This window comes from Anomaloglossus baeobatrachus, chromosome 4, assembly GCF_048569485.1.
Source record: "Anomaloglossus baeobatrachus isolate aAnoBae1 chromosome 4, aAnoBae1.hap1, whole genome shotgun sequence".
NCBI classification, from domain to species: Eukaryota; Metazoa; Chordata; class Amphibia; order Anura; family Aromobatidae; genus Anomaloglossus; species Anomaloglossus baeobatrachus.
In genome coordinates this window covers 400,632,889-400,704,977 of record NC_134356.1, presented here as the reverse complement: position 1 = coordinate 400,704,977, position 72,089 = coordinate 400,632,889, and positions in this window count along the sequence as shown.

Sequence of the window (72,089 nt, the reverse complement as noted above, 5' to 3'; positions counted from 1 at the left end):
CAATGCCACACAGAGTTATAGCAGCAGACACATCTCTAGAACAACTGTTAAGAGGAGACTTTATGTAGCAGCCCTTCATGGTAAAATAGCTGCTAGGAAACCACTGCTAGGGACAGGCAACAAGCAGAAGAGACTTGTTTGGGCTAAAGAACAAAAGGAGTGGACATTAGACCAGTGGAAATCTGTGCTTTGGTCTGATGAGTCCAAATTTGAGATATTTGGATCCAACCATTGTGTCTTTGTGCGACGCAGAAAAGGTGAACGGATGGACTCAACATGCCTGGTTCCCACCGTGAAGCATGGAGGAGGAGGTGTGATTGTGTGGGGGTACATTGCTGGTGACACTGTTGGGGATTTATTCAAAATTGAAGGCATACTTAACCAGCATGGCTTCCACAGCATCTTGCAGCGGCATGCTATTCCATCCGGTTTACGTTTAGTTGGACCATCATTTATTTTTCAACAGGACAATGACCACAAACACACCTCCAGGCTGTGTAAGGGCTATTTGACTAAGAAGGAGAGTGATGGGGTGCTACACCAGATGACCTGGCCTCCACAGTCACCAGACCTAAACCCAATCGAGATAGTTTGACATGAGCTGGACCGCAGAGTGAAAGCAAAAGGGCCAGCAAGTGCTAAGCATCTCTGGGAACTCCTTCAAGACTGTTGGAAGACTATTTCCGGTGACTACCTCTTGAAGCTCATCAAGAGAGTGCCAAGAGAGTGCAAAGCAGTAATCAAAGCAAAAGGTGGCTACTTTGAAGAACCTAGAATATAAGACAAACTTTCAGTTGTTTCACTTTGTTTTGTTAAGTATTTAATTCCTCATGTATTAATTTATAGTTTTTATGCCTTCAATGGAAACCTACAGTTTTCAGAGTCATGAAAATAAAGAAAACTCTTTGAATGAGAAGGTGTGTCCAAACGTTTGGTCTGTACTGTATGTTCTGTCACTTAGGTCTCTCAAAGTCACTTCAAATGTGATCTGGTCGATAAAAAAATTGTAAATTGTAAATTTTGTTGAAAAAATGAGAAGTTGCTGATGAATTTGGACCTCTTCTAACTTCCTAACAAAAAATAATCTTTCAAATATTTTGTGATGCAAAGTAGACATGTGGGAAGTCTTATTTATTAACTGTTTTGTGACATAACTAGGCATAAAAATGAAGTTTGAAAATTATTAAATTTTCAACAGTTCCACTAAATTTCTCATATTTCACAAATAAATGCAAAGAATATCCTAAATTTACCACTAGCATACAGTACAATATGTCATGAAAAAACAAGCATTCTCAGAATCCCAGTGATCCATTGAAGTGTTCCAGAGTTTTCAGGCAGCGCAACCACATGGATCGCATCTTGCCGCGATTCCATTTGAAATGAATAGAACTGAAACACATTTATAATGGATCCGGTTTTGCGGCAAAATACCGCTGATGTGAGCAGTTAGCACTGCCTAACATGTCGAAGTGACACTCCTCAGAATTGAAAAAATAAGTCAGATCATGAAAGTGAAAACAGGCTGGGTGGTAAAAGGGTTAAGAGTTAGTGCTTATAATCACATGACTATATTATTGTACTTTAAGGCTATGTGCCCACGCTGCGGATTTTGCGCGGATTTTGCCGCAGATTTGCCGCGTATTTACCGCGGATTTTCCGAAAATCTGCAGCAGCGGCACTTCCAAGCCATTTCAATGGCATTTTGGAAATGCTGTGTCCATGCTGCGGATTTTTCCGCGGCGGATTTGCCGCGGATTTTGATCCGGAAAAATCTGCAGCATGTCAATTATTGTTGCGGATTTTGGTGCAGATTTTGGGTATAGAATGGGGAAAAAAAAACGCATCAAAATCCGCGGCAAATTCGCGGTAAATCCGCGGCAAAAATAAGGTGCGGATTTGCCGCGAAAGTCGCGGATTTTCATGCAGAAAAATCCGCAGGTACATTCTACCGTGGACACATAGCCTTAAAGGGAACATGGCATTAAAGTCCTGTTGCCCTTGAGAAAAGGCAGTATGAATCAAATCCTGGTTAAACAATTGCAGCCAGGTATGTCTTATTCTTAAATGCTGTGTGAACATACTTTGTAATGTTAGTCTGGTGCTACAGGGAGAAAAGCAGCCTACTCTGTCCAGCTTCTCCCCTCTTCACTCTAGTTGATTGACAAGTCTCCCATATTAATACATAGGAAGGTACATATTAGTCAGCTGGAGCATGAGAGGCAGAATCTGGCCTGGAACGTAACTAGAATAGTCAAGTTTCTTTTTGAAATACAGTCAAGGAAATAATTATTTGATCCCTTGCTGATTTTGTAAGTTTGCCCACTGACAAAGACATGAAGAGTCTATAATTTTAATGGTAGGTTAATTTTAACAGTGAAAGATAGAATATTCAAAATAAAATCCAGAAAATCCCATTGTATAAATTATATAAATGAATCTGAATATTGCAGAGAGAAATAAGTATTTGATCCCTCTGGCAGACAAGACATTACTTGGTGGCAAAACCCTTGTTGGCAAGCACAGCAGTCGTATGTTTTTTGAAGTTCATGATGAGGTTTGCGCACATATCAGGAGGAATTTTGATCCACTACTCTTTGCAAATCATGTCTAAATCATTAAGATTTTGAGGATGTCTCTTGGCAACCAGGAGCTAAAGCTCCCTCCATAAGTTTTCTATGGGATTAAGGTCTGGAAGATAGCTAGGCCACTCCATGACCTTAATGTGCTTCATTTTCAGCCACTTCTTTGTTGCCTTGGCTGTATGTTTTGGGTCATTGTCGCGCTGGAAGACACAGCCATGAACCATTTTTAATGTCCTGGAGGAGAGAACAAGGTTTTCACTCAGGATTTTACGGGTAGATGACTCCATCTATTGTCCCATTGATGCAGTGAAGTAGTCCTGTGCCCTTAGCACAGAAACACCACAAAAACATAATGTTTCCACCTCGATACTTGACAGTGGGAATGGTGTTCTTTGGGACATAGGCAGCATTTCTCTTCCTCCAAACATGACGAGTTGAGATAAGGCCAAAGAGCTCAATTTTTTCTCATCTGACTACAGCATCTTCTCGCAATTATTCTTAGATGCTCATTGGTAAAGCCTGCACATGTGCCTCCTTGAACTGTGGGACTTTGCAGGCACTGCAGGATTTTAAGCTATTACAGTGTAACATGTTACCAATGGTTTTCTTGGTGACAATGGTCCCAGCGGACTTGAGATCATTAACAAGTTTCCCCTGTATAGTTTTAGGCTTATCTCTCACTTTCCTCATGATCCTGGATACCCCACGAGGGGAAATTTTGCATAGTACCCCTGATCGATGTTGATTGACACACATTTTGTATTTCTTCCATTTTCTTACTATTGCACCAACAGTTGTCTCCTTCTCACCCAGCGTCTTACTTATGGTTTTGTAACCCATTCCAGCCTTGTGCAAGTTTATGAGCTTGTCCCTGACATCCTTAGAAAGCTCTTTGGTCTTGCCCATGTTGTAGACATTAGAGTCTGCTGATTAATTGAGTTTGTGGACAGGAGTCATTTATACAGCTGATATTTTGGTTAGAAAATGCTGTGGAAGAGAGAGCGCAATAGGGTCTTACCCGGTAGGGATATAAGACAGAAGGGATCATGGTACACTCACCTTTTCAGGTTGTGAAAGTCACAACCCCTATGTAACATATTCAGTAGTGGTATCAGCTTCAGCCCCGAAATGTAGAGTTTGTAGTAGGACGTAGGTGAAAATCGGGTATATACCGCACTGATACTCATTGGTATACTAATATAATTCCTTTATTGTTCGTACAGGACTACGCATTTCAGAGACATCAGTCTCCTTTCTCAGATTATCAAAGGAACAATAGAAGGAGCCTCTATATATGCATATGTGATGCCACGTCAGTAGATCCGCCCGCCACAATTCAAATCATGGTGGGACGTTCGACTGTTACAATACCAGTCATACAAACACTCACATTATACATAAAAGTAAATGCAAAAATTCGCATAGTTATATTAATTTAAAAATGTGCATAAATTGTTTACAAGCATAAAAAAAATGAAAAAAACATGGAGATTAGGCAAGAAAAAAACTTCATTATTTGAAAGTATCAGTGGGAACTGGGTCCAGAACTCTAACAATTCCAGTGGAATACATTGCCAAAGTATTGTGAAATTACCCACAACCCTATTGGTGCGGGTTGGGGAGCAAGGTGAGTGATATAACATTCAAGTGGGCTTTGAATGGTTAAAAATATGTGTATTTAAACCAATAAAAATATAATTATATTTATAAAACATTTGGTGTCTTTTTATGTGTCCAGGTATGGGACTCTTGTATTACTTAATAGGATATAGATATTACTTTATATATATATATTTTATTATAGAGAAAGAGGACACAGAGAAGAGGAGAGGAATAGGAACTCAGAAAAGGAAGCGAGTGCCAGAGTATTGTGCAACTGCACCTGCGTGGAAGGGTCAAAAGAGTTCAATACCGTGGGAAAAAAGGCTGGTGCGCCTGCGCAGGGATAATCCAGGTCAATACCAGCAGTGGTTGTGTGAGACTCTGGTTTATGGTATTAACCTGGATTACCTCTGCGCAGGCGCAAAAGCCTTTTTTCCCACAGTATTGAGCTCTTTTTTTCCTTCCACGCAGGCGCAGTTGCACAATACTCTGGCACTCGCTTTCCTATTCCCCTCCTGTTTTCTGTGTCCGCTTTCTCTTGCAACAGTCCTATGACCCTTTTACACGTCTCTCCTTGAGAATAATGCCCCACACTTTTCCACACACTGTCAATAGCTCTATAATAAATTATATATGAAGTAATTTCTTTGGGGTAGTAGTAGTGTACCGGAGTTTCTTCTTTTTATCATTGTTATTTTTTTTTTCCTGAGCACCTTAATCGGTGATGCAGGGTCTTATCTCTTTTTATGATTTGAATTGTGTCGGGCAGTTCTTCTGATGTGGCATCATATATGCATATACATATCTTGCCTAATCTCTTCATTTTTTTTCATTTTTTTTATGTTTTGTAAATAATTCATGCACATTTTTAAATTAATATAACTCTGTGAATTTTTGCATTTATTTTGATGTATAATGTGAGTGTTTGTATGACCGGTTTTGTAACAGTCGAACGTCCCGCCATGATTTGAATTGTGGCTGGCGGATCCACTAACGTGGCATCATATATGCATATATAGAAGCTCCTTCTGAGTTGTTGATGCATTGTTCCTTTGATGTCCTGAGGAAGGAGACGGATGTCTCTGAAACACGTAGACCTGTATGAACAATAAAGGAATTATATTAATATACCATTGAATATCAGCGCGGTATATACCTGATTTCCACCTATGTCCTACTACATACAGCTGACATTTTATGACAGGTGTCTTTAATGTAGATAACAAATTGATTAGGAGCATCTAAGTGGTCTGTAGGAGCCAGAACTCTTAATGGTTGGTAGGGGATCAAATACTTACTTCTCTCTGCAAAATGCAAATAATTTATATAATTCATACAATGTGATTTTTCTGGATTTTATTTTGGATATTCTATCTCTCACTGTTAAAATTAACCTACCCTTAAAATTATAGACTGTTCATGTCTTTGACAGTGGGCAAACTTAAGAAATCAGCAAGAGATTAAATACTTATTTTCTCCACTAGGATAAACAAAAAAACAAAGATCCAGCACGACATCCAATAGATAAAAATCTTCTTTTTGCTTTATTAAGCCATAATAAAAATTGGGTTTAAAATAGAGACAAGGGACGCGTTTCAGAATATTCTTCCTTATTCACAATCCTATACAGACTAACATAAAACAGTTCCTTATAAAGGCAAGGGTGAAAGCGACGGATCAGAAAATGGCATCATATGTTAATGAACCACAGGAAAAAAAAATATATATATATTCATTGTGGAAATTGTAACAGAAACAGCTGAAAATTCAAAACAAATATAATAAATCATTTTTGAAATTCATACCCATTTGATATCTTGTGTGCATATAATAAATCCATTTAGCCTCTCAATAATGTAATTATTTCTTTATATCCCCACCCCTTTTGGGAAGATTAACCCTTTTGATCGCATTAACTTTCAAACTACTACAACTCACATGATGTTCCTTCAAAAAATGCTGAGAGGCCCCTGACAAACTTCTAGTTGTAGTATTTGTGGCATCATATATATGTTCTGATACACGACGTCTCATAGTTCTTAAAGTGCTTCCAATATATCGTTTTTTACATATATCACATGATAAAAGATATATGACATTAGTCGTCCTGCAATTTATTAATGAATTTATGTTGTAATTTTTTACTGTTGTAAAAGATACAAAACTTTTTGTGTTTTGCATATATTTGCACAGACCACAATTTTTTTTACTACATTTGACTGATCCAGTGGTAGGTAAGCACATGGATTTGTCTGAAGTTTTGACACTGTAAAATCTGGAGTTGTGATCATTAGGGGCCAAAACATTTCCTAGAGACGTGTTATTTCTAGAAACAAACTTGACTCCTTGTTCCAAAAATTTATTCAAAGTGGGATCGACTGACAATATCGGGAGGAACCTTTTTATGATGTGAACTACATCATAAAAATCTTTGCTGAACCTGTGAACTACATCATAAAAATCTTTGCTAAACCTGGTAGAAAATACTACCTGTGAGTCAATAAGATCACTATTTTTAGCAGTTTGTTTTTTATCCTCCAAATATTGACTTCTCGATTTTAATCAGTTTTATTTTTTGCTTTATCAATAATTTGTTTGGAGTAACCTCTATTATGTAGTCTCCTGCTAATAGTCTCATATTCATTTTGGTACATCTCAGAGTTTGTACAGCAATTTTTGCACATATAAATTCCCCAACTGGTTAATGAGTGGTAATATGCTTGGGGTGGCAACTCCTAGCGTGTAATAGGGAGTTTCCTGCTGATTTCTTCCGATATGAGCTACACTCCACCTTTTTGTTAATAGACTTACCTTCCAAAAAAATATCTAAAAATGCAATGCAGTTTTTGTGTTGTTCAAAAGTAAAGAAGATGTTACACGGGATAATATTGATATAATTAATGAAGTAAAAAATATGTTTTTCAGACCCATGCCAGATGATAAGTACATCGTCTATAAATCTTGAAAAAATACCGATGTTTTTACTGAATGGATTACAAATGTCAAAAATATATTGCTCCTCCAACCAACTCATGTAAATGTTCGCCAGAGACGGGGAAAATTTCACCCCCATAGAACAGCCTCTGTTCTGGATGTAAAAATCATTAGAAAACATAACAAATTGTTTTTAATAAAAAATGTGTAGCAGTCAAAATAAATTCTTGTATATCTGGCGAATAGTTACTCTATTTGTTCAGTTAGTGTTTGAGGGCAATTAAAGCAAGATTATGAGGAATGGATGAATACAATGATTGTACTTCGCAGGTTATCCATCTAAAATAATCCTGCCAGTGGATATTATTTATTACATTTAGTACATGTTTTGAATCCTGTAAGAAATTAGGAGAATTTTGTGACAAAGTTTGCAATCTTGTATCCACCCATTCTGAGAGATGTTCCAGGAGAGAGTCGATGCCTGAAACTATAGGGAGAAAAATCGGAGGAAAAATTTCTTTATGTAATTTCAGTAGTGCATGGAATAAGGGGATTTGTGAGTCTGAAGAAAACAAATAATCAACTTGTTTTTGATTTAAAATTTCAAAATGTAATCCCTCCTTCAGTAAACTCGGTAATGTTTCCTTAATTTTGTTAGAGGGATCATTGGGAATTTTTTTATATGTGTTTTCATCATTCAACATATGATTTAGTTCTCGTGTATATAAGGATTTGTCCATAATAGCAATGGAACCTCCTTTATCTGAGTTTCTGACAATGATGTATGGATTTGCATTTAATGATTTTAGGGCTGTTTTTTGTCTGTTAAATATATAGGGGCAGAACTTTTTTTCTTTGCCATGTAACCTTGTAAGTTCAGATTCTACCATGTGTTGGAAATCTTCCATCGACTGTGTCTGTGTTTGGACAGGGTAGAAGGAGGGATTGGGAACCCGAGTAGAAAAACTAGAATCATGCAGAGACATTAATTTTCCACCATTGTCAGAAAAATCTCGCAAAATCTGAATAGACACTTGCTCATTGAAAGAAGAAAAAGTTAGTTTATCAACATTATTTTCACAGGTAAGTGACTCTTCTGCTTGTTTATCATAGAGTGTCCGATCTAGAACAGGTGTTGTGATATCCAAAGATCCACTCGGTTGAGCCCGTTCACACTAACAGAATTAATCGCTGGGTCTCCACATTGTTCAGGATAAGATGTCAAATTTTTAATAATCTTTTGTCTCAAGTCCAGATAAGCCCTTTAATGTGTCTAAGGATCCCGTCACACGTAGCGACGCACCAAGGATCCCACCAGCGATCTGACCTGGCAGGGATCGTTGATGCGTCGCTACATGGTCGCTGGTGAGCTGTCAATCAGGCAGATCTCACCAGCGACCAGCCACCAGTCACCATCGACTTGTGTAACAATGCTGCGCTTGGTAACCAGGGTAAATATCGGGTAACTAAGCAAAGTGCTTTGCTTGGTTACTTGATATTTACCCTGATTACTAGCGTACACCGTTTACAGGCTGCCAGCGCTGGCTCCCTGTATACGTAAGCTAGGGTACACATCAGGTTACTAAGCAAAGTGCTTTGCTTAGTTACTCGATATTTACCCTGGCTACATGTGCAGGGAGCCAGCGCTGGCAGCCTGTAAGCGGCGTACGCTGGTAACCAGGGTAAATATCGGGTAACCAAGCAAAGCGCTTTGCTTAGTTACCCGATATTTACCCTGGTTACCAGCGTGCGCTGCTTACACAGAGTCAGTGCTCGTTGGTCTCCCGCAGTCAAACACGCCGATGCTTGCTGCACAGCGGGACACCAACGAGCAAAAAAAGTCCTGATCATTTTGTAATGATCAGCGACCTCGCAGCAGGGGCCCACTCGCTGCTGCAACGTGTCACACACAGAGACTTCGCTGGCGAGGTTGCTGATATGTCACAAAACCTGTGACGTTTCAGCGATCTCGCTAGCGATATCGCTATGTGTGACGGGGCTTAGGGTTTAACTATTTATTTGTTGATATTTAAAGGGGGGGAGGGGAGGCAGACCTCCACTTCCTCTGGGAATATTGGGGAATCATGTGCTCACTTCAAGCTGCCATGATCTGCAGTCATATAGAGTGGAACTTTTGTCTCAAATCCAGATAAGCCCTTTAATGTGTCTGAGGCTTAACCATTTATTTGTTGATGTTTAAAGGGGAGGAGGGGAGGTGGGATTTACTTTGTTAAGATAAATAGAAAAGCAGTGGGTTTGAAATGGTAAAAGTCTTCTCATGGACACAGCATATTGCAAAATCCTTGAAAGTGCAACCTTTAAGCATACATTAAAAATATTACGGTTCTTTAAAATACCGTCTCTCAGTTCATTACAATGATTTTCTAAGAATTCCAACTTAAAGTGCATTAATGACAAGCATAATTAGAGATGTCTGTCTAAAGTCTTCACAGGAATAAAGAAAAATTTGTTGTTCACCTGAGATTCTTTACTTTTCTATGTTCCAGCAAAGTAATTTAAGCCCTTACTGAATTAGACAGGGACAGGTGTAATTGGCCTAGTCTCTGCTGTATTCAGTCATGCAATTACCATAATAAGGCTAACTATAGAGAGGTCAGTAGGTACTGCTAGCGGTCGGTTTGGCTGGAGCCTTATGAAATTTTCAGCAGAATGAGAACAAGGGATGCATTGGGTCACCAGAAAAGGTTCAATGGACACTTGTAATTGATATATTGACAGCAATGTCTGCAAGCAAACAACAGAAGTGGTCAAGAGGAATGAAAGATGTGGTGCCAAACATGCGCCTGAAAATGCAATTCTAATAAGGCAAAGTAACAAGTAGAATAATGTGAAGCATTGTTCATAAAGTTATTAAAAGAGGAATGTACCTTGGAGTAGGTTTTAGAAGCTAGATTTAATTCTAATTTTCATTTTTAAAACTTTTTTTAGTGTAATAGTCTATATTAAAGTCTACAGATTTTCCATTACTAATGCAGAGTGATCATATATAATAGGTGTGTGTCTCTTAATGAATATACGATATTCTAAAGACGTGCAATAAGCTGACGCAGATTTGTGCTGCCCTTTTTGTAGCAATTAAAAAAATTTGTTGATGCAATATTGTCTCTCACCTTCCTCTGAAAAGTGATGAGAGGTGAGAAAAGTTGAACATTTTAGAAGAAATATTGTGTGCCGCAAAAATGGTAAAGTTTATAGGTACTATTTCTGTATACATACAATCATTTTTTGTTTCTATTTTTATGAGGCAGGACTAATAAAAACAGCACTTAAAGTAGGCTTGTTTAAAAAGCAACGCCATAACACCTCACTATCCAAAAATCCTAAACGACTGTCTCTCCTGATTCCTAAAGTGCCGGCTGTTACATGTCGTGGCTCTCTTGTTGCAAGGAATGAGGTGGTCCCCCATTCCTTGTCTGCCACGAGCCCTACTGCTCAGCAGCGCCAAAGGTCTGGGAGACTGCGCAGTCTGCTGGAGTTGCCTCCTCAGAGACACAGCAGAAGGGTGACACCTAGTGGTTCTACCCTTGCAGGGAATGGAGCGGTCTCCCATCCCTTGCCTACCACAAGCTCTCCTGCTCAGCATCACAGAGACTCTGGGAGGTTGCACAGTGTGCAAGGAATAGATGCTCAGGGAAGCAGCAAGACTTCCCATGTCTCTGCACATTGTGAAACCGAGGATCCCGCCTTTATGACCCAGAGGCAGGAAGATGAGCATGTGCTCCACGTGACGTCTTCTGATTCGCTCACTGATATCACACGGCCCCATGACGAGGCTGGTGATGTGCTGAATCCTGACTGGCTGGGCCAGGACGTCACGAACCCTGATTGGGTCACGCCCGTCTCGCGCCCGCCCTTGGGTGGAGCTACACCTCCTTAAAAGCTCCCCCTGCCATCATGGCGGCGCGCGACCGTCCTTTTATGTTTGGATGTCTGGCAGCGTGCTGCCACGCCACTGCTCAGGCATTACTGTCTTCTGTGGGCTTGGCCCTTGCTGCTTAGGCAGTACCTCGTTTGCAGGCCGTGTTCCTGCCTTGCTGCTCCGGCAGTATCCCCTTCAACAGGCCGTGTTCCTGTCCCAGGTGAGCTCCTCAAGCCTCCACCGGACTCACCTGGTTATTGAGAGCACACGTGCGTGGGCACCTCTGTGCTACCCTCGTGCCATATTCTCGTGACTTCCACTGGCACACGTGCGTGGGCACCTCTGTGCTTCCCCGTGCAACAGGTACACCGAGCCGTGTGATCCCTGCCATACAACCCTCACGGGTTAGGGCAGATCGGTGTACATAGATCGTCTGTGACATTCCAGACGATCGCTAGCAGCAACCCGCTCACTCTTCACCCACCATAGCGGCGGTCCCTTACACCGCACAGTGGACCTTGACCGGCGGAAGCTGTCCATTTCCCATCTTGGCACGCTTCCCCGGGTCCCCCTCGTAACATTACAGTCGCGCCAAAGGTCTGGCTATGGCAGAAGAGCAGCAGCAGTTGCTGCGTTATGTGCAGCAGTTGGAGTCACGATTGGCAGCTGTGGAGCGGTCTTCCCCCGATAAGGCTGCTCTAGCGACAATTGCCACCCAAGCGGCTACTCAGGCTGTGGAATTGAGCGGAAAGTCGCCTCGCCTTGCGCTCCCAGAGCGCTTCAACGGGGACAGCTCCGAGTGCCGTGGTTTCATAAACCAGGTTACCACCTACTTGGAGATGTCCGCCACTCTTTATGCTACTGAGAAGGCGAAAGTAGCATTCGTCCAGTCCCTGCTCACAGGGAGAGCGCTAAAATGGTCCACGCCGTTGTGGGAGCGCGGAGATCGGGTGGTGAATCACCTTCCAGTTTATCTTGAGGCCATGAGAAAGGTGTTCCTCGGGCCTCAAGTCACCCACGACTCCGCGCTGCGACTCCTACGCCTTCGGCAAAAGTCCACTTCAGTCGGGGACTTTGCGGTGCAGTTCAGGACACTCGCCGCAGAGCTGGACTGGCCAGATAAAGTCCTTGTCCCTGTGTTCTGGGAGGGTCTGGCAGGGTTCGTCAAAGACGCGCTGGCCACGCGTGATGTGCCGACCACCTTAGAGGCCTTGATACGGCTTGCTTCTCGCATAGACATCCGCCACGCGGAGCGGAGGCTCGAGGTCTCTTCAGCACCCACGTCTACCTGGCCTACAGAGCCTCTGACTCTCCTTCCCCACCAGACCAGTCTCCCAGCCAGTTCTGTTGATGATTCTGTGGAGCCCATGGAAGTCTCCAAGGTGGTCTCCTCTACCACAGGCTCTCGGCCGCCGGTCGTTTGCTTTGCCTGTGGGCAGAGGGGACATGTAGCTACCCGATGTTCAAAACCATCGGAAAAGAGACAGTGTCTGGTTTCCATCAGAGGAGGAACCCTAGACGCTGCCTCTCCTTCTAAATTAACCCTCAGCGCCCAGTTGCAGTTCGGCACCACTGTCTTCCCTGCCCTGGCTTGCTTAGACACTGGCGCTGACGGCAATTTCATTTCAGCCTCCCTGGCAACTAGGTACTCTGTTCCCCTGGTCCTGTTGCCTAAGCCAATCAGTGTCCAGGTAGTCAACGGGTCCCTACTTGTCTAACCCATTACCCAGATCACCGTCCCTCTCAGGATGGATGTACCACCAGGCAACCATGAGCAGGTGTCCTTTCTGGTGCTTCCAGAAGGGACGGATGAGATCCTACTAGGACTCCCCTGGTTGAAACGGCATGCTCCGATACTCAACTGGACAACAGGGGAGATCTCGTCCTGGGCAGGGTCATGTAAAGAACACCTCGGGACCACCGGGTCACCCACTCCCCTAGACCTGGTGCCACCTGGCCAGACCCTCGTTCCCCCTAGGTTATGGAACGATGTACTTTCCTGGGACCATACCTCCAAGGTCGTGGGCCTCTTCAGATCAAAAAAGGACCAGAGTTCTAGAGGCCAGGCATGATTGGTGGCCGACGGCCGACTCCTCGTCCGACAACCCTGAAGTAGCGAGGTTGGTTAAAACAAAAATCGTTCAGGGCAAGAGGTACTTCCTCGTGGAGTGGGTCGGTCGTGGACCGAAGCATAGGACCTGGGAATTGGAGGATCATGTCCACGCTCCGGGTTTGGTAGCAGCCTTTGAGCACAGGCGGCGGGGGGGCCCTAGACGGGGGGGTAATGTTACATGTCGTGGCTCTCTTGTTGCAAGGAATGAGGTGGTCCCCCATTCCTTGTCTGCCACGAGCCCTACTGCTCAGCAGTGCCAAAGGTCTGGGAGATTGCGCAGTCTGCTGGAGTTGCCTCCTCAGAGACACAGCAGAAGGGTGACACCTAGTGGTTCTCCCCTTGCAGGGAATGGAGCAGTCTCCCATCCCTTGCCTGCCACGAGCTCTCCTGCTCAGCATCACAGAGGCTCTGGGAGGTTGCGCAGTGTGCAAGGAATAGATGCTCAGGGAAGCAGCAAGACTTCCCATGTCTCTGCACATTGTGAAACCGAGGATCCCGCCTTTATGACCCAGAGGCAGGAAGATGAGCATGTGCTCCACGTGACGTCTTCTGATTCGCTCACTGATATCACACGGCCCCATGACGAGGCTGGTGATGTGCTGAATCCTGACTGGCTGGACCAGGACGTCACGAACCCTGATTGGGTCACGCCCGTCTCGCGCCCGCCCTTGGGTGGAGCTACACCTCCTTAAAAGCTCCCCCTGCCATCATGGCGGCGCGCGACCGTCCTTCTATGTTTGGATGTCTGGCAGTGTGCTGCCACGCCACTGCTCAGGCATTACTGTCTTCTGTGGGCTTGGCCCTTGCTGCTTAGGCAGTACCTCGTTTGCAGGCCGTGTTCCTGCCTTGCTGCTCCGGCAGTATCCCCTTCAACAGGCCGTGTTCCTGTCCCAGGTGAGCTCCTCAAGCCTCCACCGGACTCACCTGGTTATTGAAAGCACACGTGCGTGGGCACCTCTGTGCTACCCTCGTGCCATATTCTCGTGACTTCCACTGGCACACGTGCGTGGGCACCTCTGTGCTTCCCCGTGCAACAGGTACACCGAGCCGTGTGATCCCTGCCATACAACCCTCACGGGTTAGGGCAGATCGGTGTACATAGATCGTCTGTGACATTCCAGACGATCGCTAGCAGCAACCCGCTCACTCTTCACCCACCATAGCGGCGGTCCCTTACACCGCACAGTGGACCTTGACCGGCGGAAGCTGTCCATTTCCCATCTTGGCACGCTTCCCCGGGTCCCCCTCGTAACAGCCGGCCCCTATCACCAATTTCAATGCTCATGATCTGGCCATCTTTTTCAAAACAAACATTGTCTCCCATACCCTAGGTATCATGGATCATCTTCCCTCCCGCACTTAACCACGTTCATTAGCCATCTTTGAACCAGACACAGAGGAAGAGGTTACCTAGCTGCTTGCTTCTTTTTGCCTACTATCTGCAACATATACTAATAAAACAGAAGTACTGCAAATGACATACATCAAATCATTGGTACTAAATCAGTATTGAAATATACTGTAGCAAAAAGGAAGAAAAATACAAGTAACAATGTGCACATCTGAAGATATAAATGAAAATGTATTCAAAAAGCAGCAGATTACATGATTAAAAACATTTAGAACCAAATATATTTTCTCTATTGCTGATATCTTGCATATAGACAAGGAAATTCTCCCAAATTACAGCATAAATTAAGGTGTATCAATTACTAATAAATAAGAGCAAAATAAACTATATTTACCATAATTGGCAAGAAAGTCTATCAGAGCAATCTAAGGCCCTGTGCGCACACTGCATTTTTACCTGCGTTTTGTTTTGCGTTTTTGCTGCAGAAATTTCTTTAGAAAATGGTTGTAACCTTTCTGCAGACATTTCCCAGCAAAACCTATAGAAAAAAAACGCAGGGACCAACCTGCGGAAAAACACACCAAAAACGCATCAAAAATGCAGTAAAAATATATGCGTTTTTCAGTGCGTTATTGGTGCGTTTTGAACACAAGTGCGCTAATATTTCATACTCAAGAAATTTCTTGAGAAAAATCCTTTTTCTAGTGCACACAGGGCCTTAGGGTACATATATCTATAGATATGCCAACCCATGCGTGTTCAGGTTTACTGGGACTGAAGTTAAATGTTTGGTTTAGGACCAAAACTTGACCCAAGAACCCAAATTGCATATAATTCAATGGAGACTCAAATTTCTGTGGTGTAAAAGGGCTGCAAAATGGTCTTATGGGCTAGGGGTTGCAGAAGGAAATAAAATGTGGACAATGGCCTGCAAACAAATGTGGATAGGGAGAAAAATAATTTAAAATTACATTGGGTCCTGCCTATTTTTGATAACCAACGCAGGTAATGCAGACAACTGAGAGCTGAAAGACTCAGCTGCCTGCTTTCCCTTGGCGGGTTATAAAAAATAGAGACGATCTCAAGCCGCTTATTTTCATGATATAAATAAATAATAAAAAAAATGACATGGGCTGTGCCCTATTTTTGATAACCAGCCAAAGTAGAGCAGACAACTGAAGTCTGATATTATCAGGCTGGGGTGGTCCCATTGTTAGCACCTCCAAGCCTAAAAAATAAAAAATAAAGGTCTCAGAATGAAGCCCCAGAGGTATCAATGGGCGCCGTGGGACATTACTCTTTGGATTATGTCGGAATTCCCAGGATTTATTTTGAAGTAATATATTGATGAACAAGAGAATCTTTATGCAAATGAACTTTTTTTTACGTGTTTGCGTTTTTTTTAACTCTATACTTGCCAAGTAAGTAATGGGAATGTTTCATAGATGCCTCCCCATTACTAACCTTTTGATTTAAAGTCAGCTGTCATTTCACAGCTGGCATCAACCCCAAAAGTATTAACCCGATTACCACTGCATGACAGCAATCAGGAAGTGCCGGGTAAAGCACCAGAATTGGCATATCTGATGGATGTGCGACTTCTGAGGCATTTTTAGGCTCGGAAGGGTCAACTAACCCTGTGCCCTTTCCACCCTGATAATACCAACCCTCAGCTATTTGCTTTACCTTGTATGGTTATCAAAAATAAGGAGTGCTCTTTTTTTGTAATAATTAAAAAAATGGTGTGGGATCCCATCTATTTTTGATAATGAGCCAAGGTAAAGCAGATTGCTGAGGGCTGCAGCCTGTAGCTGTCTGTTTTATCTGTGTTGGTTATCAAAAATGGGTGTAAGCCCTTTTCATTTTATTTTTTTAATCTTTATTGCTCACAGAAATGTACAGGCAACTTCTGCTTTCAATAAAGCTTGTTCTTTGGTAGCGCTGCATCCTTTCCACAACTTTTATTGACAGCCGAACATTACTCGAACTCTGAAAGTGTAAGGTATACTGAACCCATGATATGAAATAAAAGTGGCTGGAGAATAAACCAGGTGTGTAGATTTTTTTAATTCTAGCATGTGACATCTGTCATGTACTGCACAACATATTGCTAATAACTGATATAAATGCAAAATATTGCAATATTTTATTGAAGATATGTGATTGTTGGGCTATTTTTCTGTTAGAGACATATTATAGTAAGCAAGGTTGGCAAGGAAAATTCAACACTTAGCCATACCTGCAATGGGATCCAGAATAGGGAATGCTTTCTCGTTAGAGTGAGTCAGCAGTTAGTAGTAGGTACTAGTTGTGGAGGAGATAAGGAACTGAGTCGTTTACAGGGGTGGGTAGGTGTGTGTGTGTGTGTGTGTAGTAGGAATATTACAGAGGTAACACGCTAAAAGTACCTAGAGATCCAGAATATTCTTGACATTGAGAAATGAGCCTGACAAAAGCGAGTATACCTGTAATGATTACAGCCTAGAGCCACAAGTAGAGCTTTGGGTGGTGGACCCTAGTAAGTTAGAGGAAGATGGGTTGACTGAGTCAATATTAAAGCAGATACAGGAATCATAGCAACAAAGACTAAGCTGACCACATCCGTGGGAACTCGGATGTGTCCTCCGGTGAACTGAGTGACATCACCTGCTCACAGCCGGGTCCCCCTTGGCTGTCAGTGATACCCAAAACCTACAGACTGCAAACATGTTTTCACTCTCTGCAGCCTCTGGATGGGGATTTTCATGGGACTTTGTATAAATACATCAGATCTGTAAGGGTGTTTTGGGGGTTAATAAAGGGGGGAAAGAGGATGTGTGTATTTTATTTCAAATAAAGGATTTTTTCCTTGTTTCCGTTTTATTTCTTTTACTTACAGGATTAGTAATGTGGGTTTCTCATAGATGCCTCCCATTACTAATCCAGGGCTTGATGGCAGCTGTCATTTTTTGACAAATCACAGCTATCATTTACCACTTATATTACCCCAATTGCCACCACACCTGGGCAATCAGGATGAGCTAGGTGAAGCACGAGGATTGGCACATCTAGTGAGATGTGCCATCTCTGGGCACCTTTGGGCTGGTATTTTAAGGCTGAGGGAACAATATCAATGGTTCCTCCCTTCCTAAAAATACGTCCCTACTTGTCTGCTTTACCATGGCTGGTTATCAAAATTGGGGGGACCCTACACCTTTTTTTTCCCCTATATTTTGATATCCATCCACAGTAAGGCTCACAGGTGAGGGTTGCAGTCTTTTGCAGTGCTTAAGATATGAGTCGGCATAATTTCTTTTTACACTACCATACAGCAAACTGACTGCAATCAATCACAGTTGTAGACACAGGGTGGGGATGTGTATAGCAATCTACAAGCAATCACAGGCACAGGTAAAGAGGGGGGGCAGGGGAAGTAGTGAATATTGATGAAATTTAATTAGCGGACCGGGAAAAGAGTCTGACTGCAGTGTGATGCTCTGGTAAACACAGTATGTATAATTATCCTGATCTTAATACTATTTATCTTCCATTTGTAACCCCCTAGCACTTACTACAGCCATTTTACAGCCCAGAAATTCTCGTCCCTGTTAACTTGTAAGGAGTTCGATGTCCGGGGTTAACTTAGGGGTCAAGTTCAGCTACCGAACTTGATTTTATTTAGTCCCATCTGGTTTGGCATACCCAAATAACCATGTATTCGCTCATCACTAATCATAACATCTCCTCTAACACCAGCGCATTCCACAGGATGAATTCAATAGTGCCTGGTAACTGAAGCAGAAGTTGCAAGAGCAGATTTATTACAGAATTCTCCAAATTAGCAATGTATAATGATAAAACTCATAAATCTCAGTGACACCAGTAGTTAGATGTGCAGCCAGTCTGCATTTGTATTTGATTCTTATTTTCATACGCATGAGTGAATGTGCCCTAGTATAATTCGAGATTATTCCAAAACAGAATTATGAGTCTTAGGCAGGTCAAAAAGTTTACAAATATAAAAGGCGGGAAACCTTCCAAATCCAATTTTACCGTTTTTACTATTTTTTTGCAGGTTTCAAAAGAGCAAGTGGATATTTAATGAAATCATTATAAAAAATGAAAGGTACATTTTTAATTTATTTATATTTACTGAAAGGTCACACATTTTAATATATTACTGAGGAATTTTACATTAGGTAAAGTAACTGAGGCTATAATCTGTTTACAAACTAAACCATTTTCAGAAATAGTCCTCACTCTTGGCAGACTCAGGTATACTTAAGTAAGAGGAGGAAATATGGCATTTGATAGAACAGTTTATTTTAAGTATTTTGTGAACACAAACATTTCTTTAACTGTGCCTTCCAGTTAATAAACTGCAGAAAGCATGTATCCATGAAAAAACAGCCATTGACTGTAGTTTGAAGTGCTCCAGTCTATAATTTATTATTATGGTCATTTATTAGGAGAACAGTTGTTCTTACTAAAATAATGTTCTGGCATTTTCCGTACAATACACTATTTCAATTTCAAAATTGCATACACACTGTATATTTACTACATGATTGATTCCCCATATTGTTCTGTCAAAGAAGAGCAGCCTGTAACTTATGCTTTATAATGGTATTATAGTTTGATTAAATAAAGATTAGTCACTATATGCAGTTTTACAGTGTGCTTTCTATATTAGTTCAATACAATTCTAATATTTCTCCATAAAATCTATATGCTGTTGTTTAGCACAACTTTGAAAGGTGTTTTGAGTGCTGTCTGTGTTTAAAACAACCAAATATCCTCTTCAGAGAGGAAGAGGACTTGAACGCTATTGCCACCTATTGGAAGTAGAAATCCTAAAATCCAATATTGACCCTTTACAGGGCCTTGACACATGACTTAGGATAAGAAGCCAAACTGGAAATTCTATTTGTAGACACTTGTTTTGGCATGTTTAGCTATCATCTGTACAAAGCAGGAGAACTGCTTTGGAGGGTTTGGCTGGGTGAGACCTCTGGTACAGGTTCTAAATGGTACAGTTTTTTCTTGGGGAGCAGTAGCACTACATTTGCAGTCCTTTTCCTTTGTGAAAAAGGTATTTTCATATTTAAATTCCCAAAGGAACATTGCATGGCCTATATGCTGACTTAAAGCAATAGAAAATTAAACAAGTGCAGCACATAGAGTGATACTGTATGGAATATGGAGTCTAGGTGAAAGGTCTTAATTAGGACTCATCTTTAGACCGGGGTGACAAGAGCATATATTCTGACTGAGGGTTAGCTTAGTGTGGCCTGATTATTTTGCATGAGAGATTCGTAGCACAGGTGGGAAAGGGATGGAGAACAAAATTTCTCCATCTGCATTCTGATGACATCCCAGTGCAGTCCAATGATTTCCAAGCACCCATAGATGTGAATGGTAGTACGTCGTCCATTTTACAATGCTCTTTTTCTCTCATTCTGAATCGGCATGAGAAAATAGCACTGATTGGCACTGCTACACAGTATAATATTGGTGCAAGTGCTATCCAATAAACCATCAGATAGCACACGTCCGTGTTATACAGTGGTGCAAGTGAACCCTTACTTGCACTAAATAATCACCACAACTGTAGTAGCATGCTAATTCAAGAAAAAAAATTGTGTGCAGCTGACCAACCAGTCTGGCTGCCAGTGAGGGGTCTTATAACTGCAATGCCCCTCTGGGAAATATTCAAATTGTTTCTCCAGGGAGGAAAGAGACGAACTCTAGCTCCACCTATTGGAAGTAGCAATCCTAAAGGTCAAAAGTGGCCCTTTAATGACCCTTTTCATACGACTAAGGATTTATATCAGATAAGGGGGTCAGATCAGGAGACCTTATTGGCCATTCAACTGGCCCACGATGACCAATCCACTTTCCAGGACACTGTTTCTGTAGGAATGCTCGGACCTGATGTGTCACCCCAGGGACATCGATCCAGCTTCAGGGACGCCACCGGGTCTTCTTTAGTATGGCAAACAGGTATGTCAGATTTTGTATGTGTCGTGACGCCACTCACGGCTTGCGGTCAGGGATATGGATGACCGCCACTGCAGGTTTTATGAGCGTCTGGGGCTGATGGGGTCTGCAGTCAGATGGTGTGGCCTCCTGTGAGTGAGGCAGGTTCCAGGGGCTCAGGTGTGTGGAATAACGGGTCAGGAATAACTCAGGCTTAGTCCAAAAGTCTTTTAACTGCTTTTTACTCACTACAGTTGTTGTTGTGGTGAGCTGACCCGGGCAATGCTGAGATAAACCAGGTTGAACCAGGGCTCCTTCAGACCAGTCTGTGGGCAACTAGTTAGCTTGCCTTCCTAGCACTTCTGTGTTCAGATAACCCCTGATTTGAAGTATCGTGGGGTCTATCCAGGGAGTCTCAACTGCCTTTTCTCCCCTTTTTGGACCGTTTGCTTGCAGCGTGGACCAGGTGAGATGGCTTCAAGCTCTGTCTCCTTATGGGTCCCTGCATTGCTGCTGAGGCTCGGACCCTGTATGGTTGGTGAGGTACCTGTAGTTCCCCTCACTGGCAGGTTTAGCAGGTAGTTAAAACTGAAGTCTGCTATGGGGACCTGTTCCCCTGTACGTGCCTAGCCACCGGCAGCCCTCATCCTCTCTGACTGGCTGACTGACTTGGTGACCATGCTCCTCCGCCAACTGTCACTACACCGCGCAGGGTCTGACTAGTGGCCGCGCGTGTATCCCCTAGCCACTGCCATGCTCCACTCCTTTCCTGACAGCCTCTGCACTTTAACTCCCATCCCCTCCGCTACACCCATTGATAAGAATTGAAGGCTAGCCCTCTCCGGAGACTACCCAAGGGTCCCATCTAATGGTGTGGGTGAACTGGTTGCTATTTGTCTGTGCGTATACACCTCTTTCTGGCCTCTAGGATTACCTGGAAGTACTGTCCCAGCATGGGTGCAGTACTCAGTGGTGCCTGATCGGGTCAGGGGCGCCACACTGTCACCCATAATGTGACGGTACATATCATAAAGGAGACCTGAATAAAATTCTCCATTTACAAAAAATATGGCTTATTGTGACTTAAGAGGAAGCAAAAGGAAGAGGAATAGGAGGAAAATTAGGTGCCTCATACATACAAAAAAAGCCAAGGTGTAAAATTAACAGTGGTGGACACATCTTTTGATTGTTGCGCCACCAAGACCCTTGTTAGTAACATCAGCAGCAGTAGCAACAGAAGACACAGAAGCCACAAAAAAAGGTGTCACAGACTTCAATAATGCAAGATCAATACAGCACACTGAAAACAATACCATTGCCTAGTCTGTACATTCTGCGACTGGGATGAAAAAGTCATTGGACACCCATGACTTGTTCATCTTAATAAAAGTTAGGCGGTCTACACTTTCAGAGAACTTTCAGATGCGCTTATCCATCATGACACCACCAACAGTGCTGAAGACACGTTCTGAGAGAATGCTGGCTACTGGGCATAAATAAATGTCTAAAGCGTGACTGGCGAGCTCAGACCACTCTTCCATTTTTTAAGACCAAAAGGCAAATGGGTTTGACCCACTTCTGATGGCATCTATATTAAGCTCTAGATACTTTGCACCATCCTCTACAGTCATTAACTATGTGACAGACTTGTACTCTGTTCAGGCGGTGCATGGGATGGTCGAAAAAATGTGTGCCACAACTTACAGAAATTATTTCTGCATTTAAACTGCTGCTGCTAATGTTTCTGCAATGAGGACTCAGCGTTACCAGTGTTGGAAGTCTAGAACTGAAATGCAAGCTGTGTGCCTCACTGCTGTCTTGCGGAAAACCACTCTTAAGATTGTGTCCAAGCTTGTTTCGATACTCCAGCATGCGTGCTTCCCTTTACATGTGGGGAAGCATCTGGCAACATTTACTCTTGTATTGTGGATCCAACAGATTGGCAAACCCAGTAGTCAACACTATTTCTAAGCACAATAATGCCTAATCACAGGCATGATGTAGCAGATAGTGCAACAAAAAGGCACGCATTTGTCGGACACTTCCATGAGGTCCAAATCTAAGGCGAAAATGAGCACACAGTGACTGTGCCTTCTGTAGCAGCACATCCAGGCCAGGATAGTCGCCTATAAATTGTTGTACAACCAGGTTGAGGACGTGAGCCTTGCAAGGCATGTTTGTAAGGTTGCCCTGGCATAGGCCTGCCACATAGGAGTCCCCTGGGCCTAACTATCCCCTGTGCCTCACATTGGGATAATGAGACTACAAAACTGATTAACTCGACATAGAATATAGAAAATATAAAAAGATATTAACCCTTCTTTATCAAATATGATGAATACATTTTTTATTTATTAAATCTACATGTACAAATTACATTAAAAGAGTCTGCAAAGTCCTTCAATTATACTTTTTTTGCACAGTGAAATCTAGTTGTACGATGTACAGCTTCCACTCCTATTGTGCAAGGTGACACAAGTATTTTAGAATTTGTTTTACTTGCGGGATTAACTTTTTTCCAAAGTCAAAATATTTTTTCATTGTTATTGCCTTTAAGGAAAATAAACTCATGTGAAGTCATTCATTAATCATACTTTGTCATTAGTATTAGGGAAATACACACAGTAAATCCTAGAAAGGGGATAGATATCCCAGAGCTTGAAAAGTGAATGTTTATTGTGAAGTCATTGCAAAATTTTCCTAACATGATTAATAGGTACAGCTTGTCATTACGAGTCAAGAAGGAAATGCAGCAAAAAGCGGAATGAATTATTGCAGAGTATATGACTATGGTCATACCTTCACCAAAACCAAGAATGGTAACTACAAATGAAACAAAAATTATTTTATGATTTAAATAATGAATATCTTTATGATTGTACTGCATCAGCCAAAGATTAAGCACCACTGATCCCGGGGACCCCACTCAGACCACATTTTCATATATAGTAGATGTGAACACTGTGCAGTACAAAGCAGGCTCAAGAGCTGGCTTTCACAAAAGATAGAACATTTTACAATATTACATATTGAAGTGTATTGTGCATGCGAATAAGCAATAACATGTGTTAAAAACAATGAAAAGCATTCTCCCCGATTCTCCAAAAACATAAATTATATAAAAAAATAAAAATATATATTTGGCATTGCCGAGTGTACAACTGTAAAAATTAATAAAATATCATAACTTTATCCTATATTGCGATTGCTGTAGAAAGTAAAGGATATTGAAATGGCAGATATTTTTGCTATTCAAGGAATAAAAAGAGATAATAAATATGTATAGAGCCCAAAATTGTAATAATTAGAGTTGAGCGCGGTTCGTGGTTCGTGGTTCTCCAGTTCTAGGCTCGAGTGATTTTGGGGCATGTTCTAGATCGAACTAGAACTCGAGCTTTTTGCAAAAGCTCGATAGTTCTAGAAACGTTCGAGAACGGTTCTAGCAGCCAAAAAACAGCTAAATCCTAGCTTGGTTTCTGCTGTAATAGTGTAAGTCACTCTGTGAATCAAACTATTATCACATTTCAGTGTATAGTGTGCGTGAACAGCGCCTTCAGATCACTGCTGTTTCTATAATGGCGATCGCCATTTTTTTTTTTTTTTTTCTTGTCTTCCTTCCCTAAGCGCGCGCGTCTTGTGGGGCTGGCCAGCATGTCAGCCAATCACAGACACACACACACCTAAGTGGACTTTGAGGCAGAGAAGCAACGGCATGTGTGATAGGATCTGCATGTCACATGTCCCTGCATTATAAAACCGGACATTTTCTTCACGATCGCCATTATCTGCCTTCTGCGTCTTTGGTGTCAGACATCACTGTCGCAGTTCCGTCCTTTGTCCTATCGCCGATACAGCTGTATGCGCTGCATACACAGCGTTAGACAGCTTAGGGAGAGCACATTCTAGCAGTCCTTTTAAGGGCTCGTACCGGCAGGGTCAGAGAGCCATAGGTGACAGGTCCTGCAAACAGCAACAGCGTCTGTGTAGCCCAGGTCAGGGATTTCCTCCCTGCATTTCACCATTAGGAGGGAATAGAAAGGCAGGCTTCCATTCCTCTACCCAGAGCACCACAATCCTGCCACTGTACCCTCTTGTCCTCTGCACACTCCAACTCATTCTAAGTAAGCCATTATACTAGCAAACACTCAGTGTACCTAGTGGCATCCTATCTGTGGCTATTGGACTTTGCTATAGTCCCACTAGTGCAAAGACATTTGCAGAGCACATCTGCCTGCATTGCACACTCCAAGTTTTTTAAACTAAGCAATTTTACTAGCAAACACTCAGTGTACCTAGTGGCATCCTATACGTGGCTATTGGACTTTGCTATAGTCCCACTAGTGCAAAGACATTAGCAGAGCACATCTGCCTGCATTGCACACTCCAAGTTTTTTAAACTCAGCCATTATACTAGCAAACACTCAGTGTACCTAGTGGCATCCTATACGTGGCTATTGGACTTTGCTATAGTCCCACTAGGGCCAAGACATTTGCAGAGCGCATCTGCCTGCGTTGCACACTCCAACAAATTATAACGAAGCCATTATACTAGCAAACACTCAGTGTACCTAGTGGCATCCTATACGTGGCTATTGGACTTTGCTATAGTCCCACTAGTGCCAAGACATTTGCAGCACGTCTGCCTGCGTTGCACACTCCAACGAATTATAACTAAGCCATTATACTAGCACACACTCAGTGTACCTAGTGGCATCCTATACGTGGCTATTGGACTTTGCTATAGTCCCACTAGTGCAAAGACATTAGCAGAGCACATCTGCCTGCATTGCACACTCCAAGTTTTTTAAACTCAGCCATTATACTAGCAAACACACAGTGTACCTAGTGGCATCCTATACGTGGCTATTGGACTTTGCTATAGTCCCACTAGGGCCAAGACATTTGCAGAGCGCATCTGCCTGCGTTGCACACTCCAACAAATTATAACGAAGCCATTATACTAGCAAACACTCAGTGTACCTAGTGGCATCCTATACGTGGCTATTGGACTTTGCTATAGTCCCACTAGTGCCAAGACATTTGCAGAGCGCATCTGCCTGCGTTGCACACTCCAACAAATTATAACGAAGCCATTATACTAGCAAACACTCAGTGTACCTAGTGGCATCCTATACGTGGCTATTGGACTTTGCTATAGTCCCACTAGTGCCAAGACATTTGCAGAGCGCATCTGCCTGCGTTGCACACTCCAACTAATTATAACGAAGCCATTATACTAGCAAACACTCAGTGTACCTAGTGGCATCCTATACGTGGCTATTGGACTTTGCTATAGTCCCACTAGTGCCAAGACATTTGCAGAGCGCATCTGCCTGCGTTGCACACTCCAACAAATTATAACGAAGCCATTATACTAGCAAACACTCAGTGTACCTAGTGGCATCCTATACGTGGCTATTGGACTTTGCTATAGTCCCACTAGTGCCAAGACATTTGCAGAGCGCATCTGCCTGCGTTGCACACTCCAACTCATTATAACGAAGCCATTATACTAGCAAACACTCAGTGTACCTAGTGGCATCCTATACGTGGCTATTGGACTTTGCTATAGTCCCACTAGTGCCAAGACATTTGCAGAGCGCATCTGCCTGCGTTGCACACTCCAACTCATTATAATTAAGCCATTATACTAGCAAACACTCAGTGTACCTAGTGGCATCCTATACGTGGCTATTGGACTTTGCTATAGTCCCACTAGGGCCAAGACATTTGCAGAGCGCATCTGCCTGCGTTGCACACTCCAACAAATTATAACGAAGCCATTATACTAGCAAACACTCAGTGTACCTAGTGGCATCCTATACGTGGCTATTGGACTTTGCTATAGTCCCACTAGTGCCAAGACATTTGCAGCACGTCTGCCTGCGTTGCACACTCCAACGAATTATAACTAAGCCATTATACTAGCACACACTCAGTGTACCTAGTGGCATCCTATACGTGGCTATTGGACTTTGCTATAGTCCCACTAGTGCAAAGACATTAGCAGAGCACATCTGCCTGCATTGCACACTCCAAGTTTTTTAAACTCAGCCATTATACTAGCAAACACACAGTGTACCTAGTGGCATCCTATACGTGGCTATTGGACTTTGCTATAGTCCCACTAGGGCCAAGACATTTGCAGAGCGCATCTGCCTGCGTTGCACACTCCAACAAATTATAACGAAGCCATTATACTAGCAAACACTCAGTGTACCTAGTGGCATCCTATACGTGGCTATTGGACTTTGCTATAGTCCCACTAGTGCCAAGACATTTGCAGAGCGCATCTGCCTGCGTTGCACACTCCAACAAATTATAACGAAGCCATTATACTAGCAAACACTCAGTGTACCTAGTGGCATCCTATACGTGGCTATTGGACTTTGCTATAGTCCCACTAGTGCCAAGACATTTGCAGAGCGCATCTGCCTGCGTTGCACACTCCAACTAATTATAACGAAGCCATTATACTAGCAAACACTCAGTGTACCTAGTGGCATCCTATACGTGGCTATTGGACTTTGCTATAGTCCCACTAGTGCCAAGACATTTGCAGAGCGCATCTGCCTGCGTTGCACACTCCAACAAATTATAACGAAGCCATTATACTAGCAAACACTCAGTGTACCTAGTGGCATCCTATACGTGGCTATTGGACTTTGCTATAGTCCCACTAGTGCCAAGACATTTGCAGAGCGCATCTGCCTGCGTTGCACACTCCAACTCATTATAACTAAGCCATTATACTAGCAAACACTCAGTGTACCTAGTGGCATCCTATACGTGGCTATTGGACTTTGCTATAGTCCCACTAGTGCCAAGACATTTGCAGAGCGCATCTGCCTGCGTTGCACACTCCAACTCATTATAACTAAGCCATTATACTAGCAAACACTCAGTGTACCTAGTGGCATCCTATACGTGGCTATTGGACTTTGCTATAGTCCCACTAGGGCCAAGACATTTGCAGAGCGCATCTGCCTGCGTTGCACACTCCAACTAATTATAACGAAGCCATTATACTAGCAAACACTCAGTGTACCTAGTGGCATCCTATACGTGGCTATTGGACTTTGCTATAGTCCCACTAGTGCCAAGACATTTGCAGAGCGCATCTGCCTGCGTTGCACACTCCAACTAATTATAACGAAGCCATTATACTAGCACACACTCAGTGTACCTAGTGGCATCCTATACGTGGCTATTGGACTTTGCTATAGTCCCACTAGTGCCAAGACATTTGCAGAGCACATCTGCCTGCATTGCACACTCCAAGTTTTTTAAACTCAGCCATTATACTAGCAAACAGTCAGTGTACCTAGTGGCATCCTAAACGTGGCTATTGTACTTTTGTCAATTCACAGTATTGGAACGTTATTTGCAGCACGTCTGCCTGCATTGCACACTCTAACTTTTTTAAACTCAGCCATTATACTAGCAAACAGTCAGTGTACCTAGTGGCATCCTAAACATGGCTATTGTACTTTTGTCAATTCACAGTATTGGAACGTTATTTGCAGCACGTCTGCCTGCATTGCACACTCTAACTTTTTTAAACTCAGCCATTATACTAGCAAACACTCACTGTACCTAGTGGCATCCTAAACGTGGCTATTGTACTTTTGTCAATTCACAGTATTGGAACGTTATTTGCAGCACGTCTGCCTGCATTGCACACTCTAACTTTTTTAAACTCAGCCATTATACTAGCAAACACTCACTGTACCTAGTTGTATCCTAAACGTGGCTATTGTACTTTTGTCAATTCACAGTATTGGAACGTTATTTGCAGCACGTCTGCCTGCATTGCACACTCTAACTTTTTTAAACTCAGCCATTATACTACCAAACAGTCAGTGTACCTAGTGGCATCCTATACGTGGCTATTGGACTTTGCTATAGTCCCACTAGTGCCAAGACATTTGCAGAGCGCATCTGCCTGCGTTGCACACTCCAACTAATTATAACGAAGCCATTATACTAGCAAACACTCACTGTACCTAGTTGTATCCTAAACGTGGCTATTGTACTTTTGTCAATTCACAGTATTGGAACGTTATTTGCAGCACGTCTGCCTGCATTGCACACTCTATCTTTTTTAAACTCATCCATTATACTAGCAAACACACAGTGTACCTAGTGGCATCCTATACGTGGCTATTGGACTTTGCTATAGTCCCACTAGTGCCAAGACATTTGCAGAGCGCATCTGCCTGCGTTGCACACTCCAACTAATTATAACGAAGCCATTATACTAGCACACACTCAGTGTACCTAGTGGCATCCTATACGTGGCTATTGGACTTTGCTATAGTCCCACTAGTGCAAAGACATTTGCATAGCACGTCTGCCTGCATTGCACACTACAACTTTTTTAAACTAAGCAATTTTACTAGCAAACACTCACTGTACCTAGTTGTATCCTAAACGTGGCTATTGTACTTTTGTCAATTCACACTACTGCAAATCTATGTGCAGCACCTCTGCATGACAACCTCGTGCTCTGTTTTTAATAAGCTATAATGATAGCACAAAATACTGCCATTTTGTGGCATCATAGAACTGGCTGTTGTATTCCATTAGTGCCCCACTGGTGACAAGCTATTTCTAGCACCTCTACATCACACCCTCATGCACATTTTGCTACGCTAATGTTATAGCAAACTCATGGAATTCATTGCTGCATTTCATAATTCGGAGGGATAGAAAGTCAGGCTTCCTTTAGCTTTTCCTTCTGTTCATAGACAGCATCTCCAAGACAAATTTCCCCTCCACGTCTAAGTGTGGAGAGGCAGCTAGTGCGCATGCGTGTGCAGATGTACCCCAGCTGCAGCATAATTACAGTGTTTCGCCTAGTGAGTATGCTCAGCCTGACTGTGCCATTCCTGACGCTAAGTTTTCATTTCGGGATACAGCAAATGCTCCCACACTAAGTGTGAAAAGCCTCTTTGCACAGGTGCTTGCATTCCGTGCCGGGTCTAAGTCCTGTTTTGGGCATAGACACCATGCTAAAGCTGATAGTCTTTTTTCAGAGACTGTATTTCATGCTACTGAGCATGCTCAGGCACTTCCTGCATCAGAGACTAGGTCCGGTAATGAACTCTTTGGCCCTGGCCCTGATGTGGGGGTCCCATATAGACCACAGGGCATCAGGTGTCCTCCCAAATGGCTTGCAGAGGCCCACACCTATGACTTGTCACCGCATTATTGATGCTCAGACAATGACTGGTGAGGTGTTTGGGTCATGGCAGCCATGAGGTCATCATTGAAGTTGCGTTTCCAAATAGGACGCTAGTTATGCCACTCATGACGTGTCACTCTACTTTTGTCTCCAGGAGGTGCATTGTGGTTCACCCTGGTTTGGGGCGGACCCAGGTTATAAAAGGGGCTGGAGCCAACAAGGAGGTGCGCAGTCTTCTATTATGCTCCGAAAGAGCACACCTCCATGTGTTGAACCCATTGCGGCTTTAGGCCAGAGGTAGGCAGGGATCGGGTGGTGGATGCAGGCCACCACCACAGTTGGTAACGCAGAACGGTTAAGACCAGCTCCTGTCCTAACAGTCCTGCTTGTGCAGCCCAGTGGCATTAACAGGCCTGCTGCTGCTGATGCGCCTGCTGTCCACAGGTGTGGCCCCTACGCACACGGTCAGCGTACTCAATGGCCCCTGTGTTGTTAACAGGGAGTTCCTGGGCTGGGTGGGCATGTGGACCCTGTGACGCTAACAGGGCTCACAGTCTCCAGATCCGAATGGCGTCTAACTCGGTTCAGGCTACTATTAGTTTCATAGCCACACAGCTCTGTATCCTCCACCAAACCTTCAAGTTGCCAACCTCTCCTTTTCCAACTGGGAGCACGGTGGACACTGACTGCTGATGGGGATATATACCTTTCTCTTTCTTTTCTTATTAATTTTCGTTATATAGCGGTCACAGATTATATACCACTTTATCCAAATCTGCCAGTCCCACTGTAACAGATGTTGTTTCTTCAGCAAATGTTACAGTTGCTTAACCACCAAATCCACGGACCAAAACTTTTTTCCCCTTTCCAACACACCTGTTCCCCTTTCCAACAGCATCTGTCCTTTTTCAACTCATTTTGGGATATGACCAAAAGTGCAACTGTGCAGGGACACCGTACTCAACGCCATCTCAGCACAGCAGCCATCCCTCGGTCCCTCCGATGTGGACAAGTAAAAGACCATTTCCTCCTATCCATGACAAAGCGTTGAGATTCACTCTGTGCAGCACTGGTTTTTAGTGGACAAGTAGATCTAAGATTGCGTACCACATTCTGCAGATACTCCTGTATACGTGCGTCTATTTCTATGGCAGGAATTAGTTCGCCAAATTTTGTCTTGTACCGGGGATCTAACAGTGTGGCAACCCAGTATTCAGGATTAGTTCAAATTCATACAATCCGAGGGTCATGTAGGTAGTGCAGCAAGAAGGCGCTCATGTGTCTTGTGCATCCAGGAGGACCAAGTCCTTGGTGTGTTGGTGGCAGAGAGGTGAGAATCGTGCATCCTTCCTCTGCCCTCTACCCACAACCTCGCACAACCGAAATGTGAGCAAGCTCTCACTCATCTGCTGAGTCTTCCATGCCCATCGCCAGTTCGTCCTCCATTTCTTCATGGGCTCCTGCACTTTCATCAACACTTTTTGCTGATACTATGCGCCCTTGTTAATCCCTCTCCCTCACCATGAATGCCGCATAGGTGCCGCTGACCATCTGGACCTCGTAGATCTTGTTATCCCTTCCGCATATGACTCCTCCTGTACTTCCTCCCCTTCCTCTTGTCCCAACACCTGACTCAGAATAATAATTACAGTGTGCTCCATCATGTAGATGACCAGAATTGTCACGCTGAGAATGACATTGCCAGTGCTAAACATCTTCGTCGACATTTCAAAACTGTGTAGCAGGGTGCATAGGTCCTTGATCTGACACCACTCCAGCAGCGTGATCTGCACCACCTCTGGATCAAGTTATCCCAGGCTATATGTCTTACCGTATTTCAGCAGGGCTCTGCGGTGCTGCCACACACGCTGCAACATGTGCAGATTCCAATTCCTGCGTGTCGAAACATCGCATTTACGGCGTTTAACTGCCAGACCCTAAGACTTCCGGAGTGATGAAAGTTGTTGAGCTGCTGTGTGCGCACGATGGAAGTGAGCACATAGCGAGCGTGCCCACTGCACAAGGCCATGTAGGCCGTGATGGTGTTTTAAAAATTGCTGGCGAATTCGGTTCAACACGTGAGCCCTAAAAGGCACGTGTGTCACATTGCCCTGAGGATGGCCCGCAGCCAGGTTTGCATCATTGCCGCACACGGCTGTTAAGTCACCAACGTAGTCCGCTCCGTCAATTTGTGCTCCGGTTGCCAGGTGACAACGTGTTCCTTTCATGAATAGTGCTGATGATGTGAGAGTAGTCGATGCCAGCGGCGCAGGTGGACGCAGGTTATGCTCACCCACTGGGCTGCATTACCTTGACAGATGCAGAATCTCTGGCTGAATGTAGCTGGTGGGTATCTCACAGATGAAATACCATCATTCAGCTACAACCAATGGGAAGACACCACACCCTTTTTTATGCCCATCCTGTCTGCAGACCACTGCCAGACATAGCTATGAACCTCTGGTTAATTTTACCCCCAGTTCAGTTTTATGATTTTGTGTGCTTGTTACCTGACTACTTTTCCTGCTTGCTGTTTATGTACCTTGTTGGCCGATACGCATTTCAACTCTGCTTGTTTTCTGATTCTTTCCTGGCCGTCCCATTCTGTTCCTGTTCCTCAATTAATGTTTTGACCCTGCCTGACTACTATTCTCTGTAATAGCGGTGTGACTCACATTTCCCATACATTTCAAAGTAAAGCTTTGACCGCCTGATGGCATTGAGCTCTGCTGCCAGCATAGTAAGGAGGTGTGTGGTAGTCCTTGTGCGCAGTTGCAAGGAAGGGTGGCCTGACCACACAGGGTTTGCGCCAAGGTAGAGGACCCACACGAGGTTGAAGAGGCAGAAGCAGTGTATTAACTTCTACATACAGAACAAGGATTGAAACAACTCGTGGGGACGGCAAGACTTGTACAGCAGACCCTTCTCCATCTCTCACCATAGTTTGCCAGTGCCCAGTCAGTGACATGTAATGACCCTGTCTATGCTTACTGGTCCAAGTATCTGTGTTGAAATGCACCCTGTCGCACACAGATTTTCTCAAGGAAGTGGTGATGTTGTGTGCGACATGCTGGTGTAGCGCGGGCATGCTTTTCTTGGAGAAGCAGTGGTGATTGGGCATGTGGTACTGGGGCACAGCGACAGACATAAGGTCTGTAAAATCCTGTGTGTCCACTACGCGTAAAGGCAGCATTTCGGTAGCCAACAGCTTACAGAGGGATAGAGTCAACCACTTAGCTTTGTCATGGGTCGCAGTAAGTGGCCTTTTATTTGACCACATCTGAGGGAAAGAGATCTGGCTGCTGTCTGTAGACGGTGTTGAGTAGGGTGTCCCTGGAAAAATGCAGGTTTGTGAGAAAAGTGCAGGCGGAGACATGATGTTGCCTTCATCTTGCCTTCAGATCTGTTCATCTTGTATCATTTTTAAAAAACACATCAAGCAAGGGTTACTCCAAGCGGAGTCTACCTTTTTTCCCAACATTGGGCACACAGACACCCCATCAGTGGCAGCACTTGTGCCCTAGTTGCAAACAGGATGTTTTGATTTGCATCAAGCACATTCCAAATCCACAAGCATTTACTCTCCCCAGGATGACACAGGGGTAGTAAATTCCTTCTGGATCCATGACTTGTTCATTTTGATGAACGTCAGTGTGTCCACATTGTCACTGGACAGACGCGTGCGCTTATCTGTCAGCACACACCCAGCAGCACTGAAGAAGACACGTTCAGAGACAACGCTGGCAGCTGCACACGACAAAATCTCCAAGGCGTAACTGGAGAGCTCTGTCAATTTTTCTAGATTTGAAGCCCAAAAGGAGCAAGGCTCCATTTGCAAAGTCATTGCATCGATGTTCATTTGGAGATACTCCTGTATCATCCTCTCCATCCGTTGACTATGTGTCAGACTTGTTGTCTCTGGTGGCCTTGCAAAGGAGGGTCTAAAAAAATTATGAAAATATTCCATAAAATTGCTGTTACCAGCACCAGATACGGTCCTACTGGTACGGGTAGACTGTTGAAGATGACGATGCCGTCCCATGTTTGTCAAGTTACAACTGGGAGAATCACTCCCTTCACCTGCACGGTTGTTTGGTGTAAAAGCCGAGCTAAGATCGAGTAACAGCTTATGCTGATACTCCAGCATACGTGCGTCCCTTTCTATGGGTGGAATTATGTCACAAAATTTGGACTTGTCCCGGGGATCTAATAGTGTGGCAAGCCAGTAGTCATCATCACTTCTAATTTTGACAATCCGAGGGTCATGTTGGAGGTAGTGCAACAAGAAGGCACTCATGTGTCTTGCGCAGCCATGCGGACCAAGTCCACGCTGTGTTTGTGGCATAGAGGTGCTAACCGTTCTTTCTTCCTCTGACATCTCCCCCCAACCTCTTTCAACTGAATTTTGACCAAGGTCTCCCTCATCCGCTGAGTCTTCCATGTCCATGGACAGTTCGTCCTCCATATCTTCATGTCCTCCTGCACCTTCCTCAACATCTCGCCTGCTACCATGCGCCCTTGTTGATCCCTGTCCCCCATGGTCCCATGCCTGCCGCGTTGGTGATGATGAACGTCTGGACCTTGGTGATGTTGTTGTGTCTTGCGCATATGAATCCTCCTGTAGTTCCTCCCCTTCCTGTTGTCCCACCCCCTGACTCCGAATAGTGTTTAGCGTGTGCTCCAGCATGTAAATGACTGTAATCGTCATGCTGATAATGGCATTGTCAGCGCTAAACATATTCGTCGCCATGTCGAAACTGTGCAGAACGGTGCATAGGTCCTTGATCTGAGATCACTCCATCAGGGTGATCTGCCCCACTTCTGCATCTCGTTGGCCCAGGCTATACATCATGACGTATTGCACCAGGGCTCGCCGGTGCTGCCACAATCGCTGTAACATGTGGAGAGTTGAATTCCAGCGTGTCGCCACATCGCATTTCAGGCGATGAACCGGCAGGCCGAAAGACTTCTGGAGCGATGCAAGTCGCTCAGCTGCGGCGGTTGAACGGCGGAAGTGAGCACTGCAGACAGTTTACGTGCCCTGGTCAGAAGGCCATCTAGGCCGGGATAGTGTGTTAAAAATTGCTGGACAACAAGGTTCAACACGTGAGCCATACAAGGCACGTGTGTCACCTTGCCCAGGCGAAGGGCCGCACCCAGGTTTGCAGCATTGTCGCACACGGCCTTACCAGGCTGCAGGTTGAGTGGAGACAACCATTTATTAAACTCGGACCGCAGAGCTGACCACAACTCCTCAGCTGTGTGACTCTTATTCCCAAGACATGTCAAGCTAAAGACCGCCTGATGCCGTTGCGCTCTGCTGCCAGCGTCCCTGTCCATGCTTACTGGTCCAAGTATCGGTGGTGAAATGCACCCGTTCACACACAGAGTTTCTCAAGGAAGCGGTGATGTTGTGTGCGACATGCTGGTGTAGTGCGGGCACACCTTTCTTAGAGAAGTAGTGGCGACTAGGCATCTGGTACTGGGGCACAGCGACAGACATAAGGTCTCTAAAATCCTGTGTGTCCACTAGGCGGAAAGGCAGCATTTCGGTAGCCAACAGCTTACAGAGGGATAGAGTCAACCTCTTAGCTTTGTCATGGGTCGGAGGAAGTGGCCTTTTATTTGACCACATCTGAGGGACAGAGATCTGGCTGCTGTGTGTAGACGGTGTTGAGTAGGGTGTCCCTGGAAAAATGCAGGTTTGTGAGGAAAGTGCAGGCGGAGACATGATGTTGCCTTCATCCAACGTAGGTGCTATCGATGTCTGAGAGAGCTGTACACACTCACTTGTTTCCCCTTCCAAACCAACTGACGACCTACCAAGCAAACTGCCTGTTGCGGTTACAGTGGTGGAAGTTTTGCGTGGAAAAACAGGTGTGACAGCTGTCCCCACAGTCCTAGAAGATGAAGAGCGCGCGGATGCACTGGAAGGGGCGGGCGGTGGATGGTTCGCTCCGCTAGGCCGCATTGCAGCACAGTGAGCTTCCCACCGGGACCTATGATATTTATTCATGTGACGATTCATGGAAGAAGTTGTCAAACTGCTGAGGTTTTGACCTCTACTAAGAGAATCATGACAAATTTTACATATCACATGATTTGGGCGATCTTTTTCTATGTCAAAAAAGGAACAGGCTAGGCAAGGCTTAGAGGCCATGCGACCTGTTGATGCACCCCGAATAATGCTCATAGGCAGAGTGGTGGCTGAGGATGCAGTTGTAGACGTGCTACCAGTGCTCCGACTCTGTCCAGGAAGGCGCAAGGTAATTTCGTCGTCGGTTGCATCCTCCTCCACCGCCTCTGTTGACCTCCTCGAGTGCCTGACTGGGGGTTGACAGTAGGTGGGATCTAGAACTTCATCATCAATTGTTGTGTTTGCACTCCCCTCCCCCTCAGACCGAGCCTCTTCTTGCCCTGACCGAATATTTAAGTTGTCATCCCAATCGGGTATCTGCGTCTCATCTTCATCAGTATGTTCCTCATTGCCTATAACCACAGTTGTTGGAAAGGCAGCATTTTGGTAGCCAACAGTTTGCATTTTATGAAAGTCAACCTCCAAGCCATGTCATGCCCTTCTAAAAGCATGTATAACACAGCGAGGGGACTCTAACCACAGTCTCCCTCGTTTCCACTCACTGGGCCACACACACCCCACTTGACTGGCATCGGTTGAGCTCCCTTTTGAAAAAGAAAAAGATGCTTTGCATGAAGCACTCTCAAAAATACGCGTGCCTTTCCCGTCCCCTGGCTGACCCAGGGGAAGAAAAGTCCTCTGAGAGCCATGACTTGTTCATCTTGGTTCTTTTAGAGACACAGCGAGGGGACTCCAACCACAGTCTCCCTCGTTGCCACTCACTGGGCCACACACACCCCACTTGACTGGCATCGGTTGAGCTCCCTTTTGAAAAAGAAAAAGATGCTTTGCATGAAGCACTCTCAAAAATACGCGTGCCTTTCCCGTCCCCTGGCTGACCCAGGGGAAGAAAAGTCCTCTGAGAGCCATGACTTGTTCATCTTGGTTCTTTTAGAGACACAGCGAGGGGACTCCAACCACAGTCTCCCTCGTTGCCACTCACTGGGCCACACACACCCCACTTGACTGGCATCGGTTGAGCTCCCTTTTGAAAAAGAAAAAGATGCTTTGCATGAAGCACTCTCAAAAATACGCGTGCCTTTCCCGTCCCCTGGCTGACCCAGGGGAAGAAAAGTCCTCTGAGAGCCATGACTTGTTCATCTTGGTTCTTTTAGAGACACAGCGAGGGGACTCCAACCACAGTCTCCCTCGTTGCCACTCACTGGGCCACACACACCCCACTTGACTGGCATCGGTTGAGCTCCCTTTTGAAAAAGAAAAAGATGCTTTGCATGAAGCACTCTCAAAAATACGCGTGCCTTTCCCGTCCCCTGGCTGACCCAGGGGAAGAAAAGTCCTCTGAGAGCCATGACTTGTTCATCTTGGTTCTTTTAGAGACACAGCGAGGGGACTCCAACCACAGTCTCCCTCGTTTCCACTCACTGGGCCACACACACCCCACTTGACTGGCATCGGTTGAGCTCCCTTTTGAAAAAGAAAAAGATGCTTTGCATGAAGCACTCTCAAAAATACGCGTGCCTTTCCCGTCCCCTGGCTGACCCAGGGGAAGAAAAGTCCTCTGAGAGCCATGACTTGTTCATCTTGGTTCTTTTAGAGACACAGCGAGGGGACTCCAACCACAGTCTCCCTCGTTTCCACTCACTGGGCCACACACACCCCACTTGACTGGCATCGGTTGAGCTCCCTTTTGAAAAAGAAAAAGATGCTTTGCATGAAGCACTCTCAAAAATACGCGTGCCTTTCCCGTCCCCTGGCTGACCCAGGGGAAGAAAAGTCCTCTGAGAGCCATGACTTGTTCATCTTGGTTCTTTTAGAGACACAGCGAGGGGACTCCAACCACAGTCTCCCTCGTTTCCACTCACTGGGCCACACACACCCCACTTGACTGGCATCGGTTGAGCTCCCTTTTGAAAAAGAAAAAGATGCTTTGCATGAAGCACTCTCAAAAATACGCGTGCCTTTCCCGTCCCCTGGCTGACCCAGGGGAAGAAAAGTCCTCTGAGAGCCATGACTTGTTCATCTTGGTTCTTTTAGAGACACAGCGAGGGGACTCCAACCACAGTCTCCCTGGTTGCCACTCACTGGGCCACACACACCCCACTTGACTGGCATCGGTTGAGCTCCCTTTTGAAAAAGAAAAAGATGCTTTGCATGAAGCACTCTCAAAAATACGCGTGCCTTTCCCGTCCCCTGGCTGACCCAGGGGAAGAAAAGTCCTCTGAGAGCCATGTCCACATTGTCAGTGGACAGACACGTGTGCTTATCTGCCAGCAGACCCACAGCAGCACTGAAGACAGGTTCCGAGAGAACGCTGGCTGCAGGACACGACAAGATCCCCAAGACGTACGTGGCGAGCTCAGGCAATTTATCAAGATTGGAAGCCAAGAATGAGCAGGGCTCAAGTTGCACATTAATGGAATCGATGTTTCCTTGCATATACTCATATATCTGTGTGTCCTCCTCTTTTTCCTTGTCCAGCTCTTTTGTTTTCGCATGAGTATATGTCCTTGTCACTTTCCCATGTGTTGTGAGTTGTTTGTGACCTTTTGGACACCTTTGAGGGTGTTTTCTAGGTGTTTTTCTGTGTTTGTGATTGCCTGCCATTGTTTCCTATGCAGTTCGAGTTCGGTTCGTCGAACGTTCGACGAACCGAACTCGAACGGGAGGTCCGTTCGGCGAACCAACCTCGAGCCGAACCGCGACCGGTTCGCTCATCTCTAGTAATAATAAAAACTACTGCTCATACAGAAGAAAATAATCGTGAAACAATTCTATTGACCAGGGAAAATAAGGTATAGGTTTTTGAAGGTAATGTGGTAAAATCACAAATGAAGATGTGTTTTCTGAGACTCTGCCATACAAGGGCCTTTTAACTCCTGGAGACAACCACTGCTTAAAATTTTCAATTGAATATTTGGTTATTTTCCTAACTTAGTGATAATAAATATTTTACTTTTTAATTTAGTTATAGCAATAGATAGCATTAAGCTGGAAATATACATGCAGTTAGCGTGACCATTTTTTTTAAGTCTTGGACCGAAATGGATCTGAAACCTTTAAAGGTTTTAGAGTTTGTCCACTACTAGGTGCTGCAGCTCTCACTTCATGTTGATTAACTTGTTTGGTCTGAAGGCGGGAAGACAGAAGCTGGTGCTGATTGTATGCGGGGCTGGCATGACGTCATGACCTCTTGGGAGCCCCGGCCTGGACACCCCTGGAAGGGTGCTGGTATGGGAAGTGAGCATAGACTTTATTATTTTACCTGGGGGAAACATTAAGGAATCAGAAGGGGTTGTTCTAGAAGTGAACAACCCTTTTAAGACGCCAGGAAACCCACCAAGGTTTTCCTAGACAAAGCTACTTAAGGAAAAAAAACAGCGGTCCTTTTCTTGAAATGGAGCTAATGGTTTTGCCATAGTATTTAAGGCTCTAGTTTTACTTTACTATTTAAACTATAACTAGTGAGGAGCTTCGTAGAGAAAAAGGTGTTGTGTGCACATACTCTTGTCCTACTCCAGCTGAAACCTTAGAGGCAGCATTTGTGATGTGATAATTATAGCCACTATTGTGATACATGCTTTAACAGTACATTGTCGATTAGCAGGGGGATCGCCATTGGGTTTAAAGTTAATTGGAGCCATGCCATAAAAAAATGTAAAACATGTTTGTCAATGAAAAATTCCATGCAGTTCTAGTATAGTGTTCTTTCTAGTAATGGGGTGCCTCCAATACAAGAATGCAGAAGAACGATTTTGGAGGAAGCAGCGACTGTTCCACACTTTCAATGGGAGTTATGGAAACAGCCAAGTAAGGTGAGACATGAAATTATTAGATTTCAGCATATCTTATGATATCCTATGCATGCCTGAGATGCAAATACTATTTTCAATGTCATAATTACTTTTAATTAAAATGTTGTCTAGCCAGTGGAACAGTAAAAAGAAAAAATAATACTGATTTCCTGTTTAGGATATTCTATTGCTGCAAGGATCACTTGCAGTGGTGACATTCTTGTCATCCATTGGTTAGCAAGACAAAAACAAATTATATATATTTATAACAAGTGAAACATAAACAGCTGCAAAACATAGGATTCAAGGTTCACTAGGGTAAGGTTTGCCAGATTTATTATGACACATGACTCTTAATGAATTTGGTGCATATTTTAGAAATGTATTCTAGTCCATGACCGGAGTTTATTTTTGCAGTAGTTTATATCACTTTTGTGGCCATGCTTCACACTAAGTTCTGTACATTTAGAAGGTTGGCTAAGCTATCCTAATTCAGGAAATTCTACTCCAACTCAGCAGTAGACTGATTCTCCCTCCTCTGGAAAATAAAAGAACATTTCACCTAATATGGGAGGTAAAGATACCAGTAGTTTTGCATAAAGACTGCTTCATCAAGGGTCAGTGATGGGCTGCAGCAGTCAAACACCTTTCTCACCACCTGTAAAGTATTGGAATTGTAGCAATGGTGGCTCAGTTAGGTATTATTTATTTTCTTATTTTACATATACAGTTTTTTTAATCCAGTAGCTGGACAACGACTTTACATTTGAAGTGCAGCAAGAATACAATAATTTACAATGCAACATACAATGCAAAGCCAGGGCTGAGGGGCATCTTTTTAGCTGGATGCAAACACAGTTGAAAACTATTGCAGAGTAGAGAGTTACTGGTTGCTTAAATCACAATACCGATACAAGACATAAGCAATTCCTATACAAACCAGAAGTTTGTGTGTAGACATACTTCATGTAAAATCTTCACTATTTATTATGGCTTTAAAATGTGCCTGTAAAAAAATTGTCCATGAAGTTTTGATAAGCTGTCCAAAAAAAAAATATAAAAAAATCAAGTTGGTGACCCTGGCACTGCTCTGCTCTGGCCTTATTGTCTCCAGTTTAAATGAAGGGGGTCCCCTCCTAATGATTAACAACTCACTCTAGTGACATGGTCGAATTTCTGATGCAAACTGTAAATTTTGTCAAAGCTTTGTCTTTGCAGTATAGGAGTAGAACTGGGACACTAAAGCTGACCGGATCCAGCAATTTCTATGACTTCAAAGCACCACTTAACGGTTTTAAAATACAGAGCCTGCTATTACATACTACCTGCCTAGTGTAAGGATAGTCCTGGTAGTGGATCCACTGGACCATACACCGGACTCCCTGCGATGCCGCCTCGAGCGAACCCCTATAAAGGGACTGTTGAGCGTAACCGCAGAGGGCCTAGATGCACGGAAGCCAGGATCAGCAAGCGTCACTGGATGCAGGATCCGATCTGGACCAGATACAGGTTAGTGGGAACAGGCAGAAGTCCAGAACTGAGACTGGTGCAGGTCACAGGGATTAGGCTGAAGTCCAGGAGGGGAGGCTGGTGCAGGTTAACGGGATCAGGCTGAGGTCCGGAGGTGGAGGCTGGGGCAGGTTAACGGGATCAGGCAGAACCAGAGACTGGTGCAGGTTACTGGGATCAGGCTGGAGTGTATGCTCAAAATGGTACTCAGGATCTGCAAGCAGAGACAGACTTACACCAAGCACAGGCATAGAGGGACCTGAACAACTAGTACAAGAGACAAGCTACAGGGACACGTTCAACGAGCACTGGCCATGAGGAGTAGCAAGTCTTAAATACCCAAGGTTACTATTAGTGATATTCCGGACAGCTGTGCTTGCCCTTTCAGTCTAGGGCAATGCACGCACGCACCCTCTAGTGTGCATGTGTGAAGGCCGTAACCCGGAAGTCAGAGCTGAGACCACAGGAGGAGAGGCAGGACGCTGGAGCGCAGGTGTCTGCAGTGAGTGAGTGGCGCAGAGCCGGAGCCGAGGGGGAAAAGGTCTAGATGGGATAGAAGGAGAGCGGGCTTGGCGGGGTGCAGGAACCCCAGGAGTTGGAGCGACGGGTGTTGAGCGGCGCGGTCGGACCAGGAGCGTGACACCTAGGTTATCAACCATTCAGGTAGCCTATCAAATCAATGGTAAACTAAAAAATTGTATCTTCTTCAGGTCTTTCAGAATGCAAAGTATTTTTAACCCCTTCAGCCTCCAGCCTGTTTTCACCCTAAAGAACCGGACATTTTTTGCAATTTTGACCAGTGTCACTTTATGAGGTGACTCTGGAACATTTCAACGGATCCTGGCGATTTTGACATTGTTTTTTCATGACATATTGTACTTGATGTCAGTGGTAAATTTAGGCCGATATAATTTGCGTTTATTTGTGAAAATTTCAGAAATTTGGCGTCAATCTTTAAAATTTCTCAATTTTCAAAATTTGAAATTTTATGCACATAAATCGGAGAGTTATGTTACACAAAATAGTTACTAAATAACATTTCCCACATGTCTACTTTAAACCAGTGCAATTTTTGAAATGATATTTTTTTGTTAGGAAGTTAGAAGGGTTCAAAGTTTATCAGCATTTTTCATTTTTCGGTAACACATCACTTTTGGAGTGATTTGAGAAACCTAGGCGTCAGAAAATACCCAAAAGTGACCCCATTCTAAAATCTGCACACCTCACTCTGCTCAAAACCACATCCAAGAAGTTTATTAACCCTTTAGGAGCTTCACAGCAACCAAAGCAATGTAGAAGGAAAAAAATTAAAATTTTACTTTTTTTTACACAAAAATGTTACTTTAGCCATAACATTTAGTATTTTCACAAGGGTATCAGGAAAAAATGCACCATAAAATTAATTGTTCAATTTCTCCTGAGTACACCGATATCTCATATGTGGTGGAAATCAATTGTTTGGGCGCACTGCACAGCTCGGAAGGGAAGGAGCATCATTTGGTTTTTTGAAAGCAAAATTGTTTGGATGCGATGATTGCGTTTGGAGACCCCCTGAGGTGCCTAAACAATGGAGTTCTCCCACGTGAGACCCATTTTGGAAACTAGACCCCTCATGGAATTTATCTAGATGTTTACTGAGCACTTTAAACCCCTGGAGGCTTCACAAAAGTTTATAATGTTCAGCCATGAAAATAAATATTTTTTTTACCACGAAATTGTTATTTCAACCAGGTAGCTTTTTTTTCACAAGGGTATCAAGAAAAAATGCACCATGAAACGCATTGTGCAATTTCTCCTGAGTACACAGATACCTCATATGTGGAGAAAAGTAATTGTTGGGGCGCATGGTGGGGCTCAGAAGAGAAGGAGGGCCATTTCACAGCAAAATTGGTTGGAATTATTAGCGGACGCCATGTTGCATTTGGAGACCCCCTGAGATGCCTAAACAATGGAGCTCCTCCACATGGGACCCCATTTTGGAAACTAGACCCCCACATACAAAAAAATATTAGTTTGGTGAAATAAAAAATACGGACATCAGAAAAAAAAAATGAGCCCCTGCAACTGACCCTAAGGCAAGTGCCACACGTGAGAGCAATGCACGAATCTCGCATCGCATCACCCAGCATAGCCGCATACTCTTGTCTGGAAGAGAGGGACCATACCGAATGATGCGATGTGAGACTCGTGCATCGCTCTCACGTGTGGCACTGGGCTGACCCTTACAATATTCAGTAAAAAATACTGTAGTTGACGATTACTACAGTATAATTTTACTGGCCCTTAACTACATTTATATGTATTTCTTAGTTTACAGAAAAAAAATCAGGACGCATGCACGGATGTGCTGCAAAAAGGGGGGGGGACTAGGTGGGATGGAAAAAATAATGGATGGAGGATGGGAGAGTGTGCGGCGGATGGAGGCGTGGCGGAGGATGGGAGAGTGCACGGCAGAGGATGGGAGAGGGCGCAGCGGAGGATGAGAAGGGGGAAGGGGTGAGAGGGTGAAGATGGGTAAGGGGGGGGAAGGGGTGAGAGGGTGAGGGGGGAAGGTGAGATTGGGGCTAGCTACCTTACACGATGGATCTAGACAGCATGATCACAGCAGATAAAGGAGGCAGCAGATGGAGGGTGGGGAGGGGGCAGCAGATGCATCAGATAGGTGAGAGGTGGGAAAGGGGGCAGCAGATGCAGGACAATGAGAGGTGGGAGAGGGGGCAGCAGATGCAAGAGGGTGAGAGGTGGGGGAAGGGGCAGCAGATGCAGCAGATATAGGAGGGTTAGAGATGGGGAAGGGGGCAGCAGATGCAGGAGGGCAAGAGGTAGGGGAGGGGGCAGCAGATGCAGGAGGGTGAGAGGTAGGGGAGGGGGCAGCAGATGCAGGAGGGTGAGAGGTAAGAGAGTTTGCAGCAGATCAGGGAGGGGGCAGCGGCTGATGGGGAGAGCGGTGGCGGATGAAGGGGGGCAGCGGCTGATGGGAAGAGCGGTGGCAGATGGAGGTGGACAGCGGATGATGAGGAGAGCGGTTGGGGATGGAGGGGGGCAGTCGCTGATGGGAGAGTGGTGGCGGATAGAGGGAGGCAGCGGTTGATGGGGAGAGCGGTGGCAGATGGAGGGAGGACAGCAGATGGAGGAGGACGGTGGCAGATCAGAGGCAGTAGCGTCAGTGGATTCACGGCGGTGGCTACTGCTGCTGCGGTGGTGGCAGCGGCTGAAATGTGACAGTGACGGGGCTGATCGGTGGCAGGGGCTGATCGGGGCAGCGGTGGATCGTGGGCTGATCGGGCGCAGCGGTGGATCGGGGGCACTTACCGAATGGCACTTGCAGGGATCACTCTCCTCAGCTTTCACGGATGGAGTGAAGCTGAGGGGAGTGGTCACCTACAGGTCAGCGGCCCCAGATCCAAAGTGATTGGAGAGATCGATGACAAGGCTGATCTCTCCATTCAGAGCTGGGGGCAAGTGAAACAAAGTTCACCCAGCTACAGCCAATGATCAGTGCTACAGCTGCACTGATCAAGGCTGGATTTCAATGTTTCAGCCATTTTCAATGGCTGAAAGATCACAGTGGCTGTGATTGGCTGACGAACGCCGCTCAACCAATCACAGCCTCCGTAGATCCAGGGGGAGACACCATCCCTCCTGTAGTCAGGCAAAGATCCCCTCCTTTCCGAATCTAAAGTTTTTGCACACCGATCGCAGCCACCGGGCTCTGCGGCCGTGATTTCGCCATGACATACTGGGTACGTCATGGGTCGTTAAGTACCATGTCACCATGACATACCCAGTACGTCATGGGTCGTTAAGGATTTAAGAAGAGGTAAATTATTACAATATTGCTTGATATTTTAAGCACTTTGCAATTTTACCCATTTTAGAAGATGAGACAACCCCTTTGTGTTAGTATAATATGGTGACTACTGTGTATGCTAGTGTATGCTAGTTATATGTGGTCATAGTGTGGCCATAATTGACCTTTTTTTCTCTTATTATTGGTTAATTATTCTTGATATAGTGATTTTTTTGGGAGGTAAAAGGATGGTAAGTATATTCAGAAATTATGTTGTGGTAATATATGGTCATGAAGGGGCAGCATTATTTACCAACATAATTGTCAAAATTTTTCTTGGTATTGTGGACTCTGTTCAGTAACATTATGGCACTAAAATTTGTTATTTGGTAACTGTATGACAATTATGTAATAGTATTACTTTGAAAATGATATTATTCCTGTATTTCCTGTGTGATTTCTGTTTTATCTGTATTTTTTTTTTTCTGAGGGCAAACATATATACGGTAAAGTCCAAATGTTTTGCATTTTTTTAAAAAATGATATGATACAGTATTACTTCTTTTTGGTTGTTGTGATGTTATTTTCGTGGTGATGAAAGTGCATGTCATCATACAAGATCTTAAATTTAACCAATGCTTTTGAATATTGGAATGGTCATTTAATTAAAGATCACAACATAGAGAGCAATTCATTGTTTACAATGCCATAACTTAGTATTTTGTAGCATAACCTTTTCTTTAATTATTGCACCACAACAATGGGGCATTGAAGCCTCTAAGGTATTCAAGACATCTTGAAGGATCTTGCTCTATTCCATTTACAAATCTGCAAACAATTCATCTTTATTGCTATTGGAACGGGCCCCATCTTTAGAATGTGGTGAGTCCCAATGGGGACAGTGTTGCCAATTTATGTAAAGCACTATGGAATTTAATAGCGCTATATAAATTAATCAATATTATTGTTATCTCGTCAGCATCCCAAAGGTGCTCTATAAAGCTTAAATCAGGTGATTGGCTTGGCCATTGCAACAGGTGAACATTTTTCTTTGCTAACCAATTTTTTACCAAATTGAGTGTGTGCTTAGGATCATTGTCTTGCTGGAATTTTCAGCCCATGTATACTTTGGTTTTACCATGTGGCGGGATTACAATCTCAAGTATATCTTTCTACAAGTTAGCATTCATATTTCCATCAATTCTATCCGGAGTATCAATGGCAGATGCAGAAAAGCAGCCCCAAACCATGACTTTGCACCACCATGTTTCACTGGAGGTGTTTGGTACCTTACATCATTAAGTTTTGCAAGTGGGTGGTATATAATATAATGCTTGCCATCACTACCAAACAGATAGTGTCTCTTTCCATTGGCTGTGCTCTTTGGCAAACTCAAGTTGGACCTTCCGGTTCACACATTCAAGCCTACTGCTCTTAGTCATTACACCACAGTTTGGCAATCCACTTTGATCCCATATTCTTTGTTCATTTTGTGCGAAATCTCTTCAGCATTTTTATGGACGTCAGATACAGAATTTTTCTTAATAACGGGATCAACTTTGGAAGACATTTTCTGTGGTTGTCCACTTCAAGGTTTGTCAGCTGTTCCAGAACCTTCTTTTTCTTTCTTTATTTATACATGACACAACTCTGAGAACAGTTGAATTCCATAGCTACCTCTTTTTGGCTTTTGCCTGACTTCACTCTCAGAATAATAAGCTTCCTGATATCTGGTGATAAACCTGGCTTTGTACGTGCCATGTGATATCATAAACACACACAAACGAAAAAAAAATATAGGCAAAATTAGACTACCCATGACAAAATATGCAAAACATTTGGTCCAGTAAATGTGGAAAACTAATACATAAAGGGAGAAAACAACATCAAACACTATTTTCATCCTTAGAGCTGACAACCATGTGCTCCCAGTTTACTAAAATCACCAGGAAAATGGCATCACAACAACCAGACTGAAGTAATCACACTTTTTTTTTAGAAAAAAATGCTAAACTTTTGGCCACTACTCAGTGTTTTTGGGGCCCATGTAACTAATCAACATTCTGGTGGAGAGGAGGACCCTAAACTAAATTTGCCCCGGGGATGATGGGACACTAGTAATGCTAGTGAATGTAGCATATTGAAGGGGCTTTCTAGCTTTATGTAAATAAAGCGTAAAGAAATTGTTTAACAGTAGAAAAAAAATTTAGGCAAGGATTATTAGAAAATATTAAACTGAAGCATCTCTGAGTCACCTACCATTGCCCCCACGTATCCAGTCCAGGTCACTCCTGAGGTCTGCATTGTTCTGTTTAGAGGTCACAGCACCAATGCAGCGTCTAATTGCGTGTGGACTTTAAGGTGAATTTCATTTTAGATATTTAAGGACATACTGAACCTTACAACTAAGTGAAATATTTTAATTCTTAACCATTGTTGTAAAATATATTGTTCTTGGAAATATTTTCCTCATACACCCCAATATCAATAGAGGCTTAATAACATTAACAGAAAACTGGACAACAGCAATATACTTTCAATTCTGATTTTATGGCAGAAAAACATGTTGGAGAGACAAAGAAGAAGAGCAAATAGCTTTGCAGCTTAACATTTCATCCATGACAATAAGGATTCCAGTTTCTGCTGACTGCATTTTCACCTTCAAATCTATTAGGTCAGCAAGAGGTAATGTTTTCATTCAAACATACCTGTTAAGTTGACTTAAGTTTTAACATAAACAAAGCCTTTTAGATTCAGACACCTGAAATACTCCGGTTTTTAATCCGGCTCCAGTGTGTGTCTTTGAAAAGGAAAGCGTGCCGCTTCCTATGTCTTTGAATAAGTGTTCTCCAATTTAATATACCAATTCATACTAAACAGCAGACTCTATTGTTCTCAACTTAGATTTATTGATATATATATATATATATATATATATATATATATATATATATATATATATATATATATATATATATATATATAATCTATCTCCTCCTGCATTGATCTTTCACTCTCAAGTCCTGTGTCAAATCTGTTTTCAGTGAAGACAGATTTTCACATTAATGAGATTGGAGATGAAAGTTCCTACTCAGAAATATATATCAACATGGGACACATATTGAGATATTAGTCAATCACAAATGTTCTGCAGCAAGTTCTCTTTCAAAAACAATTAAACTTTAAGACAAACACAGGCTGAGGCCTCATTCAGACATCCATGAATTTACACATATGGAAGAATCAGTACAATTGTCATGAGTGTTTTTGATCCAATTTTCATCACTATTTGGTCAGTGTTTCAGTTTTTATCATCAGGGTTTCATCAGTGATTTTCATGTTTGAAAAATTAAAGAAATAAATTGCAAAATGTCTCCTATCCATTGCTATGTTAATGATCGACAGGGCACAAAAGGCACTCTGATGTCATCCATGTATATACATTCAGTGATTTCCCAGACCTATAGAACAGCTCAATAGGCTATAATGGGTACTTGTTACATCTGTGAAAACCATTGTTAAAATATATATGTGAAAGCTGGATGTCTTAATGAAACCTTAGTAATGTCAAAGTAGTAACCAAGAGGCCAATTATTAACAATGCACTGCCTGAATTTTATTATTTAAAAAAAGGTTCAAAAATTACTTCTATCATTTATGATTAGACATATAATTCTGTGCAGAATTGTAACTTAAACTGATGGTGTCGCTGTCAGAGGTAACATCATACTGCTTTGATTGAGATAAGTGATGTGATATATAACACATAGCACCTTACATTTACTCCCCAATAATAAGCTTCCCAGAGGCACAAGATGCCAGTTGTGTCTTGCGTTTGGTAGTGTAACTGGCTTGAAGGCTGGTGCCAATGTTGTGAATCTCCTGCTGCTTCCACATTCTTAGTTGCGGTAAAGGTTTTTTTACACTACTTTTTTATCATGCATTTTTTTACAGCATTTGTTTACAACACTATAATTACCTTTTGACAATCTTTTTAATCTCAGTTATTTAATGCTTGTTATGAAGAACTTAGCAAGAAAGTCTAGGCAGATTGTTATAAAAATGGGAAGCAAAATGTGGCAGCAGGTGGCATTGTAGTTATGGCATATGGGGTTTTCTATTTGGACTAGTAAAACAGATATGGAACAACAAACATGCACAGTTAATTTATTTTTTCTCTTTAAGGCCAGGTGCAGGAGACTATATATTCTGTTCAAGTGTGATCCAACAAAGCTTCGAATTGTGCTCGTACCAATTGTCTATGGTACCATGGACATGTCAGATATTTTCTTTGGACAGTGACTGTCCGAGGAAGTAATTTTTACATATCCGAGTTTGATCCAATATTCAGATCACGTCGGCAATGCAAGTTAACAAGTGTGGGAAAAACATCGGTTTATACTTGGATGACATCTGAGTGCAATCTGATTTTCGTGGACTGACAGAATGGAGAGAGTGGAAAACTGTTGTTCTCCTCAAAGTGTGCTTCAACTCTATCTTCCGAGTGTTATTTTTATAATCAACCCAATTCTCTCAGATAAGAGAATCTACAGCCGACTGCATGATTCCTAACAAAATCACCTCTCCAAAAATGTCAAAAAAAGAAATGCTAGATATTTACATATTCAAAGAATCAGCTCCTACAACAGCTAAACTGCAATTTTAGTGGCGTAAACTGATGAAAATTTGACTAGTTAAACAGATGGGCAAAAGAAAATGTTTGCAACTTGTACACTTTGTGAGATTTACAGTCTGTTAGGCCTAAAACACACTTCCGCAAAAAAAACGTCCGTGTGACACGGTCTGTTTTTCAGGTCAGTGTTCCTTTTTTTGGGGCGTTTCTCCGGTACGTATGGCATCTGTGTGATGGCGTATGCGAGCCGTGTGTACGTGTAAAATGTCCGTGCTTGTGTCTAAAATGCCCATGTATGTGTACGTGGAATGTCCGTGTGGAATGTCCGTTTGTGTGTTGCACACTGTCGTTGATACATGTTGGCTGACAGCAGACAGAGTTGCGCGATGAGAATGAACTCGGGTGAACTTCACCCGACTTCATTGTCATGCCGCGGCTCTGTCTGTGTGCCGCGTACTGATTAGCGGTCACCTGTGAAGGATTCACCAGTGACCGCGAATCCCCCGAGTGACTGAAGTGAGCAGCCTTCTCTCATACTTACTGCTCCCCGATCACCAGCGCGGCGAGGAACAGCTGTGCAGAGAATACGCGGCAACATTTAATTTGAATATGCCGGCCGCTCATTAATCAATCTCGTATTCCCTGCTTTCCCCACCCACAGATGCCTGTGATTGGTTGCAGTCAGACACGCCCCCACGCTGAGTGACAGGTGTCTCACTGCACCCAATCACAGCAGCCGGTGGGCGTGTCTATACTGTGCAGTAAAATAAATAAATAAATAATTTAAAAAAACGGCGTGCGGTCCTCCCCAATTTTAATACCAGCCAGATAAAGCCATACGGCTGAAGGCTGGTATTCTCAGGATGGGGAGCTCCACGTTATGGGGAGCCCCCCAGCCTAACAATATCAGTCAGCAGCCGCCCAGAATTGCCACATACATTAGATGCGACAGTTCTGGGACTGTACTCGGCTCTTCCCGATTTGCCCTGGTGCGTTGGCAAATCGGGGTAATAAGGAATTTTTGGCAGCCCATAGCTGCCAATAAGTCCTAGATTAATCATGTCAGGCGTCTCCCCGAGATACCTTCCATGATTAATCTCTAAATTACAGTAAATAAACACACACACCCGAACCATCCTTTATTAGAAAAAAAAAACCACAAACATATACCCTGGTTCACCACTTTAATAAGCCCGAAAAAGCCCTCCATGTCCGGCGTACTCCAGGGTGGTCCAGCGTCGCTTCCAGCTCTGCTGCATGGAGGTGACCGGAGCTGCAGAAGACACCGCCTCTCCTGTCACCTCCACGCAGCTAATGAAGGGAATAGCGCGATCAGCTGAATTCAGCGTTGGCCGCGAGTAACCTCAGTGACAGCTTAGCTGATCGCGCGGCTGTCTTCAGTTGCTGCGTGGAGGTGACAGGAGCGACTGTGTCTTCTGCAGCTCCGGTCACCTTCATGCAGCAGAGCTGGAAGCGACGCTGGACCATCCTGGAGTACGCCGGACATGGAGGGCTTTTTCGGGCTTATTAAAGTGGTGAACCAGGGTATATGTTTGTGGGTTTTTTTCTAATAAAGGATGGTTCGGGTGTGTGTGTTTATTTACTGTAATTTAGAGATTAATCATGGAAGGTATCTCGGGGAGATGCCTGACATGATTAATCTTGGATTTAGTGGCAGCTATGGGCTGCCAAAAACTCCTTATTACCCCGATTTGCCAATGCACCAGGGCAAATCGGGAAGAGCCGGGTACAGTCCCAGAACTGTCGCATCTAATGTATGCGGCAATTCTGGGCGGCTGCTGACTGATATTGTTAGGCTGGGGGGCTCCCCATAACGTGGAGCTCCCCATCCTGAGAATACCAGCCTTCAGCCGTATGGCTTTATCTGGCTGGTATTAAAATTGGGGGGGACCGCACGCCGTTTTTTTTTAATTATTTATTTATTTTCCTGCACAGTATAGACACGCCCACCGGCTGCTGTGATTGGGTGCAGTGAGACAGCTGTCACCCAGCGTGGGGGGCGTGTCTGACTGCAACCAATCACAGGCGTTTGTGGGTGGGGAAAGCAGGGAATACGAGATTGATTAATGAGCGGCCGGCATATTCAAAGTAATTGTTGCCGCGTATTCTCTGCACAGCTGTTCCTCGCCGCGCTGGTGATCTGGGAGCGGTATGAGTCGGGGGAAGAAAAAAAACGAGCGCCAATGTAAGTATGACTGAGAACAGCAGGAAAAAAGGTAAGTATACTGACTTTAATTTAAAAAAAACAAAACATAAGATCGCTAGTGTAAAAACGCACACGCACGAAACGTGCTGAACACGGACATACTCCGTGTGCGGTACGTGCAGGCACGGACCTATAGACTAAAGCGGGTCCGTGCATGCGTGCTGCCGGCCATAAACGGACATGTTGTCAGTATAGAAAAGCGCACACACGTACTTACCACACGGTCACACGTTCCATGTGATTTTACGTGTGTGTGCCATCTACCATTGAATAACATGGGTCTCCGTGTGTACGTGTCTCCGGTACGTGCAAATACGTACCGCACACGTACAAATTAAACGGATGTGTGTTGCGGGTCTTATATAGGGAGATTTCTTTTGTACTTGTATTGAACCATTATTTCTTCCTTTATAAATAGGAATGCTAAAAATCTCACACAATAAAGAATACCTACCTCACAACGTGTGTTGTAAAAATTATTTTTTGCATTTTCCTTTTTATCGTTGTCTAATATTAGACTGGTACATGCCACGTGAATACTATACAGATAAATTGACCACAATTGGACATTAATAGTGCTGTGTTAGCATTAAAGAGCTCAAGAAGCGATCAGTAAAGTCCTTGGATACCTTCAATTGTTATTTATGTATTTTCTAGGCAATTAGAGTCTTCACACTATTGAGATTTGTGGCATATTTATTTACCGCGAAACAAACTGGGAAAATTCTGCACAGCTGGAAAATTTGAATTTCCAACACTCTGCTCATCTGTATTCCTTTTCATTGAAGATTTACTGTACTTTTCACTTTTAGTGACCTTGTTATACTACAGTTGACTTTTTTTTAATATATATATTTAAAATTATAAATAATAATATTAAACCAATATTAATAATCTACCTACGCAAACAAAAGTATATATTGAGAGATATTATTAGAATATTCTTGTAAATGTTATTTGTATTTAAAAACTGTGTGTATAATATATATATATATATATATATATATATATATATATATACAGTTAGGTCCAGAAATATTTGGACAGTGACACAATTTTCGCGAGTTGGGCTCTGCATGCCACCACATTGGATTTGAAATGAAACCTCTACAACAGAATTCAAGTGCAGATTGTAACGTTTAATTTGAAGGTTTGAACAAAAATATCTGATAGAAATTGTACGAATTGTGCACATTTCTTTACAAACACTCCACATTTTAGGAGGTCAAAAGTAATTGGACAAATAAACCAAACCCAAACAAAATATTTTTATTTTCAATATTTTGTTGCAAATCCTTTGGAGGCAATCACTGCCTTAAGTCTGGAACCCATGGACATCACCAAACGCTGAGTTTCTTCCTTCTTAATGCTGTGCCAGGCCTTTACAGCCGCAGCCTTCAGGTCTTGCTTGTTTGTGGGTCTTTCCGTCTTAAGTCTGGATTTGAGCAAGTGAAATGCATGCTCAATTGGGTTAAGATCTGGTGATTGACTTGGCCATTGCAGAATGTTCCACTTTTTTGCACTCATGAACTCCTGGGTAGCTTTGGCTGTATGCTTGGGGTCATTGTCCATCTGTACTATGAAGCGCCGTCCGATCAACTTTGCGGCATTTGGCTGAATCTGGGCTGAAAGTATATCCCGGTACACTTCAGAATTCATCCGGCTACTCTTGTCTGCTGTTATGTCATCAATAAACACAAGTGACCCAGTGCCATTGAAAGCCATGCATGCCCATGCCATCACGTTGCCTCCACCATGTTTTATAGAGGATGTGGTGTGCCTTGGATCATGTGCCGTTCCCTTTCTTCTCCAAACTTTTTTCTTCCCATCATTCTGGTACAGGTTGATCTTTGTCTCATCTGTCCATAGAATACTTTTCCAGAACTGAGCTGGCTTCATGAGGTGTTTTTCAGCAAATTTAACTCTGGCCTGTCTATTTTTGGAATTGATGAATGGTTTGCATCTAGATGTGAACACTTTGTATTTACTTTCATGGAGTCTTCTCTTTACTGTTGACTTAGAGACAGATACACCTACTTCACTGAGAGTGTTCTGGACTTCAGTTGATGTTGTGAACGGGTTCTTCTTCACCAAAGAAAGTAAGCGGCGATCATCCACCACTGTTGTCATCCATGGACGCCCAGGCCTTTTTGAGTTCCCAAGCTCACCAGTCAATTCCTTTTTTCTCAGAATGTACCCGACTATTGATTTTGCTACTCCAAGCATGTCTGCTATCTCTCTGATGGATTTTTTCTTTTTTTTCAGCCTCAGGATGTTCTGCTTCACCTCAATTGAGAGTTCCTTAGACCGCATGTTGTCTGGTCACAGCAACAGCTTCCAAATGCAAAACCACACACCTGTAATCAACCCCAGACCTTTTAACTACTTCATTGATTACAGGTTAACGAGGGAGACACCTTCAGAGTTAATTGCAGCCCTTAGAGTCCCTTGTCCAATTACTTTTGGTCCCTTGAAAAAGAGGAGGCTATGCATTACAGAGCTATGATTCCTAAACCCTTTCTCCGATTTGGATGTGAAAACTCTCATATTGCAGCTGGGAGTGTGCACTTTCAGCCCATATTATATATATAATTGTATTTCTGAACATGTTTTTGTAAACAGCTAAAATAACAAAACTTGTGTCACTGTCCAAATATTTCTGGACCTAACTGTATATATACTGCATATATATGTAGACCACCTATTTAGGATACTTTTTACTATGCCAGCACAATAAACCTTAATTGATCAATGACAATAAAATACCTTTTATATGCACTACTTTTAAAACATGAATAATTAATTCCATACAAGGTAATTATTTAATGGAAACCGATGAACCTGCAATAGTCTATTTGTACTGCAGAATTCGTAAAATACTACTTTAGGCCTCTGCCACACTCACGTGAACATCACGCACGTGCTGACACGTATTTCCCCTTCATGTTGTGTGCAGGTAAGTACGTGTCTCTGGTACGTGCAGGACACGTGTGTTCTACGTGTGCTATCCGCGATAGCACACGTAGAACCGGTAATTTACATACTCACGTGGTCCTTCCTGCTGTCCGCGCTGCTGTCCGTGGTGCTGATCTTCGGTCTCCAGCCCTCCCGTCTCCCCGCTGCTGCCAGGCAGTGAAGTGAATATTAAATGAGAATAATGAGCGGCGGTCGGCAGCAAGTGGCAGAAGCGGCAGAGACAGGAGGGCTGGAGAAGGTGAGTAAATATTTTGGGTTTTTTTCACTGAGACGTGTGTTTTCTCCGGCGCGTGTCACACGGGACCGCATCCACACTACACCCATGTGGTACGGGTGCGGGCCGTGTGACACCCGTGCTGCCGGAGGAAAAACTGACATGTCAGCATTTAGAAAAACGCACACACGTACAAACGCACACGGACACACGTTCCGTGTGGTTTTACGTGTGTGTGCCTGCTACAATAGGGTAGCATTGCTGAATGTGTCTCCGTGACGCCGGTACGTGCAAAAAATGGCAAACACGTACCGGCGGCACGGATGTGCCTTAATGGCCTTAATATGTCGCTCCGGCCGGTAGCTGACAGAAAAAAAATATAATATATTAGTAGTTGGAAGAGTGCTTCCTTGCAACTTCCAATTTTTGGCTTTAGTCAATTAGTTGTATGTTGGGGTCAAATCCCGTTATTGCACATTCACATCCAATGAATAGATTATGATAAGCACTTACCTCGGGTGGTACTTTTTCCTGCGTCCTCTGTTCAAAGATTAAATGAGGTGGGCGCTCACCCTGAACAGTGTGCTGTCCTCCGTGCTCAGGCTGCTGTAGTTTCGTTCCCCGCTCTCACGGTGTGTTAGGCCGGAGCCACACGGGGACTAATGCAATCCTTGCATGAAACTCGGCTTGCACTAGCAGCACAGCGGAAGCCGAGTGTCATGCAAGTGTCGCGGGCAGAGGGGACGCGCTCGCCACGCTTGAGTCCGGGGCTTCTGCTGCTGGTCGGTCGGAGCAGCGCTCCTCGTCCACGAGTGAAAAGGGGGTGGTTTGTTTTGGGAGATAGTTCGTGACGCCACCCACGGGTTGTGGTGATTTTTGGCACCACCGCTGCTGGTGACGGGGATCCCGGGAGCGATGGTTGGGAGCAGCTAGGATGTCGTCCCCTCCGTGGGTAGGGGTTGGTGATCCCGGGGCCCGGTGGTGTAATGGGGAAGCTGGATGTCTGGAATACAGGGTTGCAGGGGCAGCGCGGCGCGGTGCCGGATGGCACTGGTGTACTCACTCAGGCAGTCAATGACAGAGTCTCTGGTAAACCAAACAGCTGGATGGATGGGTTCCGCAGCCGGCTGCAGCGTTGGTACTCTCCCTGGACAGTGTGATGGTGGCTGTCTTTCCCTGCACCTGGTTAGAAATGTTCTGACTCCTGTGGTTGCCCACCGGTAGTCCGCTCCCCGTTTTGCCCGCAGGCGCTGGCCCTTGGATCTTTAGCCTATGGCGATGGCTGTATATCCTCACGGTGTGGACTGTTGCCTTCTGTCGAGTCTTGGTTGTTAGGAAACCCCTGGGGTTTCGGTCACACTCAGATTTGACCATTGTCGGCGGCTCCAAGCCTAGTCGGGGTCCGATGGCCCTGCCTGTGTGCTTAGCTTCACTCCACTCCCCGGTTTGGTACCGGCGGGCCACCGCCCGACCCCGGTCCTACGGTTTTGCAGAGATCCACTAACTCCTGCAGACGGCCACCACCGTCTGCCAACCTTGCTGTTTGTGTCTGGGCCCCTACTTAGACACCGGCAGTTTTCTGACCTTTCACTTTCAACTCTTAAACTAAACTGTCTCTTTTCCCACCTCCAGACCTGTGAACTCTTTGGTGGGGCCAACCGCCTGGCTCCGCCCCACCTGGTGTGGATATCAGACCCTGGAGGGAGGCAACAAGGGTTTTTGTCTGACTGGTTTGACTGTTCAGGGGAGGGGGTATGTGTGGTGTTATGTCTGTGACTACCTGGCTAGTCCAGGGCGTCACACAAGTGTCACTGCGACTGAGGTCCAATCATGCGATTGAACCTCAAGTGCTGGGGACGGGCTGGCACTGAGGAGTGGTGGGCCAGCACTGAGGAGGGGCGGGCCGGCATGGAGGAGGGAAGGAAGGGATTTATCTCCCTCTCTCCTCCGTAGCTGGCTATTGACATTCTTGCCCTGCACTCGCGGTACACTGGTGTACCGCGAGTGCAGTGCGATCTTTCTCTCACCCCATAGACTTGAATGTGTGCAAGAGAAAGAGTCTCGCATTACAATTGCAGCATGCTGCGATTGTTATCTCGGTCCGATTGGGACCGAGAAAATAATCGCTCATGGGTGCTGACACATAGGTTAATATTGGTCCGAGTGGAATGCGATGTGTTATCGCATTCCACTCGGTCCAATTTTCATGCCGTGTGCCTTAGGCTTTAGTCTGATTAGACCACACCGGCGTACTACAAAGGTAGGGAGATGATTCCCAAGCAGCAGTCTGATAGCAGTAGATCCTCAGAGCGTTTGATCTCACCGCACTGCTCCGCTTACTCTCCAGTTAGAGATCTTGTTTTTCCTTCCCGTGAGGTTGACTTTTCCAGGTTAGTATAGGTAAATACTGTTACCATCCAGGGCGTGGATGAATCAGCCAGAAATTACACTAGATTTCTGCTAAATTAATGTCCAAGAGATAATAACCTGGAGTTTGTACTAGAGACTGTAAATGATTGAATAAAACTGGACTGTTCTCCAATGTGTGTTTTGGCGACTAGTTCGGTCCCCTTCCTCAAGGATAGTCAAGCTTAGGGGCCGAGTCCTTTATATAGGGTGCTCCTCTACTAAAGAATCCACAATAAATCCTTTTAAAAGTGTATAATATGAATTTCATTTTCGTGGAGTAATGGTTCAATAAATATAGTGTTTATATATTTAATAAAAAAAATTATATTTTTTTAAAAAAAAAGTTGGCCAAAGTTTATTTCTCGCTGTTAATTAAAAGCAAGGAAATAATTATAATTATAATAATTGTATTCATTTACATAGCGCTATTAATTCCACAGCGCTTTACATACATTGGCAATACTGTCCCCATTGGGGCTCACAATCTAGAGTCCCCATCTGTATGTCTGTGGAGAGTGGGAGGAAACCGGAGAACTGGGAGGAAACCCACGCAAACACGGGGAGAACATACAAACTCCTTGCAGGAAACAAAAGTAATTTTAAAACCTAATGTGTTAACTGACATTGTTATAAAAAGTTTAATACAAAGCTCTAGCTATTTCTTCTCTGGTGTAACTGTAACACAAGAAACATAGTAAAATTCAATTACGTCAAATAAAACGTTGAATTCATGAACATTGGGGATGGAGAAATAAAGCAATATATACTACTCATTGTAATCAATGTTTATGTGAAGCATGGATGCATCAATATGACCAATTTATTTTCTAATGTTCTGCCTCTATAATTTAGCACACAAATGGGTGGCTAGAAGAATGGGGAGTCTAAAGCCTGCTTTACATGGTACGATCGATTGTGCGATTTCACAATCGATCGTACCCGCCCCCGTCCTTTCTGCGTCACGGGCAAATCGCTGCCCGTGTCGCACAAAGTCAGTAACCCCCGTCACACATACTTACCTCTCATGCGACCTCGCTGTGGGCGGCGAACGTCCACTTCCTGAAGTGGGAGGGACGTTCGGCGTCACAGCGACGTCACACGGCCGCCGGCCAATAGAAGCGGAGGGGCGGAGATGAGCAGGATGTAAACATCCCGCCCACCTCCTTCCTTCCACATAGAGCCGGCGGCCGCGGGAGGCAGGTAAGCTGGTCATCGTTCCCGTGGTGTCACACGGAGCGGCGTGTGCTACCACGGAAACGATGATCAACCAAATTAAACGATATTATGGAACCTAACGAGCAGTACCCGACTCACGATTTGTGAGCGATACTGCGTCGCTAGGAGGTGTCACACAGGCCGGCATCGCCGGATGTGCGTCACAAAAACCGTGACCCCGACGATCTATCGCACGATAGATTGTCTGGTGTAAAGCAGCCTTAATGCTCAGCATGGTGTAAGCAGTCATGATTCTTAGGAGATAGCCCATTATCTAAATGACTGTTAAACAGTGTAAAAAAAGGAATGAATTTGGAAATATCACAACTATAAATACATGACTATAAAAATGATATATTTCAGATGCAGTTAAATTGCCTAAAGACATGAACTGCAGTTGAGTCCGATGTCATTATCCTTCACAAGATCCTGTCATTATTATCTTCAATGGATTCTGCTGAAAGTTATGCATAACAGGAATGTGAAGCTCAGGGAGCTCTTACTTGATATGGATGGATGAAACTGGGCATAACCAAAATTCTTTTAGAACTGGGAAAGGACCTAAAGAATAAAGTATACCTTGTCATCATGTATATTCCAACTGTAACTTTCAACATTGAATGCTTGGATTCTTGTACTTACGTCACTCAATTGACAACTTAAAAAAATTGCTTGTTCTTTCAATATTTCTACTTGTACTATCACTACTCGAGCTAATAACAATAATAATCCTCACCACCCATTACTCCCACTCGCTAATCAAAAGTACTGCAAGCCTCTAGTTGCCCTGAAAGACAAGTATGATAGTGTGATTCCCTATCCTTCTTTCCCTATGAATTAAAACTGTGTTATTCTCTTTTCATCATGCATTAATCTTCATTGCTTGAGTGTCTAACACATTATAAGTAGATAACAGCAAACCTGTTCGGAATTGGTATGAGCCTTGGTCTGTTCAGCTTGAGCTCGGACACCTGAACACTTTTCTCAAAAATCTGCAATGTTTGGCAGCTTTTCTAATACCTTATTATTACTTTGGCTACAATAGTGGTGCTATATGATGAGCAGGAGGATGTGTTTGATGAGGAGGAGGGGTGGGGAAAGGTCAGAGGAATGGCGGACATTTTCTTTACTTAATGTGTGTATGTGCCGGCAGCCAATAAGGGCACAGAAAATATCCACAACATTCAGACACAAGGGCTTATGTCATTGCCGAAGTCTCATGATCCTCTGCATATAAAAAGCAGACATGCAGTGTCTGCACCATTTTGTGATTGCTACAGCTTAGGGACGGTGCTGTCACAATTGCTACTACACATTTAGTTTAGCTAGGGGATGTAATTATAGGTAGTTGAGATAGTTAGGAGAGTGAAAGTGTAGAATAGGCAAATGCAGGAGCATGCAGTGTAAGGAAAGTTAGTTGCCACAAATCGGCATTTCATCATCTAGTAATTGCTAATTCTGTGTTCCAGCTCAAACTTGCTATTTCATTACCTAAATAGTGGAAAATCAGTGCTCCAGCTAAGAATTGCTATTTCATTATCTAAATAGTTGTCATTCTGTGCACCAATTAAAAATTGCTATTTCCTAATCTAAATAGCAGTCATTCTGTGGTGGTGCTAAAAATTGATATTTCATTACCTAAATAGTAGTCCTTCTGTGATCCAGCTAAAAATTACTATTTCCTCTGCTAAATACTGGTCATTCTGTAGTGGAGCTAAAAATTGCTATTTCATTATCTAAATAGTGGTCATTCTGTGTTCCAGCTAAAAAATTGCTATTTCATTATCTAAATATTGCAAAATCTGTGCTCAAGCTCAAAACTGTCATTTAATCGCCTTAAAAGTGATTGTTAATTTAGTGATAGGTGACTGACAGGTGTGGAACTAGGATTGTGAAACATGCTTAAAAGAGGGAAAGGGTTCATCAAACATAAGTGGAAATCCCGGGGTCCTGGTGGAAAGGGGACTAAGGGTGGTATTCGAGGTGTATGTGCAGTGAGTGCTGAGGTTCCTGAAAGCTCTGAACAAAGACCAGCTCATCCAAGACAACTGACAACGTCTGTTACTGCATGGGCTAATCCACTATCTTTCTTTGTCAGCTTCACAGCTGTATGACTTGTAGATCATATGCTACAGTGGATGGCAAGCACTGCTTAAAGTGGCCTCTCTTCCTCTTCCTCCAACTCAACATCACACACAGTCCAGTCCTCAGAGGTGGCTTCACAATTACTCTTGTTTTCCCCTGTGTCATAACTCTCCAACTGCCTAACTGACTGTGGAACCACAGATAAGCAAGTCTGCAGAGCTTTTCACACATTCTATTCCATGGGCATTAGAGGTCTGCTCCAAAGACTCCCATAGAAAGCTGAAGGGTAGAAAAAAGCAATAGTGTCTTACCCAGTATACAAAATAAAAGTAATAAGGTAATGTGCTCACGTGCTGAAAAAGCCAAAGACACTCAGGAACACTGTAGATGTGGAACTCTTACTGCGTTGCTGAAAATATGACATAAAGCCAGGAAAGGTATAGTGCAAGGTGGTTTAATTCTATACGTTTGAAAGTGTTTCTCCACTTCTTCCTCAGGAAATCCACCAATATGACCATGAGTATTGTATGATATGTTATCCACACAAGTATGATTGCCTTTGTAATGCAGTTTCACTGGATATGATGGATAAAAAGGAAATCACATGTTGAGCTGGACCTGTTACGTTCTCTTTTTTGTTATGTAAGAGGACATGCCTCTTGTTTTTCACTGATGTCAGTTACCGAGCACACAAATCTTTCTCAATCCACCATAACATCTCCACCTACTCATCCCTCATAAACCTCCAGTTTGTTGTGTATGTCCTACTCGACCCTTTCTCAGGACAGCAGCCAGCCCTCAGTCCCACAGCTGTGGTCACACAAAATATTATTTCCTCCTGCATATGCCAAAGCTAAGTGCTTGAACGTTACCATATATAAAATATTGGCCATGGAAATGCTGCCTTTCTGCCTGGTGGATACAGACGGTTTCCGAAACTTGATGGTAGCCCCCAGTACCAGTAGCCCAGTCTCCATTACTTCTCTAATAAACCTGTGCCTGCGCTACACCAGCATGTTGCAGACACTATCACCCGTTCCTTGAAAAACTATGTGTCAAACAAGGTGCATTTTACCGCTGGCACCTGAATGAGCATGCATAGCCAGAAAGGTTACAACTCGCTAACTGCGCACTGGATGACTCTGGAGGATGCAGGGGCAGGTGGCCAAGGGGCTGCTCCACAAGTCTTATATACAAAGGTGTGACCCACAAGCCTTGGGGATTCCACTATTTCCTCCCCTGCTTCTGCCTCCTCAACTTCCTTTAGGGCCTCCACCTGCGCCATCAACCTCTCCTTTAATGTAATACACATTCGAACAGTGTAGAGCGATTCCCCCACCTCCATTCAGCACAGCTAAAGTTCACTGCAATCAGGCAGCGTTAAATTTAAAATGCATTGGAGAATGCAATCACATAGCTGAAGAGTTCTGCACCACTGAACCTGGAGCTAGGAAAAGCTTTGTGCGATAACGGTGCAAACCTAGTGAAGCACAGCAATCAAGTGGGCTTATGGCATAAGACAAACTATTAGTGAAGGTGCATGAGCTGAGGAACAAATGGAGAACGACAAGGAGGAAGAGGTGATGAGTGCGCAACAGTCAGGAGATGAAGATATTGATCCCCTCTCTCTTGTTGGTGGTTTGTGGAAGACACAGAGGAATCAAGTATGAGTATCACCCCACCACCAACATACCATTGAGTTGGACCTCAAAAAGCATCCGATACTGCAACGCCTTCTTGCTGCACTATCTGCAACATGATTCCCAAATTGTTAGATCCACAGTACAAGAGTAAATTTTGCCAGAAGCTTCCCCCCATGGAAAGAGATGTGCGCATACTGGAGTATCAAAACAATTCAAGATGGGTCTCCAAGTTGTATTTTGTCTGTAGTGGCAGGGTTCTCAGAGCAACAGGCCTACTCCTGTCACTCATCCACCTCTTGATTTGAAAGCTCCCTGTGTCATGTATGCCCCACCCATACTGCAGCACTAGGACACTATGGGTACTGTGGGCCAATCGCCCCCTCCATGTTTTGGAAGTGTGTGTGGGATTTGCTCCTCCTGCACCTGTGATGCCTCCACCTAGTGGGGGCTTAGCCGTATCCTGCTGGAGTAGTAGTTTTTGGCCTAGGTAATGTACAGCTGCAGGATGTTGTCATGGCTTTACTACAGTTGAATGCTTTACGGCGCCACAAAGCATTCAACTGCAGTAAAGCGCTGAAAGCAGCGGTGGCCCTGTGTATTGGACACGCTTTACTGCAGTTGAATGCTTTGTGGCGCCGTGTGTGATGCCTCCACCTAGTGGGGGCTTAGCCGTATCCTGCTGGAGTAGTAGTTTTTGGCCTAGGTAATGTACAGCTGCAGGATGTTGTCATGGCTTTACTACAGTTGAATGCTTTACGGCGCCACAAAGCATTCAACTGCAGTAAAGCGCTGAAAGCAGCGGCGGCCCTGTGTATTGGACACACTTTACTGCAGTTGAATGCTTTGTGGCGCCGTAAAGCATTCAACTGTAGTAAAGCCATGACGACATCCGGCAGCAGATGCTCAGTACACCGGACACTATCACGGAGTGGTTTGTGTGCCTACAGACTGCAAGAAGCAGCTGGAGGCACCGTGGGCATGTAGGACAGTTGAGAATATCTTTTATTGTGTGTAAACAACTGCATGATAGGGGACAGAAGGAAATCAGCAAAGGGACATTATTAAACAATGGGCTCATTACTGCATGGGACATGGGCACATTACTGCAGGAGAAATCACTAAACAATGGGGACATTACAGCAGGGGACATCACTAAACAATGGGGACATTACTCGGGTCGGCTTACACTCAAGTATATACGATATATCCCAAACTCTATATTTTAACTAGAAAAGTTGGCGGTTGTCTGATACGCCCAGTCATCTTATACGGCGGAAAATACGGTAAATATGATTTGCAACTATTTAGCATATGATACACTTAGGCAGATTCTTGTCATGTCACTGCATTGTTACTTTTTTGCTCCTGGTGTTAGAAAACAAATTTTCTTCCTGTAAACTACAAATTACAACCTGTTCTTACATTCCCTAATAGCTCAGTGTTTTATTAGGTTGATTCCCAAGTGAAAGACCACTGGTTCAAATCAAGGAGCAGCCATAATAAAGATTTCCAAAGAAAAGAGAAACAGCATCATCCAGCTCACGGATAGAGGTCTCTCAGCCAAGAAAATTGCCAAACTACATCATGTAGCGCCATGACAGATGTAAGGATACAAAACAAAGTCCATCCATTCATTTAAAACCCAACAGGTGGATATTCAGGCAACATATTGGAGTCAACAAGTCACCTCAATGCAAGGTCTATTAGTTCTGTCTTGACAAACACGACTATGGCGTTGGCTCATTTGCTCTGTAATAATGAGATTACAGATGTCCATGAAAGCACCATGCTACACACGTTAGTCGGAAATAGTGGTTCAAAAATAGATGAAAAATTCTTGACTTCAATATCATCATAAGAAGCGTCATCTCGAGTTTGCAAAAAAGTACAATAAGTGGACAGTATAAGATTGGAAATTGGGGATTTAGAGCAATGAGACAATGAGACAATGAGTCAACAGATTAGATTCTCATGGGTGCAAATAGGTCTTGAAGAAGCAAGGGAAAAGGGGGAAAACAGATCGATAAATTGAAAGAACAGTCAAGTTCGTGGGGGAAGCCTGATGATATGCAACTGTTTCTCAGCCAAAAGTATTGGATACTTAACCAGGATTGATGGTGGTCTCAATGCTAAACTTTATATGAGTACACTCGAATACTATGGGTATGAAAAGTATAACATAGTGTTCTAGCAGGACAATGACCCAAAGTATATGTCAAGATTGGTGAAAAAATGGTTCAATGACAATAAAGCAGAGGTTCTGGATTGGCCCCCACAGTCCGCAGACCTCCACCCAATCAAACACTTGTGGGTAGAGTTGAAGAAAAAGCTGTATACATAGCCAAAAGAGATTCTATTTCAGATATAAGGAGGACATGATGTTTGACAGACAATTCCTAGTATTTTGTATAAAGGTGAGCATGAAATCAGGATAAGATATGTATAATTGGGTGGTCACAAGCATAGAAATGATACTGGAGATGGAATCCACTGATGGTGTGTCCAATAGGGGAGGCGTATATAGAGGGAAGAGGAGACTTAGCACTGTTATTTGAAGAACCCTGGCAGTAAAGGGAAGAGGAGAGAAAGAGGAGCCAGCAAACGTTACAGTGAAGGAATGGTCAGAGGGGTGGGATGGGAATCACGAAAGAATTGTATTCTTGTGGCTGGTTGAGTAAAGCATAGTCAAGAGGTGATCCACACTATGAAATGCAGCAGAGAGATCCAGGAGAATCAGCAGTGGGTCCCTTCTATTCTTGATAACATGCAAGGTAAAGCAGATCACTGGGGGCTGGTATTAAAAGAGTGGGAAGAACCAAGGTTATTGGCCCTTCCCAGCATAAAAATAACAGCCCACAGCAACCCCAGAATTGGCACATTGATTAGATGTGCCAATTTTGGTGCTCTTCCCGGATTATTGAACAGATTTTCATAGAAAAAAGGGGATATAAGATACTGTAATAATGCATGTCAAGCAGATGTCATCTGACCATAATAGGATTTAATATAATAGGAAAATTCCGATATAAATTCAAAAATGTGATACCACACAATGGAATATATTATCCAAAATATTTTATTTATTAATAGTCACAAACAATTAAAACAGGAGTGCACTACGTACACTCCTGATTCACATAATCATCAGTAAGAGGACATTAGAACCTCGCCAACGTGGGGACCAAGACCGGACACTAAGTGTAAAGACCGTACCTGGGAAATCATAAGGCTAATCGCCACTCAAATAACCCATAGGTTATACCCAAGTACAACAAGTAAACTCCCTCCACCTAGCTGCATCACCGGGTGTGTAAGGTATATTCACCCGGAATACTCAAAGAGCCGAACCGGGTATATCATAGTTTAAGGTACATACCGGAGGTCAAGGTAACAAGGGAGCCGGTCCAAGGTCCACGCCCGACGCGCGTTTCGGGTACCTTTTTCAGGGGCACCACATGCTAATCTTCCCGGATTATGCTGATTGCCCTGGTGTGATGGTAATCGTAATATATGAGGTTGATGATAGCTGTGTTTTTTTGAAAATCACATCTATCATCAAGTCTTAGATTAGTAATGGGGAGCCATCTATGAGACACCCTTATTACTAATCTTGTAAATAAAAAGAAATAAACAGAAACACAGAAATTTCCTATATTTGAAATAAAAACTACAGATACCCTCTTTCACCCATTTATTAACCCCAAAACACCTTCACAGGTCTGACGTAATTCATAATGATGTCCCACAATGATTTTCATCTTTGCTACATCCGGAGGCTGCAATAACAGAAAACGTGACCAGTATCAACTGTGACCGTCGGTGAACTCACTAGAAACTGTTCGACTGCGTAACATAGCAGATAGCTGATCAGATGCGAGTGGACCAAGCATTCTAGGAATGTCTATTGAAGAGTTTGCATTTTTGTATATTTGCACTTGTACGCCCATGTTGCCATATAACATAAATACTTCTTTCTTTTTTCTATGTTTTTTTGTGCAACAAATCTGATTAACCCTTTCACAACCTAGGATGTATATATATACATCCTAGGTCACCTTTCCTCAGTTACCACAGGCTCCAGTCATCCCTCCACACGTTTGCTGGTCTAATCTACCAACACCTGTTAAACCCTTAAATCACGCTGTTAAACTCTTACAGCATGATCTAAGGTGCTCTGGCGACCCTGTTCCCAATGCTTTGGCATGACAGCATGGGGTCAGGGGATGAACCTATCATTGCCATGATGTGTTTCCTGTGAATGCTAGCAGAGCGCCGGCACTCACAGTAACAGCATTTCTGAAGCATTGCTCTAAACAGGAGAAGAGATCAGACTGTGCAGTGATAAAGTTTCCTAGTGGGACTAGTAAAATCATAAAAAAATTAAAAAATGAGTTTTGAAAAATATTAAAAAATTAAAAAAATATAACAGTTCAAATAAAAAAATACACATATTTGGTATCGATGCCTTCATAAATGCCTGTTCTATCAAGATATAATATCAATTAATCTGATTTGTATATGGCATAGCAAGAACAAAACATCAAGATGACAAAATTGTTTTTTTGGTCGCTGCAACATTGCATTCAAATGCAATAACAGGCGATCAAAATGGTGCATCGATCCAAAAAATGGTATAATTCAAAATGTCAGCTTAAGATTCACAAAATAAGCCATCAGTGAGCCCCAGATCCTAAAAAATTAGAATGTTATAGGTCTGGGAAAATGGCAACAAAAGTGCTATTCTTTTTTTTTTCAGATTTCTGAATTTATTTTCACCTCCTAGATAAAATTAAAACTATACATATTTGGTATCTACAAACTTGTACTGACCTGGGGAATCATAATCCAAGGTCAGTTTTATCATGCAATTGGACTTTTTTTTGCATTTTCACCACACTTGGAATTTTGTTCTTAATTTTCAGTACAGTATGGGGCAGAATGAATGGTGTCATTCAAAAGTACAACTTGTCCCACAAAAAACAAGCCCTCAAATGGCTTATATTGACGGAAAAATAAAAAGTTATGGCTCTTGGAAGAAGGGGAGGAAAAAATGAAAATGAAAAATGGAAAATTGCCGTGGGGGGTGTTTGAAGGGGGTTAACAGTTCAAGGAATGTGGATGTGATTTCATCAAAATATATGCACTTTGTTTGTATAAAGATGAGTTGAGAAATGCTTTATTTCTGCATTTTATTTTACAATATACTTCTATGAGTAGTTGGTAAAAATCCATTTAAAATCTGTAAATTCATTTTAAGAATCCCAAACTAGACAACGCTGCGTAACGTCTGCAATAAAAATGTATACATAATCAAAAAGAGTAAATATTAGTGATGATCGAATACCTCAAATATTCGGCTTCACGAATATTTTCCGAATATCTCGCCGCTATTCGACTATTTGATGCGCAATGTAAGTCTATAGGAAGCCTGAATAGTACCGTATAGTTGTTATTCGAGTTTCCCATAGACTTACATTGCGCATCGAATATTCGCAAATAGTCGAATAGCAGCAAGGTATTCGGAAAATATTCGCGAAGCTGAACAATTGAAATATACTATCATCCCTAGTAAATATATTAATAAAAATACACAGCAAAACACGATACTCAGGACAGAGTAATAGTATTTTCATGCAGACGCCAACTGAAAAACCACGATGGAAATTAATGCAGCATTTTTGCTTGTGAGAACTTGGCCTTATAAATGCAGTGCATATTTATTGAATTTTTAACGTGCGTTGTAAATGAGAGCATTGTGCAAAAGGGTGGCTAGAATCTAAGAGGATTCTATTTAGTTTGCATCTAGAGGTTGGATAGAAGTTACCAGTAATCATATTTCTAGAGATCATCATTCTCTGTCTTTCAGCCCGACTCCCTTGTGGTACAGAAGTCTTATGACTAATCCCTGCAGACTGGCTTCACCTTTTTTGTTTTTAATCACAAAATAAAATCCAATTAAAGACCATTATGTTAATTTGAACAGAGCGAGAGATAAAACAAGGCATTGAAATGTTTAATTTGGCCCAGAATGAGTTTATTTCCCAGGACATAAAAAATCTCCTTTAGATTGTTGCTGCAGTGACATTAGAAACATGCAAACTGATCCTCTGATTAGAATCTGGAAAAGAGAGATAAAAGGTTTATCTATGTGACAAGGGCTGTTTGATGGGCCATTAGATGACACATTTGTATGTTTGCTTAAGCCCTCTTTGATTCTGTCAGTGCCTTGTCAATGAAAAAATATGAGCAAGCCTTTAAAGATGCTTTATTGTTTGGTTAGAAATAGGAGAGATGCAAATTACCCTAATAAATGAATGATTTTATGAAAAGAATAACCTTTATCAGCATAAGATAGAGGACAAAGGCAATCAAACATGCTGATGGCAAATCTACAAAAATCTAAATATTTGTCTATACACAAAAGAGGTTAGTGACAATGTTAAACAATCTCTATTAATTAAAATTCACCAAGATGCTACTAAGGATTATTTATTTATATTTTTTTTTATCAAATCTTTATTTTTAGGTGTTGAAATGGTACTTGTGCAGTCACATTAAAAACATGTTATTTAAAAAGTTATTATAATTTTTCAGCATTTGATTATGTTATATACAGTCTTATGAAAAAGTTTGGGCACCCCTATTAATGTTAACCTTTTTTCTTTAGAACAATTTGGGTTTTTGCAACAGCTATTTCAGTTTCATATATCTAATAACTGATGGACTGAGTAATATTTCTGGATTGAAATGAGGTTTATTGTACTAACAGAAAATGTACAATCCGCATTTAAACAAAATTTGATCAGTGCAAAAGTATGGGCACCCTTATCAATTTCTTGATTTGAACACTCCTAAATACTTTTTACTGACTTACTAAATTGGTTTTGTAACCTTCATTGACCTTTGAACTTCATAGGCAGGTGTATCCAATCATGAGAAAAGGTATTTAAGGTGGCCACTTGCAAGTTGTTCTCCTATTTGAATCTCCTATGAAGAGTGGCATCATGGGCTCCTCAAAACAACTCTCAAATGATCTGAAAACAAAGATTATTCAACATAGTTGTTCAGGGAAAGGATACAAAAAGTTGTCTCAGAGATTTAAACTTTCAGTTTCCACTGTGAGGAACATAGTAAGGAAATGGAAGAACACAAGTACAGTTCTTGTTAAGCCCAGATGTGGCAGGCTAAGAAAAAGATCAGAAAGGCAGAGAAGAATGGTGAGAACAGTCAAGGACAATCCACAGACCACCTCCAAAGACCTGCAGCATCATCTTGCTGCAGATGGTGTCAATGTGCATCGCTCAACAATACAGCGCACGTTGTACAAGGAGAAGCTGTATGGGAGAGTGATGTGAAAGAAGCCGTTTATGCAAGCACGCCACAAACAGAGTCACCTGAGGTATGCAAAAGCCCATTTGGACAAGCCAGTTACATTTTGGAAGAAGGTCCTGTGGACTGATGAAACAAAGTTTGAGTTGTTCGGTCATAAGAAAAGGCATTATGCATGGAGGCAAAAAAACACGTAATTCCAAGAAAAGCACTTGCTACCCACAGTAAAATTTGGTGGAGGTTCCATCATGCTTTGGGACTGTGTGGCCAATGCCGGCACCGGGAATCTTGTTAAAGTTGAGGGTCGCATGGATTCAACTCAGTATCAGCAGATTCTTGACAATAATGTGCAAGAATCAGTGACAAAGTTGAAGTTACGCAGGGGATGGATATTTCAGCAAGACAATGATCCAAAACACCGCTCCAAATCTACTCAGGCATTCATGCAGAGGAACAATTACAATGTTCTGGAATGGCCATCCCAGTCCCAAGACCTGAATATCATTGAAAATCTGTGGGATGATTTGAAGCGTGCTGTCCATGCTCGGCGACCATCAAACTTAACTGAACTGGAATTGTTTTGTAAACAGGAATGGTCAAATATACCTTCATCCAGGATCCAGGAACTCATTAAAAGCTACAGGAAGCAACTAGAGGCTGTTATTTCTGCAAAAGGAAGATCTACAAAATATTAATGTCACTTTTATGTTGAGGTGCCCATACTTTTGCACTGGTCAAATTTTTTTTAAATGCGGATTGCACATTTTCTGTTAGTACAATAAACCTCATTTCAATCCAGAAATATTACTCAGTCCATCAGTTATTAGATATATGAAACTGAAATAGCTGTTGCAAAAACCCAAATTGTTCTAAAGAAAAAAGGTTAACATTAATAGGGGTGCCCAAACCTTTTCATATGACTGTACTTTAATATTTGTGTAAAATGATGGTTATTTTAATTTACACAAATAGTAAAGTATATACTTATTTTTTTTCCTCTTTTGTCTGTATTCAGTTTATTTGACTTTTTGAAATGCGAGTTTGTTCAGTTCTGTTCATTTGATCATCATAAATTTCATCCTCTATGACTCGAATCACACATGCAGGTTTTATTGCATCTTTTTTTAAAGCACCATTCCAGCATTTTTTTTAAAGTAGTGGTATTTTAAATCTAAGTCTCCTGCTCCTTATCTTGTACTCACCCTGGGGCATCTTCACTTGAATTGGCGTCCCTTTGTAACTTGTGGCTGGCTGGAAGTCAGAATTTACATCACAAGCCCTCAATACAAGTCTATGAGAGCCTTAAGGCTCTCAGACTTACGACACGCCACAGGGCCTAGGGTACTCGGTTTGGGGCGTTGGATACATGGGGACAATGTCACTCAGGTGGCCAGTGCTCGGTTCTGTGACCCCGGGGGTAGCTTGAAAAAGAAGGGATATTTACAAGGGACTATGTACAAAATGTCTGTGATGCCACTTGCAGTGCGCAGCTATTTAGGGAAGCCGCCGCTGCTTAATGTCCTCTTCTGGGGCTGTTGGTGTAGTGCAGCATAGATGTTGAACTCTCTGCAAGTAGGCTTAGACACCAGGGGATCAATGTTAGGAGTAGCAGTTGATACTGAGGAAGGTATAGGCAATGAGTCAGACGACACGGGTTCAGCGGTTTAACTCATTGAGTCCTGGTAGCTGCAGCCCGCTTCTTGCTGGTTTCAGGGTTCTGGGTTCCCTTTGTCCCAGTGCTGGCGTGTTGACCCGGAAAACCTCCTCGTTGCACTTTTTGGTATTAGGGTCCCCGTGGCCTGGAGCAACTTGGGGACACTCTCTGTTCTCCCTCTTGTCCTTCTGGGTATGTATAACAGGTAACTTGAACCTCTCTTGGGTCAGACCTTTTTTTCTGTCTCAGTGCCCATGTTCCTTCTTTGTTACTGTGTCCCATACCTTCAGTGGTGACAGACCCTGATAGTCCCTGATCACCTGAAGGATTACTGGGTTTGCTTAAAACGTCCGCCAAGACTAGGGTTCTGTGCCTCGTTGTTCTCGGTCCCTTAGGGTACTGGCTCTGTTCCCCTTCAGGCAACCGGTCACCTCTTTCATTTACCAGGGTCGTCTCCGGACCACACACACCCTCTCTCACCCACGACTCCCTCAGACTCTCTCACCAACTGACTTACTGACCACTCCCCTCTCTGTGCTTCTGGCTACCGGATTGGGCAGGTCCCAACCAATGGGCAGCTACCCCTCTAAACCCTTTGCTAGCCTGTTGCTCAGACTGGGAAGTGGGCAATTTAAATGTATGTAGTTTGGTTGCCAGCATTGGTCTTCCAGGAACCAGGGGTAATGCAGTCCTCTGCGGCACCTGTTACCTCAGGGTGCTGCATTTGCATTGAGTTGTGACCTCTGTATTGCTTCATGAATCACTGGTGCAGCCTGGAGAAGACTGAATAGATTGGTGCCGATAACAAATGAAGATGCTGGAGAGTGAGTATAAGGCTAGGTATTAATATGGGTTGGACTCAGGGTCTCAGGAATAATATATTAACAGTGAAATGAAATCCTTATTC